The sequence below is a fragment of the Octopus sinensis genome, linkage group LG15 (genome assembly GCF_006345805.1).
Source record: "Octopus sinensis linkage group LG15, ASM634580v1, whole genome shotgun sequence".
Classification (NCBI taxonomy): domain Eukaryota; kingdom Metazoa; phylum Mollusca; class Cephalopoda; order Octopoda; family Octopodidae; genus Octopus; species Octopus sinensis.
The window spans coordinates 56214231-56286319 of record NC_043011.1 but is presented as its reverse complement, the minus strand read 5'-3'; the positions used below and the strand labels follow the sequence as shown (position 1 = coordinate 56286319).

The 72089-nt window shown below is 38.5% G+C and overlaps 1 protein-coding gene and 2 long non-coding RNA genes across 4 annotated transcripts in view; 1 reads left to right on the top strand and 2 right to left on the bottom strand.

Annotated features, from left to right (window-relative positions):
* Positions 1–19330: 19330 nt before the first annotated feature.
* On the bottom strand, positions 19331–20050 carry LOC118766374. The gene is made up of 2 exons (XR_005002309.1): positions 19969–20050; positions 19331–19937 (listed from the first exon to the last, which is right to left on the bottom strand). It is a non-coding gene; the product is annotated as an uncharacterized LOC118766374 (long non-coding RNA).
* Positions 20051–21281: 1231 nt separating this feature from the next.
* Positions 21282–57371, bottom strand: LOC115219751 (selenocysteine insertion sequence-binding protein 2-like). 2 transcript variants are annotated; one of them, XM_029789992.2, is made up of 17 exons: positions 57216–57371; positions 47361–47578; positions 47004–47059; positions 44835–45289; positions 42984–43113; positions 40779–41473; positions 39743–39791; positions 38220–38548; positions 35971–36018; positions 35309–35416; positions 34098–34192; positions 32381–32433; positions 30255–30441; positions 29217–29322; positions 27297–27411; positions 25366–25520; positions 21282–23426 (listed from the first exon to the last, which is right to left on the bottom strand). In XM_029789992.2, the coding sequence occupies exons 1-17, from the start codon at positions 57243–57245 to the stop codon at positions 22344–22346; spliced, it is 3912 nt and encodes a 1303-aa protein (XP_029645852.1). In that variant the 5' UTR covers positions 57246–57371; the 3' UTR covers positions 21282–22343. The 2 variants fall into 2 exon arrangements, with proteins under 2 accessions (XP_029645852.1, XP_036365682.1); XM_036509789.1 differs by lacking the exon at positions 47361–47578 and having other exon boundaries at positions 57216–57358.
* Positions 57372–70745: 13374 nt separating this feature from the next.
* Positions 70746–72089, top strand: part of LOC118766375 — a 21645-nt gene continuing 20301 nt past the window's right edge. Inside the window, exon 1 of the long non-coding RNA XR_005002310.1 lies at positions 70746–70858. This is a non-coding gene — a long non-coding RNA (uncharacterized LOC118766375). The remainder of the gene's footprint in view (positions 70859–72089) is intronic.

Here is a 72089-nt window from a genome sequence, read left to right as displayed (position 1 = left end):
AAATTCACTCAAAAAGCATTGATTGGCCCAAAGGTTATAGTTGATGTTCTTGATGTTACGCTGTGGGGGCGAACCCAAAACAATGTGGTGGCAAAAGAACTTTCTAAACGCCACAGCCATGCCACCAATGACCTTCTCCTTGTCATTGTGGTAATCATCATCATCATCATTAATGTTGGTTTCTCCTGCTGGCATGGGTTGGATGGTTTGATCGGAGCTAGATGGTTTTAAGGCAGGAGCTGGCAGAATCGTTAGCATGCCGGGCGAAATGCTTAGCGGTATTTCGTCTGCCGTTACGTTCTAAGTCCAAATTCCGCTGAGGTCGACTTTGCCTTTCATCCTTTTGGGGTCGATTAAATAAATACCAGTTACGCACTAGGGTCGATATAATCCGTTTGTTCTCTCTGTGTTTAGCCCCTTCTGGGTAGTAAAGAAATAGGTTTGATAGGAGCTACAGGGCTGAATCATGCATTATTTTGCTTTGATGAGTTGATGAGAAATAAGTTAATTGAATTTGAAAAATTTCATTTGTTGCTTCAGAAAAGAAATGGTAGATCTCTGCAGCACCGTAATTCACTCTGCCAGTTTGTATTGTCTGGGATTTACAAGGAATCTAAATCCTTAACATGGGAATCTTGAATTGAGTTGGGATGTGAAAAATTGATTTTTGATTCAAGTTCTCTAGCATTTTCACCTGTAAAATTTTCTCAAAACAAATATTCCAAATACAAGGAATCTTTGTACAAAAACAATGTCACAGAATGATGAGATGGACGTGTTAAACTATGGAGTAAAAAAAAAAAAAAACTGAAATCCTTCAAAGAAAGATAAAAAAAATCCTCCCCTGTCAATTTGTTTAAATCATATCCCCACCCCCATTCCTTTGGCAGTTTTACTTTTAGCTTTGGTTAATCGATCTAAACTTGAAGAAAGAGAAATCAATGATGTAAACTGCAAACGTTTGATTGGAAAAATATTTCCCCTGAAGCAGTTCGTGTTGATGGGTCGGAAATTTGGTTTAAAAGCAGCAACACTTTAAAACGCAGCTGGAAAATGTTGAATGCTAGATTTATAAGAATACATGTTGACTGTTTATTCCATTCCCAAAATCACTACCGTGATTGCTAAACTAAAGAATATGATGTGGGTCTATTTTTTTTGTCCATTTTAAGACTAAAAAGGAAATTTGAGGAACAAAATATTTAAAAACATTTGTTGCTATGGTTTTATTCCTGGCAAAACTGTGTTGAAGTACAAAAGAAGCTTCTGCCAAAAGGAGAAAGAATTTGGTGAGGGAGAGAATGGAATTGTTGAGGCATTGAAATCCTAATTTTTAAAAATTAAGAATCCAATAGAATATTAAGTTATGGACCAGGTATGTCAGAACTAACCAACAAGGAGGCCTTCAGGGACTGTTCACTACATCAGCTGCTGTTGAACTAAAGACAATTCACTTCCTGATTTAACAACATTATGTGTGTGTGTGTGTATTGCAGTTGTTGACATGAACAAAATAATTGTGTTGCCCAGGTAGTAGAAGCTATCAACTACTTCAAGTGAGCCAGCCAAGCATTTTAAAAGAATCCACCCCAACATTGTTCTTTTATATTGTTCCACTGCATTTGCAACATTTATAGCTTGACTTCACAGTTAGCCTTCTTGTGATTCTACTGTATCCCAGTGATCCCTTCATAATTCTTTACCAACAAGGGCTAATCTTGCTGGTCTTTCTCCTTGGTTGTTACCAAGCAAAATGCATACATTCCATGCACCAACGGCCTATGTTATGTCTGCATCCTGTCAGCCTCGGTCTGCTAGCCAGGAAGGAATAAAGTAGCAGTTTTAGGAGACACCTTTTTCTAGCCCCTTTCTTGTTCTAAGGAGGTGAGCAATGTGTTCCTGCAACAGGGGCCTATTGGAGCTCAGTGCTGCTTTGTTTGCAAGAAACAACCAAATACCCTGAGCCATTTGGGGTGTGAATTTATGACTGACAGTTCCCAACCTTCCAGCTCTACTGTCATTGCTCCCCATCCAACCCAAAAAACCCCCATTAAAGCTGTACTGACTTGTGCAAGATTTTTAAGGTGAGGTAGAATTGCTGAGCATCTACCACAATCCTCTGTTTCTGCTCTTCTGGTATCTGGCCACCAGACAAAATCAAGACAACAGAGAAGTTCTGGATGCAGGAGTTTGTCACAGGGAGCCATAACCATCCTACTACCTGTAGGGACGAATCCTCTCTTGGTTTTCTTTTTAGGTTGACACCTGTAGCCTATGCTTAAATAATCATAATCTGCTCAGTAGCAGATGGACTTACCTGCGCTTGAAGTTTTTTCAAGCGAGCAAAAACTTTGCACAGGGTCGACTCCATTCTGTAAACTGCATACGTTCGTCACAAAAGAAGAACTAATCCATATTACAGGACACAAAGTTGTTGGTGTTACACCAGAGATTTCCTTCTCTTTGGAAGATGTCCAGACAAAAACTAGGAGTCTCTTGCTCCCAGATGTTGGATGGCTGTAGAATTTATCTGAACTTTGACAGGTTTTGTTTTTTGTCTGCAGAGTGTTCAATAAAGACCTTGCCAAGCAGGGTCGGTAGGGGTGTCAGTCTAGTCACTGACAGCCCAATCAGCAATGTAAATATATCACACACACACACATGGATGGGTGGTGAAAAAGTTTACTTCACAACCACATGGTTCCAGGTTCAATCCTGCTGTGTGACATTTTGGGAAATTGTCCCCTGCTATGAGCTCAGGTTGACCAGTGACATATGATTGGAATTTGGTAAACAAGCTGTATGGAAGGCCATACTTACATAAATGTCAGCATTGAGTGAGCAAAACCAATTTGTGAAACAGGAATAGTTTACAGGATTTACCAAAAGAATGGTTTGCCTTTCGTTTCTCACAAGATCGATAAAGTAAAGGAAATGGGACGATTTGGCACAGCTGTCTGGACATCCAGCCTGTTTTGGTGACTAACTTTTTGGCACAAGAGGCAAAAATAACACACACACACACACACACACACAAGTACACACAGAAACACACATATAGAGATAGAATGAAACATTCCACATAGACACAGATAAAGCGAGAGGAAGTGAGGGAAACACTAAACCGTCTGGTGTCAAGTTAGTTGGTGCTGAGTCAGTGATGCCAAGTAGGCAGCACCGAAATGGCCAAAATGTCAACCACAAAATATGAATCAAAGAACTTGAGTGTTATAACCAACTAAAAAAAATATAAACTTTTCAAGGCAGTGCTTCAGCATGGCCTTAATGCAATGACTGAAACCAGTAGAAAGAAGCAAAACAGACCTATTTGGAATTATACACAAAATTTCTACATGCTAAACATTCAGAAAATTCCCCAGAATCCTTATTTCACCAACACAAAAGAAACACCAATTCTTTGAGCAGAATACATTTAATCCATTATGGATCATGGCAGGGTTACAGCATAACAAAATAACATTTCACTTCTCCAGTTAAATGGTGCCAACTTAGTGACAAATGGTGTTGAAAACACATTTTTTATGACTTGGTGTAGCTTCGAGTGTCTCGTTTTTAAATGCAAACATGGCAAAACATTTGATTCATTGAATTCTTATTTCAAATTAAAAATACCACCACCACTACTCTCTCTCTCTGTCTCTCTCCCTGCAGGTTTAAGTTCTACATTGTTATTTTCTTCAAATGTTTAGTCTTTGTCAAATTCTTGGCAACAATGTTTTAGCTGTAAACAAACACAGCAGAAACAGACAAATTATGCAAGAAGAATCTTGTTGAATTGATTATTTTGAATGTAGAGAAACAATTATTTGAAGAATCATGTGCTTGGCGGTTAAGTTTGCTGGATTACTTAGCATAAAGTCAGGAGTTAAATTCCGACTTCTGCTGCTTTGTGAGTAAAATCACTTAAATGAGATTTGCTTCAATCTGCCGGACGGGATAAACTTATTTCTTGCTTCTCATTGACCAGAAAGAACGTCCAGTTGTAAACCGTTTGTTTCTCCAGCAAGAAAAAAAAAAACAAACAAACAATGATCACAAAACAACAAAAGAACAAATAATATTTGCTTGGTGTGACTGCGGTTAAGAAGTTTGCTTGCCAACCATGTGCTCTCAGGTTCAATCTCACCATGTGGTACCATGGCCCAAGTGTCTTCTGCTATAGCCCCAGGGCTGACCAAAAGCCTTGTCAATGGATTCAGTAGATGGAAACTGAAAGAAGCCTGATATATGAGTGTGTGTGTGTGTATCCTTTTCTCAACACCACACGATGGTTGTGAACAAGCAACATTGTCATACGAGTGGGGGGGGGGTTATTCATTACCATTATTTTGCGATTGCATTTATAATTAATGGGAGTAAAACCTGGCCATTGTCTACTGAAGAATATACAATGTTAATAGAAGAAAGTATTCCTGTGGAATAGAGTTGGAAATTTAGTGCACCATCCATCCGTGCATCTGTCCGTCTGTCCGTCCATCTTCTGCTTCCTACCACTTATGGATACAGCCCTAAGACACTTAAACTTCTCCACTCGTCTCAGTGATGTTTCACTAACAAGCAGAATGCACTGACAAGACTTTCTTGAGAGAACCAATGTTCCAGTCTTGGCAACACTCACTCTCATTCCTGTCTTGCAGCATTCAGCAGAGAAACCATTCAGTCCATGTTGAAGATCATCTTCTGACGAGCCAAGGAGCACCATGTTGTCTGCAAATGTCACCCGACCGATCCTACCCTCACTTATTGTCATTTCTTCCACAATGGCTGTGAATGCCAATCCATTATGTACCATCTCTTGTGAAAGGTAGAAGAGTCCAGTTTGCTGGACATTGTTGTAGAGCTGAAAACAAGGTAATTTCTCCTCTTCTCCTCTGGAAGGCATCTGCTTGCGATACCAGAGGGTGCACACTCTCCTTCCAAAATCCAACACCCACATTAAAAAGTTTCAACTTAGCATCATTTACTCGAATGCTAACATCTGGGCATTCTTAAAGAGATTTCAAGGCAACTGGAATTTGCTTATTAATCCCAAACTCCTGCAAAATCATCCCATGGCATGCAGTCATATTCCTTTTTGAGAACTACTAAGTAAGTTATGCAAGTCTTGGCAATATTCCTGCAATTTATCAAAGACCTGCCTCTGAGTAAATATCTCTCTGGTTGTGCTGTGTCCAGGGTGGAATCCACACTATTCTTCCACTTGGCAATTTCCCTAAATCTCTTTTCCAGACACCTAGATTAGACTTTACTGGGGAAGCTCAACAAGGAGATTCCTCTATAATTAGGGTGCTCTCTCTCTCCTGACTCCCTTCTCTTTAAAAATTGGGGCTATTACCATTGTTTTGTTTCTTTCCCAGTGGTCCAAGCTACCTGATATGCATAAGTCAGGCAGAAAATACTTTCTCTGTTTAAAGCTTTTAACATCTCAGACCAAATTTCCTCCTCCCTGGTGGCCTTGCTATATTCGAGTGTTTTAATTGCTTTTAAGATTCCAGTCTGTGAGATTAGTCTTCACCCCTAGATGCACCCCCACCAGAATATATTATTGGAACTGGATTTTGGAAATCAGCAAAATAATCTCTGCATCTCTCAAAGATGCTGTTCTCTGTCAAGAAAAGAACCCCAGCCAAACAACAGGTATGGAAGAGGGTTTCCAGAATATTTTACTAACCAAAAACCATAATTTCTTTGGGTCTGTATATTTTAAGCCTCGTAAATTACGAATCTGCAAGATTGGGGTGAGATTTGAACCTCCGCCTTCCTTTTCTGTCGTTTTTCAGTTTGGAATTCATTTTGAAATTTGTTTTCAGAATTGAAATTATGAGACTTCAAAATTATGTCCAACAGTAATCTGAAAAAACAAAATTTTCATAAAAAATAAAAAATTAAAATTTACTGAGAAGATGAGGAGGGGGGGGGGGAAAACAAAATCTCCCGTTTGTGTGTTTACAGAACTGTAATCTGTGATGCTTAAAACATACAAATCCAAAGAAATTACAGTTTTAGGCACCCTTGATAATGTCCAACTCTATTCGACCGGAATTCCACAGAAGGGCGAACGATTAGCAGTAAATACTCGAGACAATTCTGTGTAAAATTACGGTCTTCGTCGCATCCAACTCTGTCGGGATTGTCGTGATTAAATAAATCTCCCAGCAAACTCTCACCATTCAAGTGACGAACTGTCAAAATGTCACAACTCATTTTTCGAAAAGATATTTATTTTTCTAGGATAAGCGAGCTTTTCTGCCTGTCATTGTCCTCGTGGTTTTTTGGGGGGCGGTTTATGGCCTGGCAAACGGGAAAATAACGGCATTTGAATATCAACCGGAATAATTACTACCACGTTACAGCCTCAAAGTATTTCGTTAGTCAAAAACCAGTTCCAATCGGTGGTGTTGGTCACCGTGGACGTTGATGGCAATGCAATGTATCTGAACCATTAATTGAAGTTATTAAATTCATTTAATAACTTTAATTGGCGATCTTTCGTCTCTAGTAGACCTTTCCGTCGATTTCCGTAAAATTTTTTTTTTTTTTACATATAGGCTTGCGGGAACTTTTGAAGTAATATACATACATATACACATACACCGAGTAAAAAATTTCAGTTATCTCTTTCTTTCACACATTACTCTGTCTCTTCACACATACTAACAGAAGCACTTCACTTACACAACATACTGTCTGTCTCCCACACCCCATCAAACACACACACACACATGTCCATCAATGCTCCCATGCACGGTAACTTCAAAAGAAATTCCCTCGTCATACAATCGCTTTCTCTTAGTCTCTTTCGCTCTCATTACTTCAAAAGTTCCCGCAAGCCCATATGTAAAAAAAAAATTTTTTTACGGAAATCGACGGAAAGGTCTACTAGAGACGAAAGATTGCCCTTTAATTTGTATTTAAAAAGAAATTACATCAAATTTCCATTTTTCGTTCGTGGAAACGTCTTCACTTTTTTGACGAAGAAATCACCAATTTCTGGGGAGAGTCATTTTCTTTTTGTGCCTTTTACACTCACCGGTAAAATTTCACCAATTTCTGACAAAGTAAATATTTTCTAAATATTTCCCATTTTATCGAGTCTTTCCTAAACCAAAGACCAGAATTTATATATATATATATATATGTCGAATTTTCATCATAACTATCCATTTATTGTGTGCTTAGCAATTTCGTTCGGGATAATTGGTGAATGACTACTTTTTTATTATTTTCCTTTTCGCCTGTGTTGGCAAATCTATTATCGAAAGGTTTTCGAAAACCTCACAAAACCCAATCATTTATGCCACTTTAATCATTTTAGCTTCCAGCTTGAGCTTTAATTCAACAGAATTGTAACATTTATTACAAAGGCTAAATTAAATAACCTATTTCTATAATCGTGTTCCTGTTGGGAACTTCATTACATAAACCAGTTATTAGATTTAAAACCGTTTTTTAAGGCATTTGACAATCTTTCATTAAAAAAAAAAGGATTTTATTTCGAGCAAAATCTCCAAAACTAAACTCCTCTGGTTTTTCTTTATTTAATCCATGGATTTTGAGCATATCTACACAAACGTGACCCACCGACTTTGTTTCCTCATAACTTTCTGAAAAATGGGATATTTTTAAATGAAATTTTCTATAAATACGCTTCAGATGGTGCAGATTCCGATTATTTTGGAATTTGGGATGAAAAAGAAAAGAAAAAGTTTCCGAATGTGGAAAGAGGAATTTCGGAAAGTTGACACGAGTCGGTTTTGTTTCCTTATAACTTTCAGAAAATTGGATATTTTTTGTAACGAAATTTCCTACAAATACCTTTCAAAATGCGTAAATTATGATTATATCGTTATTTAATATGAAAAAGCCCAAAAAAACCCCTTTTTGGTGGGTTCGTATACTGAAACACTTCATACAAAATGAAACTTGAAATTTCGACAAAAAAACCAACGTTTGCCAGTATGTGTGTGTGTACAAATCCACTGCTTTTCTTTTTCCTATTAAATAACGATACAATCGTAATTTACACACTCTGAAAGGTATTTGTAGTAAACTTCATTGAAAAATACCCATTTTCCACGAAAGATATGTAGAGACAAAGCTAGTTTGTGTGAATTATCTGTAACTCTTCACTCCAGCCTCGGGGAAAATAATGTATTTTCACCATAAATTCCGATTTAATCGGAATCTGCGCCATCTGAAGCATATTTTGTAGAAAATTTCATTAAAAAATATCTATTTTTCTGGAAATTACGAGGAAACAAAGTCGGTGGGGGTCACATTTGTGTAGATACGCTGGATTTTGTCTGCTCAAGACAACTCGTCACATCTAGAATCGGTTCTTTTTAGAAACTGTTTAGATAGCATCGCAAAGGACCGACCTTAATCAAATTCACATTTCTTAATACTATACTAATGTGTTCCTGAATTTTTCCAAACAACACCATTGCCATGCAATAATTGTGTGAATGGTAAGAATCGAAAATTCATTTTTCAAAGAGCAAGTCATTTTAATAATGCTCCACAATGTTTGATATAAGTTACTTTTTTAACTGGTGAGAAAAAGTTTATTTTTATTGGAATGTAGCACGTATGTAAATGATACATCATCATCATCGTTGTTTAACGTCCGCTTTCCATGCTGGCATGGGTTGGACGGTTTGACTGAAGGCTGGCGAGCCAGATCGCTGCACCAGGCTCCAATCTGATCTGACAAAGTTTCTACAACTGAATTCCCTTCCTAATGCCAACCACTCCGAGAATGTAATGGGTGCTTTTTATATGCCACTGGCATGAGGACCAGTCAGGCAGCACTACCATCGACCAAGCTCAAATGGTGCTTGTTATGTGCCACCAGCACAGGAGCCAGTCAAGCGGCACTGGCAACGATCACGCTCGAATGGTGCTTTTAACGTGCCACTGACATGGGTGCCAATCAGGGAGTACTGTCATCGGCCATGACAACGATTTCACTTGCCTCAACAGGTCTTTACAAGTGCAGTTTATAGCCCAATGATTAAAGGGTAGTCTTAAATGGGCTGGTTATGCTGCACTGGCATAGGCCTTGGTTACGGTCTCACTTGGCTTGCCAGGTCTTCTCAAGCACAGGGATCTCCAAAGGTCTTGGTTGCTTGTCATTGCCTCGGTGAGGCTCAATGTTCAAAGGTCATGCTTCACTACCTCATCCCAGGTCTTCCTGGGTCTGCCTCTTCCACAGGTTCCATCTAATGCTAGGGTGTGACACTTTTTTCACACAGCTGTCCTCATCCATTTGCAACACATGACCATACCAGCACAGTCGTCTCTCTTGCACACCACATCTGATGCTTCTTAAGTCCAACTTTTCTCTCAGAGCACTTACACTCTGTCGTATATGAACACTGACATTACACATCCAGCAGAGCATACTGGCTTCATTCATTGCGAGCTTATGCATATCCTCAGCAGTCATGGCCCATGTTTCACTGCCATGTAGCATAGCTGTTTGCACACATGCGTCATACAGTCTACCTTTTACCTTGAGCGAGAGGCCCTTTGTCACCAGCAGAGGTGGGAGCTCTCTGAACTTTGTCCAGGCTATTCTTATTCTAGCAGCTACCCTTTCAGAGCATCCACCCCTGCTACTGACTTGGTCACCTAGGTAACGGAAGTTATCAACGACTTGTAGTTTTTCTCCCTGGAATGTGACGGAAGTTGTTCTCTGCACATTTTCAGTGTTTATTACCTCTGTGCATTTGCCACACACAAAAACTATATTCCCAGTTAGCCTTCCTTTGATATTGCTGCACCTCTTGTGTCCATAGCTTACACTGGGTACATCTTATGGAGTTTCTAACTACACCTTTTCTACAGATCAAGCAGGGCCATCTACCTGAAGGGAATTGTGATTTGTCTGCCTTCCTACTTATCAAGACTTTGGTTTTTGCTAGGTTGACCCTAAGGCCCTTTGAATCTAGGTCTTGCTTCTACACCCGAAGCTTCTCCTTTAGTTCTGATAGTGACTCAGCTATTAGAGCAAGGTCACAAAACCACAGTAAAAATACAAATCCAAAATTGGGAGAAAAAATGGAAAAAGAGGAACAAAGAAAGAAAAAGAACAAAAAGACCAAAAAAAAAATTTTTTAAACATCAATGCAGTCCCAGGTCCTTCAATTGGTCACACATCATAAGGTTCAACAGAATCTACTGAAGCAAGCCAACCTGCTCACAGTGTTACCATGGGTGATGACAAAGCTAATGTGACACCTTGGTAAGACAAGAACTTTGCTGTTAGTGGCCCAGCCCCTCTGAACATCTCAAATGCCACAGGTTGGAAGAGATAGGTCCCGATACTTCAGGATTTTGTTCCATTTGGTTAAGGAACCAGTGAATCCTCCTAGTTACCATAGCATCTAGGATGTAAGAAGAAACAAAAGAGTCACAGACAATGGTGTCCCAGATGAGGCACTTACCTCTTACCCAGGGACAGAGAGTAAGATCACTGGTCCCTTCCCATTGCTTCTGAATAATCCCACTGGCTCCAGAACTGAGGGGATAAGTAACCTGAGCCACAGTTCACTTTAATAGGCAGCAATTTAAATGCCTGATGCAGTATTATCCGGTCTAATTTGTACATTTTAGTTTATTAGTCTGAAAATTATAATAAAATTAATCCAACACAATTTACAAACAGATTTTACAATAACCGTTTTGTTTCATCAGGTTTTGTTTAACTTTTATTTCATTTCAAAGAAAAAACAGTTTTTTCACTTTTGGTATCACTGCAAAATTTCTGACAAATTAGAATCTCTGCTGACTTTGGAACTTTCACTTTCTGGATCATAAATCAAAACTTCTTTCATTTCTCTTTAATCTTGACCAACAGAAATTAGTTAGCCATTCTTTTATGCAGTAGTGTCTGACTTTTTCCCCCTTTTCAAAATGTGTTGTTGGCAATCCTTCATTAATGGTATATTCTGAAAAGGTGGCGAGCTGGGAGAAACGCTAACTCGCCAGGCGAAATGCTTAGCGGTATTTCGTCTGCCGCTACGTTCTGAGTTCAAATTCCGCCAAGGTCGACTTTACCTTTCATCCTTTCGGGGTCGATAAATTAAGTACCAGTTACGCACTGGGATCGATATAATCGACTTAATCCGTTTGTCCTTGTTTGTCTCCTCTTTGTGTAGCTCCTTGTGGGTAGTAAAGAAATAGGTATATTCTGAAAAAAGAGATTATTGGTGAAAATTTTTTGTGATATGAGCATTTTAAAGTAAATAATTAATTTAATATAACTTTTTTTGTGCGTGATTGGATATATATGTCCCCCCCCCCCAAAAAAAAATATTGAAAGATTCTGGTGTAAGTTTAAAAGAAAACATTTCCTGAAAAATGTGATTTGTCTGATTGTTAATCAAATCATTTTTATTAAGAAATTAAAAAATTATTTTCTTGAAGTTACTATCATGTGTACATCACCAATTCAAGTTACTTTAAATACACTATGAATGTGTCACAAACCAAGTTCAATGATGTGACATCTCCACAGATGTACAACACAACCCACCAAGTTCTTTCCCTTCTGTCTTTGGAAAACAGAACACATTGGGATGTGCACCTCTGCATCATTTACATCTGCAGACCAAAGTGTTTCTCTAAGTGTGTGTGTGTATGTGTGTGTACACGCGAGACTAGACTAATTCAGTGGTTAGTCTAGTTTTACTCTGCCTGAGGAAAAGATAGGATGGTCATTGTTGGAGCGTCACAGTTCCAATCCAGTTTCTTCTCTATTTGACACCAATTACTATACTATAACCAATTATTATACTATAACCAAAACTTAAATGAGTTTTAAAATAGTTTTCTACTTTATTGTTCCACAGTGTCCTGGAAACTTGGCTTCAAGATGGTTCTCATGGCTAAAAAGTATAGAAGTTGTTAAAACAATCCAGTCTGTTATGTCTCTGCTGCAGTTTCACACTTGATTCATGTGTGCGTGCACACACACACACACACACACACACACAAATAGTACCACTCATATGGTGCAAAAATTGTGTTGAGGAACTTATTGAAGGGCGCTCCCACAAGATGTGTAGATGAAGTCTGGTAGAGATGCTCAACAAAGAAGACAACTACGTATAACATTTGAAAGTAAGTGCTTTTTTTTTTTTGTTTGTTTTTCAAAAGTTTGTCCTTCAAATTTCAACAAATTTTTGCACTTTTCTGTTTTGGTCCTCCCCAAGTTCAGGTTTTCTTTCTTAGGGTTGACCCTGGGGATTGATTAAATAGGAACTGGGAATTAAAGTTAATTGTAAATTAAAGTTAATTGTAAAGGAACATAATAAGATAAGTTTTAAGATTTCTTGAGAGAGATTTGGCTGCTGTTTCTACCAGGTCGAGCAACTGTAGAAGCTACATGGCTATTGTAGGTGGGGTTTCGATGGAAGTATTATCAGGCGAATTGTTGAGGGTCAAATGCATGCAAAGTGAACCATTTGTACAAGTGGTTCCAAGTCTGTTCAGTGAGGGCTGCCCTGGGGCTAAACAGCAACAATTTGCTTTGCATGTTGTTTACCGTCATAAAAAAAAAGTGAAAGTAAATTCCCCTAAAAAAAAGAAAGTAAATTGCAAAAGAAACTAGAACAGACGACTGTGACACACCAAAATTTTCTAAAAGGATTATAAAGGATATACTTTATACACACTTTCTGACAAGTTGTGGTGCACCTGAGCACTATATACAATAATTTCATTATTATTATTTTTAAAAGAACTTTCTCGTTATGTCACGTCCACAGGCAGCTAGGTGTCTTGTACAGTCTTGTGATGTATTTAAGTATTTCAGAATTTGTAGGAATTTAGGTTGAAATCTTACTCAAATCATCAGAAGTTCTTCCTGATGATTTTTGGTGGAGCAGAGTTGATATCCAACTAAATAACATCAATCAAGTCTCAGAATTATTTTTCTAATCTAAAAACATCGAAGCTTAATTCTCTCTGAATTGCAAACTACTTATACGAGTTACCTCCCTTGTGCGATCATCCTTTTTTTTTTTTCCTTTTAATTTGGTTGTTGAGTGTCAAGATCACTGTAACCTGGGTAAAAATAATAGTTTAAAGTAGTTTTTTAGGAGGGTGGATTGGCAGCACCAGATTACCTGTCTTTAATATTTCTTCTGGCTTCTGTGTTGCTCTGTGTTCACACCCCATGGAAGCTAACGTTTGACTTTCATTCCTCTGAGTTTGCTAAAACAGTGTGGAGTGAGGGCGAATTGAATCGACTTCTCCCCACTTTTAACAATTTCTGGCTTCTTGCTTATGTCACAAACAATTATAATCAGCTTTCATTATCTTAATTGTATTGTAATTTATGATAATATCAATTAGCAATGTTGTTGGTGGCTATTTTGATATTCGTATGACCTTCTTTCATCGAGTCACAAGAACTGTGTGAAAATAGAGCAAAATATGCGTGTGTGAGATAAGTTTCATGTTTTGAATCAGATTTAAGTTGTACAGTTGTGGATTGAAACTGTGACGCTCCAACAATGACCATCCTATCTTTTCCTCAGGCAGAGTAAAACTAGACTAACCAATGAATTTGTCTAGTCTCGTGTGTACACACACACACACTTAGAGAAACACTTTGGTCTGCAGATGTAAATTATGCAGAGGTGCACATCCCAATGTGTTCTGTTTTCCAAAGACAAGGGAAAGAGCTTGGTGGATTGTGTTGTACATCTGTGAAGATGTCACACCATTGAACTTGGTTTGTGACACATTCATAGTGTATTTAAAGTAACTCGAAGTGGTGATGTACACATAGTATCATCCACCAAATGCTTTGAAACATGATGGTCAACTGAAAGACAACCTCAGATGCATGGAAGAGGGATTGATCAATATACTCTTCCTGGGTGACTTCAACCCCACAAATGGGAAATGGCCTGAAGACCGAATCCTCTTTGGGTTGTCACTGCATGAACAAAGGCAAATAGAATCACTACTTGAACTTTGTAATATGCTGTTCATGGAACGAGGGATACTCCAGCCAACCAGGGGTAATGACATCTTGGATCTCTGCTTCACAAATAACATGGATCTTATCCATAATGGGAAGGTGACACCGACAGCACTCTCAGACCACAACAGTGTAAAGCTAACATTGCTGGCATTGACTCTATTAGAAGGACCAAAGCCATATACAACTTAAATTTTCATAGAGCAGAATGGAAATTTATCAGCAAAGAGATCTACAAATGAAATTGGTGTGGCAGTCTGTCTTATATGCAAGACGACGACTTGAAGTTTATATTAATGATGTAAGCTATATGCACTAAATATGCCCCAGGAAAAAAAGGCCAGCTTGGCCCAAAAATAAAATCCCCAGAGATAGGAAAATCCTTTGAAGACACAGAACTAAAGCCTGAAGAATGGTGAAAAGTCAAAAATAAGACAGACACTGATGGAAATTGAAATTAGAATCAAATTCTCAGGTGAAAAAGAGAGAACAGAGCTGTAGAAAGTGTAAAAACAAACCCTAAATCTTTCTATAAATTTGCAAAGGAAACTGCCACAGTTCCCTACAAAATAAGAGCATTGTTCCAAGGGAATGGTTCACTGACTGTGGACCACAAAACAGTAAGTGAAGTGCTCAGTGAACAATTCAAAAGTGTCTTCACTTCCCCAATGCAAATAATCTGGCTGAGTTCTTTGATATTATTGTTCTACAAAAGAAGGCAGCAAGCATCAGTTGCATTGACATTGAAGAGGCAGATGTAACTAACAATAGCCAAAGATTAAAAGGCAGATGTAACCAACAATAGCCAAAGATGAAAAGGCAGATGTAACCAACAATAGCCAAAGATGAAAAGAGCTTAAACTCAGCAAGTGGTCCCAAGGGTTTCTTAGTTGTTCGCTTGAAGTTGTATAAGTAGGCTTTAGCAAAACTACTTCAGATACTTTTCCAGAGTTCGCTTACAAATGGTAAACTTCCTCAAAAGCTAAAACAAATTATATTCCCTATCCATAAAGGTAGGAACAGAGCAGAAGCTAAAAACTGCAGGTCCATCTCAATCTGTCTTCTCATTTCAGTAAAGTTATGGAATGAATTGTCAGAAGGAAACAGATAATGTTTCTAGAAGAAAAGGACTTGCCGAAAGATACCCAGCATAGTTGCTACCTGAAAAGAAGCTGCCCCCACACAGCTCTTATGGGACTATGACTGGCTTTTGAAACCTTAACCCCAAACATTAATGTGACATATCTTGAATTTGCAAAGGTCTTTGACAAGATGGGACGTGGCATGATATATCTCAAGCTGTGAGATCTTGACGGAGCTGGTAAACTAGGAGAGTGGTTACATGACTTCTTGAAAGATAAGTCAGGTAGTTGCAGCCAACAGTGGCCTCTCTAGAGAAACACAAAATCTGCATTGAGGCCCCCCCCAGGGAACTCTCTTTAGGGCCATTACTGTTTATAGTAGGTCTCCTGGACCTACTATAAAGGTGGTGAGCTGGCAGAAACGTTAGCACGCCGGGCAAAATACGTAGCCATATTTCGTCTGCCGTTACGTTCTGAGTTCAAATTCTGCCGAGGTTGATTTTGCCTTTCATCCTTTCGGGGGTCGATAAACTAAGTACCAGTTACACACTGGGGTCGATGTAATCGACTTAATATTTATGTCTGTCCTTGTTTGTCCCCTTGTGGGGAATAAAGAAATAGGTCTCCTGGACCTACCATCCCTACAGACCAGATAATAAATACCACAGAAAATTAGCATAATAGTAATAAGAATGGCTTCAAATTTCGATGTAAAAGAGTTGTAAGAAGCAAATCAAAATGTGGTTCTCTAGTCACAGCATGGCAAAAGTGAACTTGTTGCTGCTAATGGAACTAAAACAAAAGCACTTGGCTGAAGGAAACAACAGTGGCACAAACTCTGAGAATCTATTGGTGTGTGGCCACCACCACCAGAATCTAGTGGCAAGATTAAAGGCGGAGAGCTGGCAGAATCGTTAGGATGCCGGGTGAAATGCTTAGCGGTATTTCGTCTGCCGCTCCGTTCTGAGTTCAAATTTCGCCGAGGTCGACTTTGCCTTTCAGCCTTTCGGGGTTGATAAATTAAGTACCAGTTATGCACTGGGGTCGATATAATCGACAATCCATTTGTCTGTCTTTTCTGTGTTTAGCCCCTTGTGGGTAGTAAAGAAATAAGAATCTAGTGGCAAGGAAATAGGCTGAAGATCAACTGTAATATGGATCTAAGCTAAGAGGAGTCTTGATGTAACTGGAGAAACAATTCTGAGTGACACTGAGTGGTTTAACTGACTGGAACCCATCTGAATGCCAAAGGATGGCTCAGAGTTGAAAAGGGATGAGACGAAACAACCTTTTTACAAAAAAAATCTCAAAGAAAGAAGAGAAAAAAAGACTTTAAAATCATTTTAGTTTATTTTATTGTGAAGTACAAGCAGTAAAACAGATCTATTCATTGATGATGCGGACACAACCAGCACAGCAGAGAAATAAGCAAGAATCAAAGGGCTTCATTGTAACTCGATGCCACTCAGCCACAGAGAAATAAAGGCAACATCGATAAATGAAATGTTTCTATTGAAATATGAAGATCAGTGGAGTCATTGCAATGGCACCAGCATTCAATGGTCGTTAAGCAGCCGAGGGTTTTGCATTCCTCACAGGCAACTGTCCCAAATCACAAAACTGATGCAGAGTTTAAACAATAACAATTGGGTTTTTGGGGTTTGTTTTAGAGATTAAGAAAAAAAAAAAAAAGCATTAATGGAATCTACCAACAATATCACTGCATAAAAGGCTGAGTGCAGACCAAAATCAACAAAGCAGCAACCGACAACTGTGAAGAATAAAGCAAGCTGTCTTTCTTTTACAATTGGTCAAAAGGAATCTGATTGTTTTTGTTTTTGCAGTTTCCAAGGAAGACATTCATTTTTAAGAGAAAAATTTTCTGGTTACATACAGCTTCCATGAGTGAAGTTTATAGGCCAAAAGGGATTTGGGATTTCAATCATTTTTAAACATTAAAAAATATTACAGATATTATAATACATAACAAGACAGAAAGCAGTTCTCCAATTTGAATTATTAAAGAACTCAAAAAAAAAAACAAATTTGTATTTTAAAATAAATTTTTTGCATTATTTCAAAAGCATTAGAAACCAATATAGAGTTAGACTGCCAATGTCGTCTCTCTAGTGACTAAAAAAAACAAAACAAAAAGAGAGAGAGCAATGACCAGAGATGCAATCAACAATTTCCTTGTCACCAAATTAGCTAAGGACCAGCTCGATTAGCAAGGAACTTTAATCCGGTACATTTGCCTCATAGTTGAGTGATTAGCACTAAAAAAACACCTGAAGCTATGTGAATATAAATGCAGAATTTTAATGTTTTGAGAGAAGGTTACGGTGCAAAATCTGTAGAAATACAATATAAAAGTGACACAGACTTCTGGCCAGACACAAATTTAGATTTTGTCACATGGGTAGTAACGGTAGTTGTACTCTTTAAGCAAAGCACTTTTAATAATCTATTCAAGAAATTTGTGAACCAAGTATTTAGTTTCTTTTGACAAATGTAAATATAGACACTCCACAAAAGAACAGAATTGTCTGCAGAAATACGTTAAAAAATATTCTTGTTTCTCTTTATTGAATTCTGTAATTTATTGCTTCATGGTGAATCCAACACAAATATAAATTCTGTGCTCTGATCCAGATCTGATATTTCTCACGTTTACGTAGATTTATAAAAACTTCTGAAGAATCACATTTGATGCACAAAACCCAAGCGCAAAGCACATGTATCATGGCTCCAATTTTCGTCCTTATTCTGCTCTTGGATTGGTTCCTATTATTGCATGAAGACCACAGTCTGTAGAATTTCTACTTGGGTCTGTTTTCTTTGCACTAAAAGGGTGTAGAAAAGCTACAGGATATAATAAGGCTCTGTTTTTTTTTCTTTTTATTCTTTTGCAATTTAAAATGGAACTCAACATAGTTTGCTCTTCATTGAACTTTAAAAGCTACAAAATTCTCTCTTTTGTTTTTTTTCTATGATATGAGAAACATCTAATTCCTTTAGTTTACTTTTTAAAATGAAATTGTGAGTGTTTTAGAAAAGTACTGGAAAATTACATCTCGAACATTTGATGAAATATAATTGTATAAACATTGAGATAAAACAGCGATTAATAATAATTAGGGGTTCCAGGAACCAGTATTTCAAAAATATATTCTAGCGACTGGCCATCAGGACTTCTTTCCTTAAATCATTTGAAAATTAAAGTTTTTTATATATAAGTTTATCTGGTCAACTAATTCTTGTCTTTAAGCTTTCAATTTCCAATAATGCCCACCCTACATGATAGCTAAACCAATTTTTGCCTGGATTTTATTTTTTCCCCCTTTTTAATCATTAAAATGTTTACAGAGAAAAATTATTTTACTTCCCAACTAGTTTTCTTCATTACAACTTGTTTCTTTTGATTAGTAGGTACATTAGTAAGGGGCCTGTACCTGCTATAAATAGCAGCTAAATTTCTCTCAAATTATATCTTGAAAAAAAAAAACCAGGAAGGACACATTGAATAAGCTCATTCTACCATAGACAGAGTGGGCATGACTGGAAAGCCTTTGATTATATAAGTTTAGTCAGTCAATGCTGACCTTGGGTTAAATAACAACAGAAGTTGATAACTTGAGGGTATGTTGGAAACTAGTTAAGTCTTTTTTATCTGTTAAGAATGTTAGAGTTATTCTTTCTCATTAATTTGTTTAAATAACAATTCAGTGAAGCCATTTCTTCTCTCTCTCTCTCTCTCGGCAGAACGAGTGACAGCAAGTGAAAAACTTTGATTACACAAATATTTTTGAAATGATTGTTAAAAAAAAAAGCAAATTTGTAACAAAATATAGTTTTCCAAATATAGAATCTATTCTAGTTTCAAAATCAAAACATTCAGATTAAATAAAACTTTTATTATCAGACATTGCCATGTCAATGAAGACTGTGTCTTTGGATTAGCTTCTGTCAAATTCCTAGCAATGAAATGTTCATTCCCCCCCCCCCCCCATTCCTTCCATTAATTCTAGTCAGAGATCAAGTGAAGAAAAAAGAAAATATTTTCTTGAAAGTCAGAACATGAACACTTTGCAAGTGAGAGGTGTCAACAGTGTGTAAACCAATGACTAACACAGTATTGGAATTAAGAACTTGTTAATCCAAATCCAGTCTGTTAGTAAACAATTCTAGGCTCCATCCTCCTCCTCCTCTTCATTTATAACTGTGGGAATTGTCATCTCAAATCTTCATTCTTCTCAACTGTTTTATTGTATTTTGCTAAAGGCATTGCCTGGAGATTGAACTCCTGGTGATCTTGTCAAAATTGAGAGGATTATATATATTAAGCTTCAAATGTTCTCTTTCAAACCTGTGCTAGGACTTGAACACATCACTGAGCTTATTGTCATAACAGTCAACTGTATTGACATGAAGGTCTGTTAAATGAGTTCCTTACAAATAATCAATGATGTTGGTCACAGACAGTGTCAAGTATGGGGGGGGGGGTCTAGCTGAGATGGAAACATGTCATGGACCCCCCCTTCTCTGGTTGCTAAGCTGTGTGTTGACTTGAAACATGGAGCACATTTCCGAAACCTTAATTCAGTCTCCATTTTCATTGTCGGAATATGAAAGACTGCAATGCTCAATAAATAAATCGTTCGTTTTAGAACATTTGAAAGTCAATATTTTGGCATGGAATAATTTCATTTCTTGGAAAGAAAAACAAATTGCCCCTTTCGCCCCCAATTGTGCTAACATCAAAAGATACCCATGTCATTGTCAACAAATTGAATTTATCTTGGTGTTTTAGCTTTGTTTTCTGTTTGCTTAGATGTCTTCTATGACACATCGTAGACTGAAACACATCACGCATTGCCTTACTGTAAAACTAAATTTTATTCCCATTTCCTAAAAATACCTCAAAGAGATCTGCACTTGATTTCTTGCTATATATAAAGAAGAAATGAGGTCCTCAGAAATTGTATATGACATGTTTTTATACATCATATATTAGCGCTTTCGTCCATTCTAGTGGAGTTTTCAAATTGAACTAAGTTCTTGTGGAAAATTTGACCATTTTTATAGTGTTATTGAGTAAAATGGTCAAATTTTTCCTCAAGAGCTTAGTGAAAACTCCACTAGAATGGATGAAAGTGCTAATATATGATGTATAAAAACATGTAATATACAAATAAATATCTGTAAATATAAAACCATCCGAACTTCTGAGGACCTCATTTCTTCTAATATAAAATACCTGTACATCATCTCCAAGCCTTCTAATATATATATATATGTATGTGTGTGTTTTTTATGTTTGAGTAGCAATACAATTAGCCCTGTAATGTGATGTTACAGCAACATCCAGGTAGATATTGGTAATTCCCACTAATAGAAAAAATAACGTGTAAAGTGAAATGTCAAAATGTGTCAATTTTCTACAGAAATATCTCGTAGAAACAACAGAATTCCATTTTAAAGTGATAGTAAAATCATCCAGATTTAATACTGTTGTGTCTCTTATCAAAAGTTACGCCCAGCTTTCAGAATGCTATGTCTGTTGATGAGATTTAAAGATTAATCTTTGGTTGTACCTATGGCAACGGTTATTAACACTGTCATGCAATCAAAGGTTCCGTTACGAAGTGTTGGAGATTATAACAACAATCTTGTAGATTTTATGTTGGAAACAAAGATTAACCCTCAAGTTATTTCAAGTGAAATTTAAATAATGAAAAACCCCAATAATATTCCTCTTAGATGAAAGCAATCTCTAAAAGAAAACCAATTAGAAATAAAATGTTTACGGTCTTTAGTTGACAATAGGCTAATTAATTCTGAATATCATGAAAAACTATAACTTGTTTGGAGAGGGAGAGAGAGATTTCTATCAGCTGTTGACTTGTAGCAGCTTCACAAGATTACAAACTCATAGAGAAGGAAAACAAATAAGATTCATTTTAAAAGTTATTAGCAATGTAAGGTGGTTTCAAGCAGAGTGTGAAACCAGGTCATGGAAGGTTACATATTTTGTCCCACACCTAAACACAAACCATTTCTTCATTTCACCAGGTTCTAGATTTCCCTCTGGATCAAAGAGCCTGATAGAATATCACAAGACACTACAGTGTTAGCAGCAAGGTTTGTCCAATATTTAATTAATAGTGGGGAAAATCTTTTAAAATGAATTCCTCATAAAATTAAGCACTAAAATGAAAAATAATTACTTACATTTACAACAATTTGTTTTAGAGAATTTATGCTAATAACCATATTAGTATTATTATTATTATAAAGTTTATGTATTTGTTTTGCAATGTTCTTGATGTGAAATTGTGTTTTGAAACAGGTTTTCTTATGCCTGGGGACGATCACTTTCTTTTCTGCCAATTCAACCCAGGGACTTTTTATTTCATCTTCACTCTGGCTTTTTTTTATTGGAATTCTTTCTTCACACATTTTGTGACTGCTTCTGTGATTTTCTTTCCCTTTTGTCTATACTCCTCTCTCTGAGAGGAATATGAGGAACAAATAGTCCTTGAAAGGGTCACAAAATGTCAGATAAAAAAGCTAAAGTGAAGATCAAATAGACAGTGCATGGGTTTAATTGGCGAAAAAAAAAAGAAAGAAAGAAAGAAAATGACCATCCCCAAATATAATAAAATCTCATTATTATTCTTAACGAAAGGAATTCGGTAAATGAAAGAATATAATTTCAAACTATTCAGTAAATTAACAGAAGTAAATTAATTATAAACAAAATCGACTTATTGTATGATTATGCAGACAGCTATTATTATTATTATTATTATTATTATTATTAATGATGCTGTTTTTGTTGTTATTGTTTTAAATAAGATGAAATTGCTAAAGAGTTTGGGTGAGTGTACAGGTGAGTAGGCCTTTGATAACCGATGCCCTAATATATAATACACTTTCCATAGAAAAATGGTTTAGTAACAACAATGCAAAAAGAAAAAAAATTAATATAAAAACATTTTCTACGAAGGAACATTTCTTGATATAATTTATCATTTTTGAGAAAAAAAAAAAAAAAGTGAAATCAACAACAAAAAAAAAAAAGCTTTTAAATGGTTTCCGTAAGAATACTTGTTTGTATTTTGGAATAAGCTTTTTACTTAAACTGATTGGTGGGAAATGATGAGTAAAGGTAAATAAATAAAATATGAGAGAGAGAAGAAAGAAAAAAAAGGACAAGATTTAGCAGATCATTAATCAAGAAGTTAGAGAGAAAGCTCAACAGTTGCAGCGGTTGTTGGGGTTACGACTGTGCTACTTGTTTCATTAGGGACAGTCTTTGGAGGTGTGTTGCTGGTTACTGTTGTTGTCGTGGTTGCCGTACTGCTTACTGATGCCACGGTTTCAAGTGATAAATTACTGCTTATCTTTAATAACGTTGCCGACGGTGACGAAGAAAGAGTTGGCAAGACTGTGGAATCTTTTGAACTTCCACTGCTCTCACAGCTGTCCTCTTTCGCTGTTTCCTGATCGCTGCTTCCGCCTTCTTCCAAACAGCACTGAGATGCCTTCACCCAATCCTGAATCAGTTTGTCTTTTTCTACAGCTTTCACTCGAGTCAAATTGATGGAGCTGTCAGCACAGCTGGTCGTCTTGTCGAGATGTCCCTGTTCAGAGTAAGTCTCCGTCACAATAGTGGAGCTTCCTTCCCCAATGGTCTTTGAAGAATGGGTTGATAACACCTCGCTGGTGTCGCCGACCGTGCGTACAGAGTGTTGAGAGAGAATCTCTGTGTTCAGTTCGTAGCCAACAGAATGAATGGAATCAATGTGTGGCAACACGTTCAGGGCTTCGTGTAACATAAAATTATTACTTAAACCATCGTCATCGTTTTCACTGTCGCACTGCTCAAAACCAGATGACAACGATTCCAGATTACCATTCCCAATGCGAGCACATGCCGTATCATTTGAATCTTCTGTGTCGGCTTCATTACCATCATCGATTTCGGCCATTGCAGAAGACGCAGTTATTTGGTGAAAACAAAGTGGAGAGATTTTCATTTCAGAATCTTTCTCTTTCTTGGCAATCTCGTTTCCGCGGCTGTCCGTCTCAGGTTCCAGCTGTGGGTAATTTTCTGAGATGGGTTCAGAGAGAATACTGCTGGCAAACGAAATCCCACTGCAACCTGACGGAGTTCGGGAATGGCCCATGTGAGCAAAGATTTGGGTTGGATTCGAGTATATTTGGGGTACATTTTCCTGAATGTCTTTTTCAATCATGGCAACCATTTCCACGTATGACTGACGAGCCTTCTCTGTTAATTCCATCAATTTTCTGAAATTCTCCTAAAAAAAAAAAGAAAAAAAAGAATATTTTTGAATTGGAAGAATGTATTAAACCAAAATCTGGAAGCAGTTTTAAAGATGAAAAAGTTGACTACACAAAGAATTTTGGGATCAAGAAGCTCCGTATTAAAAGTCATTCTTCATTTTATGACATTCACAAAATTTAAATGTTAAACAGGATAACCAATAATTAGCAGCAGCAGCAGCATCATCATCATCGATTAACGTCCGCTTTCCATGCTAGCATGGGTTGGACGGTTCGACTGGGGTCTGGGAAGCAATCAATATTTTTCAAGAATAACTGACATAAAATCAGATTAAATAAGATTTCTTTTTACTTTTGAATAAATATTTTATAAAAGTGGAATTGACTTAGTAACAGAAAAAAAAAGCCTATACATATACTATTCACCAAATATCTTGAAAAAATAGATATGTCTCATTTAGTGGGGGGGAAAGGGAGCGAGGGAAATAAAAGGCAGAAAGAGAATCCCTTGTTTTCAGATTATATTGTTAAAGTTCCAATAGCAAGATTTGGACAGTAAGTTGTTAACTGGTAGAAGAAGAAATGCGACATTGAATTTATTGTTAGATGTGTGGAGGTGCAATGTGGTCCAGTGGTTAGGGCAGCGGACTTGTGGTCGTAGGATTGTGGTTTCAATTCCCAGACCACGCATTGTTAGTGTTTGAGCGAAAACATCTAAAGCTCCATGAGGCTCCGGCAGGAGGTGGTGGCGAACCCTGCTGTACTCTGTCACCACAACTTTCTCTCACTCTTTCTTCCTGTTTCTGTTGTACCTGTATTTCAAAGGGCCAGCCTTGTCACATTCTGTGTCATGCTGAATCTCCCCGAGAACTATGTTAAGGGTACACGTGTCTGTGGAGTACTCAGCCACTTGCACATTAATTTCACAAGCAGGCTGTTCCATTGATCGGATCAACCCGAACCCTCATCGTCGCAACTGACGGAGTGCTATGATTTTATAAGCGATGGTGTGATCCAGCCACTGGCTAGATTTGTTGTTTTACAATTTCTGTTATTTTGAATGTATTAAAAATGTCATTTGGGAAATAACTGGAAGAACAAGATGGAGTTACAGAGGTTTTATAACAAGATATACTTTTGTAAATTCTAATTTATCATTTGTTATTTCTAACCTTTTTTTTCTTTTTTTTCAATTTGCCTGATAACATATTACTTGTAATCCATCTCTCCACAGGCATATAATAATAATAATTATTTCTTTACTACCCACAAGGGGCTAAACACAGAGAGGACAAACAAGGACAAATGGATTAAGTCGATTATATTGACCCCAGTGCATAACTGGTACTTATTTAATCGACCCCGAAAGGAAGAAAGGCAAAGTTGACCTTGGCGGAATTTGAACTCAGAACGTAGCAGCAGACGAAATGAGAATCCAGGTTCAAAATTTCCCCCAAGACACCTGAAGAAGGCTGGAGGGTATATCAGCCAAAAGGTTGTGTTAACAACAAACAAGATGAGGACAAATATCCATCAAATGTAAATAATGTACATGTTATGCATATCGTGAACTTGATCTATAACATGGGTCAGCGCTCAGTCAAAGACTCTGCTTGGGCCACAAAAGCAACCGTCCACAATGCACTGATTATCACTTGTCTCCACATCACTGTGCTGTGAGGCTGCATATTTTTTTTTCATACAGATTACCAATTAATAAGCTTCATGTGAAGAGAAAATATGTTTTCCTCATTATTTACTCATCATCTGTTATCAAAGTTTATTTTAAATCTTATTCTAACCACGAAACTATATCATGATGAGTGTTTCCTTTGTCCCTGCCCCCCACCCATAGCCTGTTCTTCATTTAACATGATTGTTTCTGTGGAAGCAAAGAAACATGACAAATGAGAACAGATGACAATCAAATAAATAATAGGTGTAAAAGGTTACCTCAGAGCCTTCATAATTGAATATTCCAACAACACTGACAGGTACTAATTTGGCACAGGCTCGTCCTAAAGCACGACGGCCCAGAGCAAAAACAAAAGGTACATTCTGGTCAGTACAAAGATTCAAGATGTTATTCAGTGCATCATCAAGGCCACCTGAAAGGAAAAGTTTCAGAAATTGACCAACTTTGAAAAGCAATTTCAATATTTTTGGATTTTACCATGTAAAACGTTCTTGGATTATTTTACCAAAGGAAAACTTTGGGGGTAATTGTGTGTTCAGCCCGATTACATAGGACAAAATATGATTAGCTTCTCAATATCATCATCATCGTTTAACGTCTGCTTTCCATGCTAACATGGGTTGGACGAATGACTGAGGGCTGGCGAACCAGGCTTCAATCTTGATCTGGCAGAGTCTCTACAGCTGGATGCCGTTCCTAATGCCAACCACTCAGAGTGTAGTAGGTGCTTTTACGTGCCAGTCCGGCGGTACTGACAACAGCCTCGCTCGAATCTTTTACACGTGCCACTGGCACAGGTGCTAGTAAGGCGATGCTGGTAACGATCACGCTCGAATGGTGTATTTTATGTGCCACTTGCATGGAGGCCAGATAGCCGTAAAAATTTAGTACACATTTTGCTTCCTCACATTTCAAAATGGATTCTTGTACTGAAAGAAGTAAACACCACAGCGGGGGAATACAAAACCAAAAGCAAGCATCCCATACATATTTTCTTGTAGTTAATGATTTTATCAAATTTCCTCGTTAGATCCTTGTACCAATCAGTATTATAAACTGTTGACATGAAGACTCCCCCTGTTTTCAGTTTTGGCCAATGTTCTACCTCGATGTAAGGTAGAACCACCAACCCCTGTTCCATTGGGTTTCTTCCTCGCCTCCCATTGTCAAATTCAGTCTACAAGTGATGCTCAACAATTGGTGACAGTCGCACAATTCATTCCAGCCTTTTAAAAAGCAACACAGCAGTGAGAGACGGATCAGTAGCTCCAGCTGGGTACTTGCATGATTTTTCCTTACTTTTCCACTGTACCAAATCATCATCATTTAACGTCCACTTTCCATGCTGGCATGGGTTGGAGGGTTTGACTGAAAACTGGTAAACCAGAGAGCTGCACCAGGTTCCAATCTGATTTGGCAAGGTTTCTACAGCTGGATGCCCTTCCTAACGCCAACCACTTTCAGAGTGTAGTGGGTGCTTTTTACACGCCACCAGCACAGGTGCCATTGACACCACAACTATGGTCTCTCTTGATGTGACTTGCATCAGGGTGAAGACAGGTAGAATTCATTCATACTGAACCAACAGAATAAAAGGGGGAAAAACTAAGAGAGATGAAAATCTGGTTGCCTGGACATCAGTTGTACTTCCAGAGCCACACCTTTAACGAATCAGGTCTTTTTAAAGACACCACTCACCAGCATTCCAGATATTACAAAAAATTTAAAATACACATGCACACTCAAATTTAAATAACATTTTTGGCTCAAATACTCAATACACAGATTAAACAATGTGATTCTAGCAGAAACAACTCTGTACCTGATGGTTCAAACTAATGGGGCCAATGCACCAGTTCAGAGATCAAAGGTAGGCAAGAATTTGCATATTTGTTCTTCAAACATTCTGGCAGATTTGAACACAAATATGGTAATCGCTGTTCTGTACGTCACAGGAAAGCAATTCCTCCCTTTAATGATGGCAATGTGTTCATAAAACACTTGGCTTATGGGTGCAAAGGATTCTAGGACATCAGTGTGTTAGGACAAGGTCATCAGAAAAGGAGCTGGTGTTCTGTGACATACACAACAGCGATTTACATATTTTGTGTTGGAATCTGCCAGAATATATTAAGTATAAATATACCAATAAAGAATTTTTTTTGTCAAATGCAAAAATATTTCTGACCTTTAGATTGAATTTTCTCAAGATTTGGTGAAATAATAACACATTTCAGTTTCTTAAGCTTAAGGTGTTTAGTAACTTCTCTTAGGCCCAGAACAATACGGCGTCGCATTTTAGCCTGAAGAAATAGAAAAACAAAATCCATTTAATGAAATAAGTGGAATTAATTTTATTGTGGGAAATATTTTAATTTAGGAATTTAGATTTTGTTTGAAGAGCAAAAAATTAGGAGATGAAGAGAATAGATAAAAATTCTAAGGAGATTAATAAGGGATTATTAATCCGGGCAACAACCTGTGTAATAGTACACTTTATTATCTGTAACGAGTGAGAGTTTAGAAACTGTTCTTCTTGAGGCATAGTTTATTTAATGGACATTTATTCTAATTTCTAAAGTTACAAATATTTTTACTATTATTATCATCACTACTTTTCTTGTTAAAATTATTATTACACTAGTGCATGTTAATTTAGTTAGCAGGTATTTTATCTTGAGACACATCTGAAATGTCAAGAATCTTTCTAAGGATTCTGGCAGAATACTGGATGGTACGTTTCTTCAGGTTATTATCATCATCATTAATCCTGTAGTTGTTTTTTTCTGTTGCAGCTCCTACTCCTATGGTTAAGCCTGCTATCATCACACCTACTCTTATACATATTGTCTTTATTATTATCATCATCAGCCCCACCTTTATAATTTCCACCAGCATCTCTGATGCCTCTCTTCCTAATATTTCTCTATTTTCATTTCTTTTATTACTATGCTTCTCTTTTATATTGCAGGCTTCAATATTCTTGCTGCTATTGGTATTTTCCTTGCGATGTCTGTTGTAATTTGGACCCCAAAGGGAGTATTGTACCAATCATCTTTTGTATTTTTGCTCCATTTCTCTTCCCTATTTTGTCAAGTGTAGGTCGGCTCCCATCATGATCAAGTGCTATTTCTACTGTTATGGCTGCCCCCATCTCCACTCTTATTGTCTTCCTCTGGTATCATCATCATTGTTGTTTAACGTCCGTTTTCCATGCTAGCATGGGCTGGACAGTTCGACTGGGGTCTGGGAAGCCAGGAGGCTGCACCAGGCTCCAGTCTGATCTGGCAATGTTTCTACAGCTGGATGCCCTTCCTAACGCCAACCACTCCGTGAGTGTAGTGGGTGCTTTTACGTGCCACCGGCACAGGTGCCAGGGGAGGCTGGCAGCGGCCACGATTGGTTTGTGCTTTTTACGTGCCACTGGCACCAACCGATCGTGGCTGCTGCCAGCCTGTTAATTTAGTCAGCAAGTATTTTATATACCTATCATCGGTTAGTGGGGGTGGGGGTCATTTATATTCAGCTTTGGATTCCTATTATTCTGGAATGCAGCACAACTATGTTCCTTTATCTCGTCTAAGCTTCCATTTATTGGGAAGTGGAGGTGTTTGCAGTGTTCATTGATCCTTCCATACTGTTAATGTTACTGGAATTATTTCTACTATCACTGCTCTGGTGAGCATCCCAGTTAAAATTTATCACACTTGTAATCCTAGTATTCCTAACAAGATCCCTATCTGGTATGTATTTAATTTTTCCGCCAACCTTGCTTCCACTATCTCTACCGAATTTCACTCTTGCGTTATTTGTCTACCTAATACTATAGTAGAAGACACTTGTCTAAGGTGCCATGCAGGAGAATTGAACCTGAAACCTGTGGTTGTTGTAATAAAACAAAACTCCTGAATCACACACCCATGCCTTCTATTCATGTAGGTTTTGCTTCTGTGTTCAAAATTTGTTACATCAATAAAATAAGAACCAGTAATATATTGAGGGTCAATTTAAAAGATCTATACACTCTCTTCTATGTAATTCAGTAGAGTGTGTAGTCAGTAGATATCAACGAGAGAGATATATATAGAGAGAGAGAGATAATTGTTACCTTTATTGGATCTTTATGGTAAAGTCTATCTTGGAATGAAACTAGATCCCGCAGCAACATGGTACAGCAAGCATCTATGTCCTTGTCAAGGATTTGGTTACAGTATCTACAAAATATTAATTACAATTAATTAAACGATATAAATGCAATTTCTTTTCAACAAGGTCTTTCATGAGCCCTGGGACATACAAAGCCACAACTTGACCTGGTTTCCAGGATATCCAAGTGACTGAGAATACAATCACTCTGCCCCTGGATGGGATGCTAGTCCATCATGGCGTTACCATCCTAGCTATTGCCAGAATACATTTATAGCTGAGTTGACTGGGGCAATGTGAAATGAAGTGTTTTAATCTAGAACACTGTGCACTGCTGGGTCCAGGAATTGAAACCACAGTCATTGAGTGCAGTACCCATGACTTTTGCAAATCCTCCTAAATATTTGATGTATAACTCAATAGGTCTAGAAAGGAATTTCAGACGGTCAAAGCCCCAAGGAGAAAGGATTGGGTAAAGAAGAGAAACAGCACATCTGAAAGCAAATAGGTCAGTAGGGTACAATCATCATCATCATCATCATCGCTTAACATCCATTTTCCATGCTGGCATGGGTTGGACGGATGCATGGAATAAGCAAATTTTGGATTAGTCTAAAGTTGATAGAATGTGAATTGGATTGAGCATGGATCATTGCAGCTTCAGCAGAGAAGCTGGACAGGAAAGTTCCAATTCAAGAGATGAGGGATGGATGAGGTACATAGCATCACCATCATCATTACCACAATTGAATTACTGTTTTCCATGCTGGCATGGAAACCAAAGGACTGTACACAGCTTCAGTGTCTGCTCTGACACTGATTTTTACAGCTGGATGCCTTTCCTAACACCAACCAATTCACTGTGCGTACTTTTCTAGACATTAAGCTGTCATGGTCAACAGATAAATGTTGCCAAGACTTATCTAAGACACAGAACAAAGGAGATTGTTGTTGCAATAAATAACAATAACGACTCAGAGACATTTTGAAGAGTACTTACTCACGAAATCTCCTGCTATGGATCTTAAGAACGGCTGGATTGACATCTTTTTCTGTGGCTCCAGCAATAGGACTATTGACCCCTGAACTTAGAGGACTGATGCTTATGGGAGACGTTTGGCTGACAGGTGACAGATCTGCACTGGCTGGCGTCGTGGCTCCTCCAGGATCACCTTTCATACTGGCAGCTGGAATAGATGCAACATTGGAGAAACATTTACAGCATATCAGAATGTTGTTGTTCTTATTAGAAAGAAAACAGAATTCTTTTGAATAAATCTTATGAAGGTGAAGTAACAATATTTAAATATGAAAAGAGTTAAGCAGAAACGAAGCTACATAAACACATTCACTTGGTTTGTAAACTCGGAGTATTTTACTAAGAAACAATCTCACAAAAGAGGGATTAGTCAGCTCTGTTAAGTTTGATAGATTTTACTTAACCCTTTAGCATTTAAACTGGCCACATCTGGCCAAAAGTATTCTGCCTGTTTTATGTTCAAACTGGCCAGATCTGGTCTCTCACACCAACCCTACAATATCGTTTTAAAAATTAACAGCTACCTCATCAAAACCTCATAGCTACAAGATAATGCCTGATTAGTTCAAAACAAAGTGGATAAAAAAGGATTAATTTTGGCAGAATAATGTGAACATTATTTAAGGTTAAGGGTCAATTTAACAACTGAAGCAACCTGCACTTCTCGTTAAGCTATGTTTTGTTTAGACTCTGGTCAGTTGTGACCTGGATCAGTTAACCTATAAGCAAAGGCATTTCAGTAGTGACCATCCCCTGTTTTTTACAGACATAATGGGTCTATAGCCACATTCTTCATTTTCTTTCCTTCCTGTTTCTATTCTTCTATCACACCTCAGCCTCTCATCGCTGGGGCACAAAGCCACCTCCCTCACTATTCCTCCCCCACCTCTCTGTTTAGGGGTGAGTTACTTGGTGACCTCATTGGTGCTGCACTCACGTAAAACTACCCAAGTACACTTTGTGAAGTGGTTGGCATAAGGAAGGGCATCCAGGAATAAAAAGCATGCTAAAGCAGACAATTGGAGTTTGGTGCAGACTTTTGGCTTGCCAGCTCCTGTTGGACCGGCCAACCCATGCCAGCATGGAAAAAGGACATTGAATGGTAATGATGACAGGATGTAATATAAAGGTGATTTAGCTGGTATTTCTAGGATGTTGAATGACCATCTAGAGGTGACATCGCTGTCACATGGGCAAGATATATTATTCTCCTTGCCACATAATGAACCAAACTGTCTTCTGTCAGATAAAAGACATCCAGTAAGATTTCGGTCCACCGTTTGTGTGTTCATCACACGAACCACTTAATATGTCATAGTGGGGGATAAGGGATGGACGAGAAAAAAAAATGAATACAAATAACAAAATTGCATAAACAGACTTGTTTTGACGAGTCCTGTTAATTAATGTAAGGATTTAGAAATGTATGTGTGCATTGTATATCATAATCATCTCACACACACATACATACGTGTTTATTACACAACAATGGGCAACCTATTTGGCAAAAATGAAGTGCTAATAAAATATTTTTAATTAAAAATATCAAATAAAACTCAATTCTATTTAGTATAATCATTGTCTGCTTAATTAGCCAGAGAATGTAATCAATACTTATAGCAACAGACACCTACATAATTGTAATTGTCACCAACAATAATTTTGGCTTTTCATCCTTTCGGCATTATACTAAGAGAGGGAGAGAAATTAATGGTATTGACTATAAAATAGGAATACTTCGTTTTTATATCTGGTTTGTAAGATCCATTTGGAAGAAAAAATAGGAATAATAAATGAGTGGAAATGGAACCGGTGAGTGTGTTAGATAAAACAATATGACCCTCCCCAGACACAACATAATGGGAATAGTTTTACCAACTTGAAAGTGAGAAAGAGAAATTTGAAAACTACAGTAAATGAGAAAAGAGCCTGGTTAGGTAAGAGAGTACAATTGTTGTTGTGTGTGTATTTGACTAATTTATCTGATAGAAGAAGATTGGGAATATAAATCCAATCAGATGACTTTGTTAATTAGAGTTGGTGAAAATAATTCAACAGGTAAAACATGACATTTGTTTTATACATACCATCTTGAGACAAATCACTTTCAGCATTTACCACACCAAGGCCAACAGGAACACTAGAAAAAGAAAAAAACAAAATATTAATTAGAAGGGAAAAAGAGAGGTTATATTAATTATATTAATTAAAAAGTAGGATGGACTGTCAATAGAAACTGGGTAAGTTTTTTATTTTTGGGGAGGAAGGCGGGGTCGAACTAATATCCGTTTGTACATAAATATGGACTCTCTCTGCACCCCATTTTCACAGTGATCCCTTTGTCCTCCTAACATGAAGCTGATCCCCAACTCTCCCAAAGTTCAGAGCCCTGCAAACTGCATGGCGACCGCAATAGTGCAGGGGGCACAAAAAAAAAAGGATCTAGTCCACGCTGTAAAGTGAGTGGCATTAAGAAGGGCATCCAGCAGACATTGGCGCTTGATGCAGTTCTCTGGGTCATCAAATCCGGTCAAACTGTCCAACCCATGCCAGCATGGAACATGGATATCAAGTGAGAATGATGATGACCTAGTTGTAGAATCAACTTACTGAATTAGAATGCACAGTGGTTGAGTATTCCAGAGATATATTTTCAATATAATTCTTAAGTAAAGTCAGTATACCATCATGTGACAACACAAGACATTTGAATTAGTTATGGTCGTCCATCCAATGAGCTTCAGTGAACCAAAATTCCTGCACAAGGTTGACTCAAGGCTATGGGAAAGAGACTTGTCTAGAATGCCACACAGCAAGACGGAACCAAGGACCGCATGATGGCAAAATAAACTTCTTAACCACCTAGCCATGCTTGTATCCATACACAAAAATATAATAATGTAGCTGAAAACAATCAGAGAGTTCTTGAATCATAGGACACTTCCAAGAAGTAAAAGCAACCATTAAATGTATTTCACATCCGAACGTGGCCGATGCCAGCGCCACCTTGACTGGCTTCTGTGCCGGTGGCACATGACCTGCTGTGCTTGGGGAGACCTATTGAGTCAAGTACATCAACATCAAAATAAAAATCAAATGGAAATTTTAGTTGTGATACCTGTGCTGGTGGCACGTAAAAAGCACCATCTGAACGTGGCTGATGCCAGCCCCGCCTTGACTGGCTTCTGTGCCGGTGGCACATAAAAAGCACCAACCGATTGTGGCCGCTGCCAGCCTGCCCTGGCACCTGTGCCGTTGGCACGTAAAAAGCACCCACTACACTCACGGAGTGGTTGGCGTTAGGAAGGGCATCAAGCTGTAGAAACACTGCCAGATCAGACTGGAGCCTGGTGCAGCCTCCTGGCTTCCCAGACCCCGGTTGAACCGTCCAACCCATGCTAGCACGGAAAACGGACGTTAAACAATGATGATTGATTCAACATTCGATCAACACTGGAATACACTCTCTGTTGTTCCAGAAGGAGAGAAGATGGGTGGAAACAATATAAAAAAAATCTAGAATCAAAATCCTTTAGTAAAAGCAAGACATCATTATTTTAAATTTAGGAACAAGGCAAGCCAGAAATTTCAGGGGACCAGATTGGCCCCTATTGCTCAACTGGTAGTTACTTGATTGATCCCAAAAGAATGAAACACAAAACTGACCCCAGCTGAATTTCAACTCAGATGAGGTGCTGCCTGACATGTCTTAAACTAATACATCATTATATTAATTAAAGTGAAGATAGAGAAATCAGTTAATATTTTTGAAAAGATGTTGGTGAATAATTGAGGGCCGTGTACCTTGGGGAAGCCAGATCATTGTCCAAAGCACTGACAGTTGGATCAACCTCCAACAAACGGAGTCGTTTTTTTTCTTCACGCTCTTTAAGAATTACCTAAACAAAAGACAAAGAATCAGAAAAACATTATGTCATGGGATCCAGCTTTAAAATCTGAGACACACCTCAAATCCGAATAGGACGACATTAAAAACATCATTGGCAAGATGACAGAAAATCTGGAGATTTAAAAATTATATTGGGGATGAAAAAAGTAAAACCAAAGGGGAAGTAAGAAAGGAGTTACCATATACGCAAATTGATTTCTGATTTCCATCTAAAGCAGGAACACAAAAAAAAAACGGTTAAGTTTCAAGTGCCAAAACATGAGATTTTGTTACTGGTATGGTGTTGTGCTCTTTGGCATTATCTTCTTTTGGAAATATGTACCAACATAAAAACACAAAAGGGCTCCTGAAACTCATGCGGACATCAGACTTTGGCCCCTAAAGAGCAAGAAAGCTGTTGAGGTTTCTTTTTTTTTCATTTTGAACTTTAAACATGTCATCACCTGGCATAAAGTCACCTCCTTCTCCAAAGTAGCCTCATTCAGTTGAGGGGGGAATCAAAATCTTGTGAACTTCATCAGGACCTCAATAGTGAGGGGCCCTCAATAAAATGCACCCACAGTGTTAATTTATTTTATATATATATTTTTTTTAATGTATATAAAAATGAAGAGACAAAATTAACCAGCAAGATTGTAATATACACTGTAACAATTAATTTGGGACACAAAACAAGTATCTATAGTCTATACAATCTGTCGTATAGGCTGAACAGATAGAGCGAAACAAAATACCTTGTGGTATTTGGTCTCTTTTGCATTGGTAGTTTAAAACCTGCTCGGGTTAATTTACTTTTCATTTTGCTAAAGTTAATAAATTCACAACAGAGTTTAGGGTGATTGACTAAAGCTTACAGCCTCAGTCCAATGAGTGAAACCAGGAAAAGAAAAAAATATATAATTTATATACACCAAAATGTCCAGTTCTTGAAAGGATACCCTAAAAATAGCTGGGGGCAGGATATTGAGGCAGACCTGGAAAAAAAGCAGGGATCCAACTGAAGCAGGGAAAAAAGCAACCTAAAGTGAAGAACAGTGGGGAAAAATCGTTGCTGGCCTGATGCTTCATGGAGAGTGAAGAAGGGCTTAAAAAGAAACATGTTTACCTTCTTCAAGGGACTTGGTTTCTTGGCTTTCGTAATCTCCCTTTCCTTGCCTCGTTTTGCAGGAGCTGAACTGTCAAGGATGTTTCCAACAATTGGTTTATTTACAGACTAAAATGAAATAAAATTAAAATTCTGGAAAAATCTCAAAAATTAATTGTGAGCCATATAACAATATATTAAGGTGGTGATAATGAAGAATAGAAAGAAAAAATTTTTAAAAAGAGGTAATTTCAGAACAGAAAAATCTTATTTCAACTCCTTTATGTTTCAGTTTAGTTGGAAATACCCAGGTTTTGGTCTGAGCAAAATTAGTTGAAACATTTCTGTTCAAAGTTTTAATTTCCTTTCAGGTCATATCTGTTGTCTTTGGGGGAAAGGAAGACATAATCTGGAATAAATTATGCCTGAAGAGGTGGGATGGTCAGGACTGGAATACCTTTGAGCACAGGTTTTCACAATCGCGATCTGGACTGAACTTAATTATGGCTGCATAATTAAGAAGTTTGATTTGCAATTATGTGGTTTCCAGTGACTTCTACTAGATGTCACTTTAAAAAGTTGAGCAGATTCCTAAGGTAGCAATATTTTTTATGAATAATATCTGAGAGAGAGAGAGAGAGAGAGAGAGTGGGAGGACGAAAGGTTAAATTCTGGTGACTTACTTTCTCTTTGAAAACTTCCTTCTTTTGCTGAGGTTCTTTAAATCGTTTCTAAAATTGAGAAAATGTAGAAAGAGAAAATTTCTATCAAACTAAATCTTTAAACTTTTAAAAAATTACATAAAACCAAAATAATTATTGGACCATGTGACTGGAAATGTTCACTTTGAAACATAGACACATTGATAATGTGTTTTTAAGGATTGCCTTTGATTAATCAAAGCTTTATGTGTGAAATTGGTAGACAGAAGCTGTGTGCATGCGTGTGTGTGTGTGTGTGTAGATATATATATGTGTGTATAGGGAGAGTTTACGAAAAAAACAAAAGACGAAGACAGGTGGTGTACAAAACAGATGTATTAGTATAACGCTCAGGAATGGAAAAAGTATTTTACGTTTCGAGCCTATGCACTTCTTCAGAAAGGGACACAGAAAAAACAAGGAGAGAAAAAAATGTGTGTAGTGGCTAATGATCTATCATGGCGACTGACTTCGGACAGAAGGGTCACACACAAGAAGGAAGAAGTAGGGGAGATAACAGAGTAAAGATGACACATACACCACACACACACATATATATATGTAATGTGTATATAAGGTAATGAACAAAAAAGACAAAATGAGAGGGGAAAAGTTTTAAGAAAAGTGTTATTAAGAATAGGAGGGAAGCTGAGAGAAAAGAATAAAAGAGATTTAGAGACCAAGTGAGAATGCAGCATGGTGGGTGTTATGTAGAGAAGGATGTCCATGTATAAAAATGGGCAGAAAGGAATGTTTGTGTGGGACGATAGCAAGTAGGAGCGAATATATTGTAGGTGAGAGGAAGGCATTGGGGGTAGGGGTTTGGGGTGATTGGAAAACCATTGAAGATAAACCCAGATGAAATAAAATATAAATAAAATTGTGATTAAATATATAAATAAATAGACAACACTGAAAAGTCAGGAGGTTCCTTAAATCCTTAAAAATGTTTTAGCCCGAAGGCCGCGGCCATGCTGGGGCACCACCGCTGAAATTATTGGGCTCAAGAAAAACAAGGGGGGAAACAGCATGCAGTTAAAAGAAAATGTTATAATAGAAAGGATCTTTTTAAAAATGTTACACAAATGGAAAGAGTCCAGAAGTCCAGTGACAAAGGTCAAAGGTGAAAAAAGTTGTGAAGAATCCAAGGGTAAAAAAATGAGGCGAAGAGAGGCAGAGGTAAGTTTGAAGATCTCTAAGTGAATTTGAGAAGTGGAAAGGGCAGAAGAGATTCTAGTGGAGAAATGCATGGTTAAAAAGTGGTTGTGGACCATGTATTGTTTCAACATGTGTTTGTGGCAGATGAGGTGGAGGTGCTTGGAGAGTGATGCAAAGGGAGATAATAAAGTGAAAGTAAGTGTGTGTGTGTGATCAGCCTCATTTAACATCCAAATTTCCAGGGTTGTAAACAAGCAGTGTTGTTTGTTTCCTGTGGAAAACATGTCTGGAAATATTACCTAGCTTCTTGGGAACAGGGCTGGTGACAAGAAGAGCATCCAATTGAGGAAAATCCACCTCAACAAAACTCCATTTGATCCATACAAGCATGCAAAGGTGGATGTCAAAACGATAAGGGTCTCTTAATGATAATAATAATCCTTTCTTCTATAGGCACAAGGCCTGAAATGTTGGGGGAGGGGGCCAGTCGATTACATCGCCCCTCAGTATTCAACTGGTACTTGTTTTATTGACCCCCGAAAGGATGAAAGGCAAAGTCCACCTTGACGGTATTTGATCTCAGAACATAAAGATGGATGAAATGCCACGAAACATTTCGTCCGGCATGCTATCATGTCTGCCAGCTCACCGTCTTCATAATAACGTTGCCAACAGGTTTGCTACCCACAGGAGAAGGATAAAAGGAGGGGAGGGGTGGGATGTCGGAATAGTGATGAAAAGGGTGAGGGGTGGGGTGTTGGAATAGAGGTGAAAAAGAAGGTGATAGAGGGATTAGAATAGAGGTGAAAGGGGTGAGGGAGTGGGGTGTTGGAATAGAGGTGAAAAAGAAAGTGAGAGGGTGTTAGAATACAGGTGAAAAGGGTGAGGGGTGGGATGTTGGAATAGGGGTGAAAAAGAAGGTGAGGAATGGATTAGAATAGAGGTGAAAAGGGTGAGGTGTTGGAATAGAGGTGAAAAAGAAGGTGAGGGAGGGATTAGAATACAGGTGAAAAAAAGGGTGACGGGTGAGGTAGAGGTGTTAGAAAAGAGGTGGAAAAAGAAAAATCTCTTACTTCAAGAGCATCAATCATAGCACTAATATCTAACGAGATTGGTTGTTTAGATTTCTTGCCAGGTGCCACAGCATGATGAATAACGTCATTGGGTGCCACAGACAGCCTCCCAGTATTACTGATGCCACCCACAGTTTTGCCTGCTTTGGATGTCGAGGTGGGTGTCACGGATCGAGGGGTGCCAGAAGCAGACTTCTTCTTGGGAATATTGCGTTGTATCAACATCTGTTGTTCCAGTGAGATTTCGGCAAGTTCTTCCTCTGCGGCACGGTTAGCTAATTCTTGTCTCTTCTGCCAGCGCCGGGTCAAATGACCGTCTTTTTTGTTTGCTGGAGTCAGCAAGGAAATTGGTAGAAAAAAAACATTGAAAATATAAGAAATAAAAATAATTTAAATAGCATTTTTTTTTTTACCTTTTACTTGGTTTATTAGATTGTGGCCATGCTGGAGCATAGTCTTGAAGAATTTTAGTCAAATGAAGAGACCCCCCACCAGTATATATTTAAAAAAATTTTGGTACTTATTCTATGTCTTTTTTACGTAAGTTTTGCATCAAAATATACCACGAAACCTTAGTCGCAATTTATATTCCTAATACTAGCTTAATGATAACTAAGTTATTCTTTGTTATATTTAAAATAATTGAAAGAAACACAGAGCATCTCAAAATAAATACAGTAACGAAAGGGTTAAATCCATCAACAGTAAATACAAAGGTTTACGGTTGGTATCAACGAATATCGTTTCTCTAATTCAACCAAAGAAGAATTTGCAGAATGTTGGAATGGTTGAGCATTTCTTGGAGGAGTCTAAGAGAGAAGGCTTGTGTAGTACACAAATGGAACAATTTCCAGTTGGTTATTGGCAAATAACAGTGCAGAAAAGTGAAAAATGATCTGAACAATAGAATAGAATAAAAGTTTGTGTGCCATAAAGAGAAATGAGTTCTGATTAGTTCAAGCAGGGATCTTGGATCTTTTCGCTTTGACCGGCAGATTTTTAAAGTAATTTCTTTGTAACTAAACACTTTTAAACTTTGTATACTGGCAGAATGTGTTTATAAAACATCTTTTTCTAGGGCAGAAATTGAATTCACCTCAATAGACGTCATTGATTGGTTGAAATTGCCAAAATGCAAGAAATTAAAGAACAAATAGCTTACAAACTACAGAATTTTCTCAATAAAGCCAAGAGAAAAAAGATGTTTTTTAAACACATTCTACCAGTATACGAAGTTTAAAAGTGTTTAGTTACAAAGAAATTATTTTAAAAATCTGCCGGTCAAAGCAAAAAGATCTGGGATCTTTATATAAGTTAAATTCAAGTGAAGCAATTGAACTCCCAAAAGGAACTCCTCAAACTTTGGTTTTTCTCTCTTCCCAAATTATTCATCAATCGCATTGCTCTCTCAGCAGCAAGCATCACAACATTAACTGTTAAGGCTTCGCTCAGTATCCGTTTTCTAACTAAACAATCCAAACAAATCATAAGAGATATTTTAAAAAAGAGTTTCAGATATTTACCAGCATCTGCATTCCCATCAGTTAATGTGGATTCATATATCACAGTACTCTGAAGAAAGAAACAAAGAAACAAATTTATTTTAGCAAAAGAAACCACACACACACACAACAGCAGCTGTTTGTTTGCTTGTTGAGTGCCTGGGAGAAGTCCGAAACGTGGTCCTTTGCTATTCATAAGACCCGCAGAAGAGAAAGCAGGTCAACCCCCGACACCGAGAGCATCGGCGGATGGATGAATGCGCATCCAGGCTCAGCGGTTGCATAGGAAGTCGGGGACAAGAAACAAGAAGAAAGAGTGAGAGGAAGTTGGAGCGAAAGAGTACAACAGGGGTCGCCACCATCCCCTTCTGGAGCCTCGTGGAGCTTTAGGTGTTTTTGCTCAATAAACACACACAACGCCTGGCCTGGGAATTGAAACCACGATCCTCCGACCGCGAGTCCGCTGCCCTAGCCACTGGGCTATTGTGCCTCCACAGCAGCTGCTGCCGCCGTGGAGAGGTGATAAGTGTACTTGGGGTTATGCATGAGCTTCTGGAAACAACCCAGGCACAGCAGAAGTGCTGCTTACGATACTGTCACAGCAATGATATTGACCAGCAACAAAAAAGGACCAGCTAATTGTATTAGATGCCAATGCAGTAAGTTACCAGCACCCAGGATCAAACAGAACACTGAAGATGTGATAGGGTTGTGTGTGTGTGTGTGTAATTGTGTCTTTGTCTTGACGTTGCATGACTGTTGTAAATGATTGTCGTTTATTTCCAATATTCTGCAAAAACATGTCTGGTCTGAGGGAAATATTCCCTTGTTTGGAAACAAGTGAGGGTTGGTGACAGGAAGGGCATCCAGCCACAAAAAAAATCTGCCTCAACCAAATTCCATCTCATCCATGCTGGCATGGGTGAGATGGATGGTAAAACAATGATGATGATATACAAACTATGTTTCTAGTTTGCTTAGAGGCAACACAACGTAGAAACATAAGAAAAATGTTAATGAGATCGTAAAAAAAAAAAAATAAATAAATAAAACTTACATTTTTCAAGATATCACAGTATTTCATTCTTGGAGCAGAGGAGGCAACAGGTTCCTTATTAGAAGGTAATTCACAGAAATCTTCATCTTGTATCATCATATCATCCATTGAGACAGAGTTTGATAAACCTGATCTTGGGGTCTGACCTGGGCTTGAAAAGTTGCTCCCTTTGCTAACATCTCGATCTTTCTTCTTCTTGCGACGATTCTGTTTTTGTCTTTTCTTCCCAGCTTCTTCAACGGATTTAGGTTCCAGGTTTTTATTATCACTTGTCGAACATTCCACTGACGGTATTGCCACAGCGCCACCTACTGGGTAATCATTCCTTAATGTTGATTTTGCTGGTCTCTGTGCAATGGCAGCATAACTGAAACTGGTAGGCTGTGTTGTGGTCGTACTAGCCACGCTAGGAGGAGGAGGAGTAGTGGTGGTAGTAGTAGGAGTAGTTGCAATAGGAGGAGGTGGTGGTTGTTTAGTGTTGGGTGCAAGTCTTTCCGGAGCAACATGTGTACCATTTGACACAACATTGCGCCGATGTAGTGGACTACTATAGCCGCTGTCGGAGTCCTTCTCTTCGGAGTCAGTCAAGTTACTGATCCATTGGTTTGAATGACTACGAATTCGGGTCTTATTAAAAGAAAACAAAGAGCTGGGTTTTTCAGAAAGTGTCAAGTTTTCCAACTCAGGAGAAAAATCTGAAAAGACAATACATTTTTCACAGATCAATAAGCAATAAAAGATAGAGTAAAACAGCTGTTTTCTCTCAACAGAATTTTAACTGAAAATAATTGAACACAAAACACTTAGAATCAACTGCTATAAAAAGTCAGTTTTGTCTTTCCAGTCTCTAATTCTCCAATTTCCAAGTGATGCTAAAGTTCCTTTTTAATCTTTTGCTTGTTTCAGTCCCTGGACTGCGGCCATGCTGGGGTACCACCTTTGCAGGGGTTTTGTCAAACAGATCAACCCAAATATTTGGGTTTTTTTTTTAAGTTTGGTACTTATCCTATAAAGTCTTCAAGTGGGAGGGAGAGAGGAGAAAGCTATCCTTAAATTAGAGACCTGGTTCCAATGCCTGGTGATGGATAAAGCCCACCACTGAAGTAGGATTTGAACTCAAGAATGCAGAGAGTCAGACTTTCTTTTGTAAACTTCTAAGTTACAGACTGTCAAGTGGCATAGGAGGAAGGGACAAACAAAAGGGGACACATGACAGATTTCCACCTACCAAATTCACTCACAAGGTGTTGGTCAGCCCAGGGCTATAGTAGAAGACACTTGCCCTGTGTGCAGTGCAGTGGGACAGAACTTGGAACCATATGGTTGGGAAGCAAACTTCTTACAATACAGCCACGCTTGTGCCTCTTTACCTTTCAGCCACTTGCCCAAGGTGTGCCATCCAGAAGGAATGAATCCAAAACCACAGGGTTGTGAAGCAGGCTTTTTAACCACACAGCCTGTGCTTATGATCTTTTAGTCTTTACATGTTTCTGTCACTGAACTGTGGCCATGCTGGAGGCACTGCCTTAAAGAGTTTACTCAAACAAATAGATCCCAGGACTTATTTTTCTTTACTCCATCAGTCTCTTTTGCTGAATTGCTAAGTTATAGGATTGTAAACAGACCAGTTGTCAAGCAGTGGAGCAGGAGAACAAACACAGACACAAAGTCATGCATGCACACACACACACACCACAGGCTTCCATGTAGATTCTTATTTCTTTATTGCCCACAAGGGGCTAAACATAGAGGGGACAACAAGGATAGACAAACGGATTAAGTCGATTACATCGACCCCAGTGCGAAACTGGTACTTAATTTATCGACCCCGAAAGGATGAAAGGCAAAGTCGACCTCGGCGGAATTTGAACTCAGAACGTAACGGCAGACGAAATACGGATACGCATTTCGCCCGGCGTGCTAACGTTTCTGCCAGCTCGCCGCCTCAGAACATAAAGACAGCCGAAATACCGCGAAGCATTTCATCTGGCGTGCTAACGTTTCTGCTAGCTTGCTGCCTTTCTTCCATACAGTTTGTTTACCAAATTCGCTCACAAGGCATTAGTTGGCCCAGGACTATAGCAGACACTTGTCTAAGATGTTGCACAGTGGGACAGAACTAGAAACTCTATAGTTGCAAGCTTCTTAATCCCGCAGCCATATTTGCCCGAATAGGGAACAGAAAAGAGAGAAAAACTGACTCACCCGTTTGTACTGCGATTTCAGTTAGTTTTACAGACTTTTGAGAAGCTTCATTTTTAAAATGTCCCTTAGAATTCAATTTAGTCTTTTCTTTCTGAGTTCCATTATTCACTTTCTTTGAAGATTGGGCATTCTAGAAAATGTATTTGGATGGATGTATATTAATAAAAGGAATCTTATAGTAATCATGTTTAAATAATAAAAATGCATAAATAGCATGGGAAACAGAATAGAGTACAAGAAAGAAAGAAAGAAGAAAGAAATGAGAAGAGAAAAAGAAGGGGTAGAGAGAGAGAGCCAGACAGAGAAACTTTCATCATCATCGTTTAACGTCCGCTTTCCATGCTAGCATGGGTTGGACGGTTCGACTGGGGTCTGGGAAGCCAGGAGGCTGCACCAGGCCCAGTCTGATCTGGCAGAGTTTCTACAGCTAGATGCCCTTCCCAACACCAACCACTCAGTGAGTGTAGTGGGTGCTTTTTACGTGCCACTGGCACAGGTGCCAGGGGAGGCTGGCAACGGCTAGGATCGGTTGGTGCTTTTTACGTGCCACCGGCACAGAGGCCACTCAAGGTGGCGTTGGCAATGGCCACATTTGGATGGTTCTTGTACGTGCCATCGGCACTGGTATTACAACTGCAATTTCCATTGATTTTTGATAAATGCAAAATCAAGTACAAGACTAGTTCAACTGTTGTTCATAGAATCAGAGCATTTGTGATTTTCTTAGAGTGAAAGAGAGAAAGTTAGAGAGAAAGAGAGTTCAGAATTTTTAATATGTTCAGAATTTTTAATATGGAAAAAATATTGAAGGCTACGAGAGAAGAGGTCAGGTAAGCCACCACGATTTGGAAGCTCAAGTTCAAGGTGACAAAGGATCAAGAGAAAAGTGGGCAACGAAGCAGACCAGTGTCCCACATACTAATATAGAAAATTAAAAAATGGGTTTCAACAATATATTTTCTTCTCTAAATTATTTTAAATTTTATATTTTGTCATATTTTATCTTTCTCCTGATAAGACAAATTATTTTCATTTTTGACTTGTAATAAGTTTCGAGTGATTTATTACCTTGCAAGTACAGTTGTGATCTTTGTTTAAAACTTTAACGATACAAATTGATGACAGGGAAAAGCTATGAATAACATCACAATTAACTATTTAGTGAAATGATAGAAGGAAGGAAACAATATTCAAAAACAAATTTATATAAAGTCAACAAAGGTGTATGTTAAGAATTGAAATATAATTGGAATTCAATTACACTTAAAACATAATGTAACTGAAATTGGTTTTTAAAAAATTGTTAAAAAATATAGTGGTTGTATACTGTCAACACAACGTGACAGTCCCGTAAAGGGAATCACACCACCGCTATTTAGCCCTAGGAAGCATCGACGCTTCCTGTTGGCTTTGACACATTTCCTGTGTCCTAATATTTGCAAAGGGGGGGCAAGCATCCCCACCAGCTAGGATTAGCACCTGGAGACATGTTTCTGGGTCTTGCCCATCATCAGTCCAGGGTAGCAAGTCCTGCTAGCTGAGATGGCTGCGACCTCTCTGCAAATATATAAATGTTAAAAAATATATTTCTCTTATTTGAAAAAAATTAATGTTGGAACTCTAATAGACCTTTAGCGCTCATCCACTGGTTATGATGCAATCAAGAATATTCCAGCCTGAAAAGGTTAACGCTTTACTTCAAGACAAGATGCAACTCTCATCTATTTAAATTCTGATAACTCTTTTTTAAAAAACTTTATGCAAACTGAATGAAAGACACCACAGCAACAAAATCAGAATGTTCCATTATTCAATGACAAATCAACTGAGATTATTAAGAGGAATTCTTACTTTGGTTGATTTCATTTCAGGCCATTCCTCATAATTCTGCAAGTTTGGGGTGTAAACTTTGACAGGTGAATTTTTCGGGTAGTTGGAAGACATCAGAGCTGCTTCCATACCATAAGGATTGTTGTGTAGAGCTGGCACTGATGCCTGGTTCCTTGGCTGGGGCAAAGGGCCATGGACTGTTGCTGACTGGCTGAGTTGTGCAGGCGGCAGAGGAGGCGGTGGTGGTGGTGGAGGAGGACCAAGGGCAAAATTGTAAGCAGAATTGGCATTTGGTGGGTATGATATATACACATAACTAGAACTGGCTGTGGGTGAGTAATTAACTCTGTTGTACAATATCGGAGTTGGTTGAGGAGTTGTGATGGATACACCAGCTGGCATGTACATATATTCATCCATTTGTTTTTGTAGAGGACGAGGAGATTTGTTCATCTTGCCATTTCGGTTGCCTTTCACTAGAAAAAGACAAAAGGATTCTTATAAAAAAAAAACTGCTAACGTTCATGTATCCACTGTCATTGTAACTGCAAACAATGATTAAAAATAAGGAAATATTTAAAATCCCTAAAAATAAATATTTAACTCTGTGACAAACGACAATTTAATGCTCTACTTAAAGTAGACATACTTCAACTTGTATCCATCTACCAAGTCGGAAACCAAAACAGCAGTTCGTGTTGGGTTTTACTAGTGAAGGTTTAAGGATCTGGTTAGGAATTGGAGGGCTCTGAGAACCATTCGGTCCCTGAATCATCATCATTTAATGTCCACTTTCCCATGCTTGCATCGGTTAAATGGAATGTCTTTAAGCATAGTTTCTACTGCCAGATGCCCTTCCTGTTGCTAACCCTCACCTGTTTCCAAAAACAAGATATTTCCCCATGGCTGACCAGGTTTTCATAGAAGATCGGAAATGAAGTAAAGCACCTGTATGAGAGTGACACTCATTTACAACAATCACACGATGTCAAGACAAAGAGACACCAAATCATACACACACACAAGCACATAAAAGATTTCTTCCAGCTTCCATCAACCAAATCCATTTACAAATCTTTGGTTAACCTGCGGCTAACCAAAACCTTCATCATCATCATCGATTAACGTCCGTTCTCCATGCTAGCATGGGTTGGACGGTTCGACCGGGATCTGGTAAGCCATGGAGGCTGCACCAGGCTCTAGTCTGATCTGGCAGTGTTTCTACAGCTGGATGCCCTTCCTAACGCCAACCACTCCGTGAGTGTAGTGGCTGATTTTTACGTGCCACTGGCACAGGGGCCAGAGCAGGCTGGCAAACGGCCATGATCGGTTGGTGCTTCTATGTGTCACGGACACGGACGCCATTCAGGCGGCGCTGGCATCTGCCACGTTCGGACGGTGCTTTTTACGTGTCACCGGCACGGGTGTCTTAACTACAATTTCCATTTGAATTTTTATTTTGATGTTGATGTACTTGACTCAATAGGTCTCCTCAAGAACAATTTTTATTTTGATGTAAAAAAAAAAAAAAGAAGTGATTCTCCTAATTCGATTTTACCAATTCTTCACTCTTCTGCATCAACAATTCTCATAATGCTTCAAGTGATTTCATCCTTTCTGTTGATGCTTTCATGATGGGCTTCATTACTAGATTCAGTCACAGTCACAGCTACAGAGACATTTCTCACATTGCATTATTAGAAGAATCAATAACTACAAAGTTTTTTTTAAAAAAATATATAGGCGCAGGAGTGCCTGTGTGGTAAGTAGCTTGCTTACCAACCACATGGTTCTTGGTTCAGTCCCACTATGTGGCACTTTGGGCAAGTGTCTTTTACTATAGCCTCACGCCGACCAAAACATCATGAGTGGATTTGGTAGATGGAAGCTGAAGGAAGCCTGTTGTGTGTATATATATATATATATATATATATATATATATATGTATGTATGTATATGTATGTTTGTGTTTGTTCCCCCTCCACCATCGCTTGACAACCGATCCGATGTTGGTGGGTTTACGTCCCTATAACTTAGTGGTTCGGCAAAAGAGACTGATAAAATAAGTACTAGGCTTACAAAGAATAAGTCCTGGGGTCGATTTGTTCGACTAAAAGTGGTGCTCCAGCATGGCCACAGTCAACTGACTGAAACAAAAGAATAAATATAAATATATCTGCCTTTACTTACCAAAATAACCCTTGTTGTCTGTCATTTGGTTGGCTACATGCCAGTTGCCAACATCACTGAAAATTGGAAAAAAATAAGAAGATGTCAATTGTTAATATCAGTTTTAAATTCTTGCAGGTATTTTAACGATGTAGACAAAGACTCATTTCATAACGAATTGAAGAGAAAAATTGTATTAACTTTGGATTGTTTAACTCAAAAATAGGGTTTTTATATCTGGTTTAGGATATTATTGGAAAAAAAAAGCTTTTGGGTTATTTGTGGGAGTCAAAGAGAATTTGAAAAAGGGACTCTGAGTTAACTCAGGAACATCAAAAGAACATAGCATTAATAAATGAAATTCTGACAGCCACTTACCCATTTGTCAGCATAGGAGATGCACCAGTATGCATTCCAAGTGCAGTGAAACTACCAGCCATTCTATTGGGATGTTTTGAACTTCCATCAGGGATTGTCTCAAAAGATTGAGCTACAATAGAAGTATCCTTTGGAACAAGAACAGCAGCCGTTGCACTTTTACACTGCTGTGGAATGAATACTTTAGCATCAGGTGACAGCACACGGCTGCTGGCAACCTGCAAAGACATTTCAACAAGATTATACAAGCAAACAACAAAATAGTAAAAAATAGTTAGAAAAAAAAAAAAAAAAAGCAGGCCTGGCTGGCAACCAGAAGGCTTCCGGTTCAGTCCCTCTACGCAACACATTGGACAAGTGTTCTACTACTGTAGCCCCAGGCCATCCAATGTCTTGTGAGTAAATTTGATATATGGAAACTGTTTGGAAGCCCTGTGTGTGTGTGTGTGTGTGCGCATGGATATGTAAATGTCCCCCTCCCTTGCTTGACAAATGTGTTGGTTTGTTTACATCCCCATAACTTAGCAGTTCAGCATAAGAGAGTGACAGGAATAAGTGCCCGACTTAAAAGTAATTATTTTCGGGTGCAATTTGTTCAACTAAACCCTTCAAGGCAATGCCCCAGCATGGCCACAGTCCAATGACTGAAATAAGTAAAAGATGTAAACGAATGGTTAGCGTAATCGTTACCAGTGTCACCTTACTGGCACTCATGCCGGTGGCATGTGAACAAAACATTCGAGTGAGGTTGTTGCCAGTGCTGCTGGACTGGCTCCTGTGCAGGTGGCACGTAAAAAACACCATTTCGAGCGTGGCCGTTGCCAGTACCGCCAGACTGGCCCTAGTGCTGGTGGCACGTAAAAGCACCCACTACACTCTCGTGGAGCCTGGCACAGCCATCTGGTTCGCCAGTCCTCAGTCAAATCGTCCAACCCATGCTAGCATGGAAAGTGAACGTTAAATGATGATGAATGGTTACTGTTTTGAAAGCGGGTTCAATTAATTCTACAACAAAATTAAAATAAAGAAAGTAAGTCAAGCTTCATTAATGAAAGAGAGAGAAATTTTTGACTCAGAAGGTGTTTTGTGATGTTGACGTATCTGAGTGAGGCGAATCCAGTTAAAAATGGAACCTGTTTAAGGCTTCACCAATAATTTACGGATGTAATACGGGATTACTTCATCATTAGAAGGTAATGGGACAGGCAAAAATAGCAGTCAAAGTGTTAAGTATTGACTGAAGTATGCATTTAAACAAGCATATCTTTCTTTTGCTTGTTTCAGTCATTGGACAGCAGCCATGCGGAAACCTCACCCTGAAGGGTTTAGTTGAATACATCAAAACCAGTGTTTGATTTTTTTAAAGGCTGGTACCTGTCCCATCAGGCTCTCTTGCAGAACCACAAAGTTATGGGGAAACAAATCAACATGGCTGTCAAGCAGTGACAGGTGAGGGACAAACAGACATAAAGAAACACATACATGCATGTCAGGCTTCTTTCAGTTTCCTTCAACTAAATTCACTCACAAGGCGCTGGTTGATTAGAAGGTAATGTCTAATGATGAAGCAATCCCTTATTACACCTGTAAATTATTGGTGAAGCCTTAAATAGGTTCCGTTTTTAACTAGATTGGCCTCACTCAGATACTTGCCCAATGCACTGTGCAGTGGGACTGAACCTAGAACCATGTGCTTGCACCGAAATGTTTAAATTCCTTCTTTTTAAGACAACATCTCCAACAAAATTTGGGTAGAATCTGGCAATCTGCCAATGTTTAACAATATCATAAAACATACGAGTTCTGTCCTTAGACACGAGAACACTAAAAGAAGAATAAAAATTGCCACAACAAAGTAAAAAAAACATCATTCTACATTATTCAGAGAAAAATGATAACTTGAAGGAATCCTTTTCCTTGTGGTCAGCCTCCAATTAAATCGTTTCTAAGCTGAAATCTCCAGATTTTCCTCTTCAAATCTTGGAAATAGTTGTGGGTAACTGCTGTGACTACTAGTTTAAATATGACCAGAAAAAAAATGGGTTGGAAAACTTCAAACATTAAAATGTTACAATTCCTTTAATCTTTCACAGTCAACACCAACTCAGTGATCAACACAAAGCTTGGCTTCCATCAAAATATTCCCTGTACCATTACACTATTTCATTGCTTGTCTCAAACAGGTTCCACTTACCCAGACTTGCCGGTTGCACACCAGCATCTTCCAGTCATCTGTATTCTTTTAAAATAGTAGACTATGCATGGAATCCTTCATCTAAAAAAATTCACCCTAGTGTTGAACCAACACTTTTAGATCAGAAAGATTCTCATTGACACTAAAGTATTATTTTGACTTCATACATAAAGATACCAAATTTTGGAATATGGTGAGCAATTTTAGAAGGCTTCTGTGCCAGTGGCACTTAAAAGGCACCATTCGAGCATGATCATTGCCAGAGCGGCTATCTGGCCTTTGTGCTGGTGGCATGTAAAAGACACCATTCGAGCGTGATCTTTCCCAGCATAGCCTTACTGGCACCTGTGCCGGTGGCATGTGTAAAAAGATTCGAGCGAGGTCGTTGCCAATACTGCCTGACTGGCCCCATGCTGGTGGCATGTAAAAGCACCCACTACACTCTCGGAGTGGTTGGCGTTAGGAAGGGCATCCAGCTGTAGAAACTCTGCCAGATCAAGACTGGAGCCTAGTGCAGCCATCTGGTTCACCAGCCCTCAGTCATTCGTCCAACCCATGCTAGCATGGAAAGCGGACGTTAAACGATGATGAGAGGATGGTTGATTACATTGACTCCAGTATCTAATTGGTACTTATTTTACTGACCCCTGAAGAATCAAAGGCAAAGCTAACCTTGGCAGCATTTGAACTCAAATCCTATAGTAAGAAGAAATGCTGCTGTCCGTCATTGCAACGGTTCTGCCAGCTCATCACCTCTGACTTCATGAATAGAAAAAGTGAACCACCTCAGATCTAGTTTAACCATACAACAGACTAAATACTGAGGAAGGAAAGTATCTTCATGTGAAAATATTGTGGTCCAAAATGTAGAACTGAAATACTGTTCAATAGTTTGTCATTATACAACATATTAGGCAATGGGTGATTATTCATCATCATCATCATTTAATGTCCACTTTTCATGCTAGCATGGGTTGGACGATTTGACTGAGGTCTGGCGAACCAGACTCCAATCTGATCTGGCAGAGTTTCTACAGCTGGATGCCCTTCCTAACGCCAACTACTCCAGTTTGGTGGTACTAGCAACGGCCATACCCAAATGGTGCTTTTTACATGTCACCTGCACAAGAGCCAGTCCAGTGGCACTGGCGACGACCTCACTCGAATGTTTCATGGGCCACCAGCACAAGTGCTAGTAAGGTGACGCGGTAACGATCACGCTTGAATGGTGTGTTTAACTTTCCATCGGCACGAAGGCCATCTTGTTGCTTTGGCAACGATCTCATTCCTTTCCGGAACTGACTGGAGATTCCAGTAACAACTTGTAGCAGCTTTGTGCAACTGGCAATCCAACCATGACCATAAAAGCCTACTGAACCAAAACTAACCTAGGAGCAAACAACAATTTCTAGTTTATCATAAAAAAGCAATTGTTTTTTGTCAATGTTTCAACAAACGACCAAATGACTTTAGACTTCTTATCAGTTGTTACAATTCCTTTGATACAGTTTAAATAAAGCCATAATTCTTTTAAGATTTTGGTCCTGATAAAGACATATTTTGAACACTAATACAGGACATAAACATAACAAAATAACCAAGCTACTTCCATAGCAACTGTTGTTAGTTTCAGTTTGCGGCCAGGTTGGAGCACCACCTTCAAGGAGCCTTAGTCAATCACAACAACACTGATACTAATCTTATCTCCATGTTGAAAAGTTGTTTTTTTTTATTTACCTTTTTATATCAATTTGACACAATGACAAACATAACCTCAGATACACATACACACAAGATGCACTTCCACACACAAGCCATTGGTTAACTGGAGATCACAGTGGAAAGCTTTTGCTCAAGATGCTGTATTGAGAAGGATTCCAGGACCCATGAGGTTGCAAAGCAAACGTTTTTACCCACACCAGACAGCTAAACCACTTTAATAAATTGTTTAGGATATTTTGAGGTTGGTCTACTTATTATTGATACAGAGATCAATGGTCATCATCATCATCATCGTTTAACGTCCACTTTCCATGCTAGCATGGGTTGGACGATTTTGACTGAGGGCTAGCGAACCAGATGGCCGCACCAGGCTCCCATCTTGATCTGGCAGAGTTTCTATAGCTGGATGCCCTTCCTAATGCCAACCACTCTGAGAGTGTAGTGGGTGCTTTTTACGTGCCACCGGCACAGGGGCCAGTCAGGCAGTACTGGCAATGACCTCGCTCAAATCTTTTTACAAATGCCACCAGCACAGGTGCCAGTAAGGCGACCAATGTCTTCATCAATCTCCCATTATAAGCAATGATATTCTTTAAATCCAGCAGCTACTGACAATTGCACCATACATCTTCTCTATTAGTGCAACTAATATGTTTGTTCTAGCTTACACCATCTCTCGTGTAAGTTGATGTTGCACATCTCAAAGACCAAACTCATATCTTAACAATCTCACTCACACTAACACCCTAATGTCCAGTAATCGTTCTTAACCAAGTAACAACCAGCTCACTTAAATCAACCCAATCTATTGATAATTGAAGTAGCATTCCGTCTCAAGACCCCAGCCCAACTAAATATGATGCACATCACAGAACATATTAATAGAGTTAGATTCAAAACTGGTTTCTTTTTGAGATTCTAATCATACATAAATCAGTGCAGCCACACTGCATGCCTCTGCTGATGGCTTTTCAACACAGCTTGCTCTTCCTCTCTATTTGCATTCTACTTTCCATGCAAATTCATTTAAAGAAAAACTGTTTTTTTTATTCAGGAGGAAAGAAGGTTTTCTCTGACTGGAATGCTTGCAACAGTGTAAACTCTAAGTACCTAAATTGGCAGACTAAAGCAACATAAAAAAATAAAAAAAAGACTGGAACAAGCACCACAAAGCCCAACGTTTTTATGCTTCAAAGCTGGATTGTGTAAGGACGACAAAGTTGACCTGAACAAATTTTAAACTCAGATGGCAGAGAGTCAGGACAAATACGACCAGAAATTCTATCCGATGCTCTAATGACTCTCCCAAATCATTGCCTAAAGATCTCATCGATTATACTTCTTACAAGTATTTACATTGGATGGATATGTGTCCTCATCTTACGTTTCGGCTGATTTACTCTCCAGCCTAAATAATGTAAATAATGCACAGAATTCCTCATCTCTAAAATATAAAGCAGTATTCTCACAAGTAGATGTTCCTATGATGCACAGCTATCAATTATTTGCTATTCATCCATCTACCTTCGTATTAACAACGCTTGCATTGCACTCAACTAGTTTTACTATCTTTACCCATCTTTGTATTAACCATGCTTGTATGGCACTCTAAGAAGATGCAGCGGAATGAACGGAATGATGGATTAAATGTGAACTGCTATGACAGGTCTGTTGGCAAATGCTTGTTGAAACCTTTTCAGATGCCGAATGCCATCCCTCTTCATCTGATGAGATTGTTGAGATGCTTGAAGTGGGGGGGTGTTAATGTGTGCTGCAATTAAGGTGAAGGGATGCTTCAGCTAAGTTCCTCATAGGCAAAAAAACATAAAATCTTTTGGGGAGGCAACAGTGATGGGGTAGGTGGTGCTGGTATACTCCTAGCTGGGAAATCGTAGATAAGGTGATTGAGGTAGTCAGAGTGTGCAATAGGGTAATTAAACTTACATTTACTGAGGAGGAAGAGGAGGAATTACAAACATGTAACATAGAGGACAACTGGAAGTTTCTACAAGACAACTTACTGAGATCCACTGACCAAATCTGTGGCTGGTGCAAAACCCCAACCAGACCTAGGGTGATGTGGTGGTAGAGACAGGGCCATTAGAGCAAATAAACAGGCCTTGAAGGGTGGTGGTAACAAAGAACTGTATCAGGTAGCTAGAAGAGAATTGCAAGGAAGGTATACTTAGCCAGGGAAGAAGTTTGCCAATGTTCTGCCACATGAAGATCAGCAGCTCGTGTTTTGGTTTGTAAGACTGTGTGTCAGAGAGAATCGTAATGATGTAGGAGGGAAGTGAGTTCACATGGATGATGGTTCACTTGCAGTGGCTTTGCCAAGAAAGAGGCTTGGAAGTGCCACTATGAAAGGCTGTTAAATGTAGAGGACACATGGGAGAAGGAGAGTGCCTAATGTGGACCCAGTAGAGGGACTAGCCACACAAAACTATGAAGGATATGAAAACAGGGAAAGCCTCTGGCCCATCAGGAATCATCACTGAGATGCTTAAAATATCTGGCCGAGTGAGATATGGTCTAGTCACCTGTATAGTTAATCAAGTTGTCCACAAGGGGGGTCATACTCAATGACTGGTGTAGTTTCATTATAGTCTACTGCTACAAAAGTAAAGGTGACACCTTAGAAATAATTAGAGTTATCAAACTGATGGACCAGATGATGAAAGTTACAGAGAGGGTCGAAGCTCAGCTTGATGAGGTGCAGTTTGGTTTTGAGCCAGGGAAAAGAAATATTGAAGCTAGAGCATAGTTGCTAGAATAAGAGTGGGCTGGACAAAGTGCAGAGAGCTTTTACCTTTGTTGGGAACAAAGAACCTCTCCCTCAGTGTGAAAAGCAGATTGTATGATGCCTATATGCAAACAGCCATGCTACATGGGCTGTGACTGCAGAGGACATGCGAATGCTTGAAAGAAATGAAACTAGAATGCTCTGCTGGATGTGCAGTTGTCAGTGTGCATGTACGACAGAGAGTGTCTTGAGAGAAAAATTGGGTATAAGAGGCATCAAATGTAATGTTCAAGAGAGAGAGAGAGAGCTGTGCTAGTTTGGTTGTGTATGGATGAGGACAGCTGTGTAAAAAAGTGCTGATCACTAACTGTGGAGGGGATGTGTGGAAGGGGTAAATCCAGGAAGACAGGGGATGAGGTGGTGAAATATGGTCTTCAGATGTTGAAGCCTCATGGAGGCAATGATAAGTGAGTGAGACTTGAAGTAATTTGCTGTGCTTGAGAAGACATGTCAAGCTAAGTGAAATCACAGTCCTGGCCAGTTCCATATGAAAGGCACCCATGTTAGTGACACGTGAGAGGCACCCATGCAGGTGACACATGAAAGACACCCAATACACTCTGTGGAGTGGTTAGCATTAGGAAGGGCATTCAGCTGTAGAAACCATGCCAAGACAGACTGGAACCTGGTGCAGCTCCCTGGCAAACCATCTTACCCATGCCAGCATGGAAAACGGACGTATAAACAGCATTTTTTTATCATTAACTTTTTATTGGCAATTAACTGTCAAGGCTCAATGGTGTTGTGGCAGCTCTAATTGACTTCAAATTTTGAAAGTTCCAAAGAGAACTTGGTCAAAGAGAACTTGGTAGAATAATTTGCATTCTATTTAGAATATGGTTAAATGTCAAAAATGCTGCTCTACTGAAGCTGAAGGAAAGAGATAAAATGCATCCTACAATTCAAGAGATCAACCTAATTCCCCTTGTCACCTTTCATTACTCCATAAGAAATTCTTCTATCAAAATAGAATTATTCTTTATCATTATTATTCGGTTTTTATTGTAGAATACTCAGCAAGACACATCACTGACATTGTTTTTCTTTAGAAGTCTATTGTTAGAGCAACACACTTTGTACCAATATTTTTTTCTCCAATCCTTTCACTTTACTTATTATATCAAACCAAAACATTTTAAAATTCATTTATCAAATCCACCCCCCGTCACCCAGTTTCAATACCCTTCACTTCCTGAATCTATATATAATGGATTAGTCTTCTTATCAGCTGTCAAAGATACAGTCTGCACCCGCGAACACTTTCGTTGCTAATATTAGCCACAACATGGACTAAAGAAGGTCACAAGTAGTTCCTGGTAGCAATTTATTTTATGCCATCAATCAACTTTTATTTCAAAATGTCTCCTCATTTCAACACTGTTCGTGCGGAACTCTCCAAGCGATTTCAATTGAATTTGGTTCCGATAATAAAAGACAGTCTCTCCTCAATAATAATGAATAAATAAAACAATTCGAAATTTGTAGTTTATATCCACAAGAGATATTTATATTATATTATTATTATTATTATGATATGTAAGTCTAAGCCATTGGAGAATTTGTAATGAAGAAAATGACACAATCAACAGATAGCAATAAACATATTTTTTAATTCCAACGGTGAGTTTGGCTTCGTCCATTTGCACTAAAGTCTCATGATAATAATAATAATAATATAATAATAATAATATTGTACAAGAATGAAAGAGGAAGATTATAAACAATTAGGAGACGATTAAAAAAAAATCGTTGAATGACTATTAAAATCAATTTTATAAATAAAGAACAATGAGTAATAATGAGGATGATAAGCAATTTGGTGCAAAAACCGATAAGGCTGGAATCGTTAAAAATCTTCGATTCGTCTCAGAAGTGAATAAATCAAGTCTGGTTTATTGGAGCAAATATTTTTGTTTTGCATAAACAGAATCTCGTTTTGTTGGAAGAAGGGGGGAAAAATTAATTTTTTTCGATTCTTTTCAATAATTGGACTCGCAATAAAATCTATATTTTGGTAATGTTAACTATATATTTTATTTATGTGTGTATCGTATTTTATATTTTCAATAATATTTTCTGTGAGATTTCATTTACTATTAGTGTGTGTGTGTGTGTGTGTGTTGGACAACTTTAACACCAAACAAGGTAGTAATAATAATAATAATAATTTCTTTTTATAGTAAATTTCGAATAAAGAGACGACAGAAGAGGAAAAAAATTAAACACACAAAACAAACACTCGAAACGAAAATTGTTTATATTTATAAAGAAGTGAATGTCTGAAACGATTAAAAGATTCGACATATATATATATATATTTGTATGTATATATATATATATATATTTGTATGTATATATATTTGTGTTTGTATGTATATATATTTGTATTTGCATGTATATATTTGTATTTGTATATATATATTTGTATTTGTATATATATATTTGTATGTATATATATATTTGTATGTATATATATATTTGTATTTGTATATATATATATATTTGTATGTATATATATATTTGTATTTGTATGTATATAGATATATATATTTGTATTTGTATGTATATATATATTTGTATTTGTATGTATATATATATATATATTTGTATGTATATATATATTTGTATGTATATATATATTTGCATATAGATATATTTGTATTTGTATGTATATATATATATACTTGTATATAGATATATATATATTTGTATATATCTATATAGGCGTATGTATTGTATATGTAAGTGAATTAGGAAAAGTGGTGAATGACGAGATATTAATGCTAACAACTTTCCTGGAAATATTCCTTGTTGTCAACAACAAATCTTTCAGTTACAAAATCAAACTCTAAACAAAAACCAGACACAAAAACAAAGACAAAGCGGCCACAAACGGCCAATTACTAAACATTAGCAGCATCAATGCACACACACGCATCACATAAATATGTAAATAACATTTATATACATCAGTAGGTGTATATATTTACGTATATATATACATAGGTGTGTGTGTATATATATATATATATACACATCTGTGTCTGTATACAACGGAGAGAGATTTCGATGGCAACACTTATTCGTCGATTAACATCGTGAAATTGGGGGATATAAACGCGTGAGAAATGTTTACCTGTGCACTTAAAGTATCAATCTGAGTCATGACTGTTTGCTGTGATCAGAAGACAATCGGTTCTTCATGACAAGGAGAGAAAAAAACAAACAAGGACGAAGCCTTTAACTCAACACTCTGCCAACTACCATGGCGGCCACACTATCATGTGACCAGCCGGAACTACTTGTCTGCTCTTCCGTTTCTCTCATTTACACACACACACACACCCAGCATTATAAATGTCTTTCATATTGTTATTGTTATCATTATAAAAGAAATCACTATTATTATTATCATTATTATTATTTATACTAGTAATATATGTAATCTATCTATCTATCTATCTATCTATCTATCTATCTACATTATATATATTACATATGATATAATATATTATACTATATATATATATATCATCATCATCATCATCATCATTTAGCGTCCGTTTTCCATGCTAGCATGGGTTGGACGGGTCAACTGGGTTCTGTGAAGCTGGAAGGCTTCGTCAGGCCCAGTCAGATCTGGCAGTGTTTCTACGGCTGGATGCCCTTCCTAACGCCAACCACTCCGCGAGTGAAGTGGGTGTTTTTTACGTGCCACCTGCACAGGTGCCAGACAGAGCTGGCAAACGGCCACGAACGGCACGGGGCCAGATATATATATATATATATATATATATATATATATATATATATATATATATATATATATATATACGGGGTGTCCACAAAGTCTGGGTACATGGAGCAAATAAAATCATAATATAAAGAATTAAATATAAGAAATAATAATTTCTTAAAGTATGTGTTAATCCCCATGTACCAAGAATTTGCAGACACCCTGTATATATATATATATATATATATATATATATATATACACTTTACTCTTTTACTTGTTTAAGTCATTTGACTGCGGCCATGCTGGAGCACCGCCTCTAATTGAGCAACTCGACCCCGGGACTTATTCTTTTGTAAGCCCACTACTTATTCTATCGGTCTCTTTTGCCGAACAGCTAAGTAACGGGGACATAAACACACCAGCATCGGTTGTCAAGCAATGCTAAGGGGACAAACACAGACACACAAACACACGCACGCATAAATATATATATACATATATACGACGGGCTTCTTTCAGTTTCCGTCTACCAAATCCACTCACAAGACTTTGGTCAGCCTGAGGCTATAGCAGAAGACACTTGCCCAAGGTGCCACTCAGTGGGACTGAACCCGGAACCATGTGGTTGGTAAACAAGCTACTTACCACACTGCCACTCCTGCGCCTATATATATATATATATATATATATATAGAAAGAGAGAGAGAGAGAGAGAGAGGGAGAGAAAGAGGGGAGAGAGAGACAATGGTGACTAACAGACACACATATAGATATCTATATATCAATCTGTACATGTGTGTGTGTGTGTGTGTGTGTGCATGTTTGTATGTGTATATGAGGCAGTGATTATAATGGTAAGGTTACTCCAGCTGTTGTAATGTTGTTATTGCTGCTGTTTAGTATTCAGCAAATGCAGTCAACTGTAGTCAGGCTACACACACACACACACACACACAAATATTTATTTGAAGTTGTACCAGTTGCACACAGTTTTCTTTGCTGACTCAGTCTACATGACCACAAAAAAAGACCTGCACACCATTTTACAGTTGATGACCTCATAACAGGGAGGACATCTGTCCAAAAGCAACAGTAAAAATTGTATCAATAACTTTTATAACAATACCTGAATTTTCTATGAGAAAAAAAAGTATTGCATTTGTTTCATTATGGAAAGAGTATGTGTGTAGCCAGGTAGCAACCTGCTCTGCGTGCAGGTATGTACTTTAATGAAACTCTTATCAGTATTTTTCAGTAAACAGAAAAGGATTTTATTCAAGGCCAATGTTTTGTGGGTTGCAAATTGTTGTCTCACAAAAAGTTCAGTCTTCAACTCTTTGTGTGTGTGTGTGAGGTCAGTCTTCGTGCTACTGGTAACATGTAACCCAGTACACTCTGTCACGCAGTCAGGCTGTCAGGCTGTCAGTGACTAAACTGACGAAACCCTGTCAAGTCTGCTTTGTAAGGCAGATGGCATTTATTGGACGTCCAGCTGGACGGAAAACAAAACCTGTCAACAGATGGATCAACTCAGTAGAGTCAACGGCCTGTTTCTTTATTACCCACATGGAGCTAAACACAGAGGGGACAAGCAAGGACAGAAAAACAGATTAAGTCGATTATATCAACCCCAGTGCGTAACTGGTACTTATTTAATTGACCCCGAAAGGACGAAAGGCAAAGTCGACCTCGGCAGAATTTGAACTCAGAACGTAGCGGCAGACGAAATACCTATTTCTTTATTACCCACAAGGGGCTAAACACAGAGGGGACAAACAAGGACAGAAATGGATTAAGTCAATTATATCGACCCCAGTGCGTAACTGTACTTATTTAATCGACGCCGAAAGGATGAAAGGCAAAGTCGACCTCGGCGGAATTTGAACTCAGAACGTAGCAGCAGACGAAATACTGCAAAGCATTTCGCCCGGTGTGCTAACGTTTCTGCCAGCTTGCCGCCTTTATAGTAGAGTCAACAGCCATCCAACAAGTGGGAGTAAGAAACCCCCTAGTCTTTGTATAGACATTTTTCTTGAAGGAAATACCAGCAACTTTGTGTCCAGTAATGTAGATTAGTTCTTCTTGTGTGGCCAATGCATTCACTGTTTACAGAATGGAATTGGCCAGGTGAAAGTCCTTTCTTCACTTTAAAAAGCTTAATTATCAACTTGATAATTAACATCTCTATTATGTGTTGCTTCCTATGGCTGGTGGTAACCAAAAAATGCAAAACATTTTAATGAAAAATTCCATGTTGGAGTGAAGGAATGTGTTATTGTGGGTGGTAATTCTCTGACCACCTGCTGCAAGAGGTGCCCATCTTTGTCACTTTTTAATTGTGCAAAAGACTAAAAAGCCACATCTATGCTGCTTCAAGAAAACAGTCAAGTGTAAGGCATTGTTTGAAATTGTGACAGCCATAATATATGCGCGCGTGTGTGTGTGTGTGTGTGTGTGTGTGTGTGTGTGTGTGTGTGTGTGTGTGTGTATGCCTATCATTCTGTCTGTCTAACTGGTAGAAAATACATATTTTTTGCCTGGCTACATCGGACCGATCACGACAGATGAAGTAGCCTCAACATTATAGCCACAGCTTCTCATATATATCATCACCATCATCATCATCATCATCATCATCATCATCATCATCATCATCATCATTGTTTTAACATCCACATTCCCAGAAGGAATTTATCGTAGCAGAAATTATATGCTTGGATGCCCTTCCTATTGCTAACCCTCGCCTGTTTCCAAGCAAGGTAAATATTTCCCATGGCCAAACATGTTTTACATGGAAGACTGGAAATTACCAACACTGCTTGTATGACGGGGATGCTTGTTTACAACCATTACATGACACACGCACACACACATAATGTATCTTCATCATCATCATCATCATCATCATCTAATATCTGTTTTCCATGCTGGCATGGGTTGGACATCTTCACAGCAGCTGGCAAGCTGAAGAGCTGGATGCCCTTCCTAATGCCAACCACTTTGCAGAGTGCACTGGGTGCTTTTCATGTAGCACCAGCATGGGTGCTTTTTATGTGGTGCTTTTATTGTGGCTTCTTCAGTAGGGGTGCTTTTTATGTGGTACCGGTACCCATAGGGCTGCTAAATAGCTTGCAACACAAGACCCTCTAAAGCTGAGAGAAGGAGAAAAGTGGCCGTGTGCCATGCGAGCATTTGGAGTATGATAGAGGGACAGGGATAGCTACCCCAGTAGGACGAGGAAGGTGGGAGAGAGTTAGAGAGAAACATAGAAGTAGTCAGAGTGTGTGTGTGTGTGAAAGAGACAGAAAGAGAGAGAGAGAGGCCCACCCACAAGGAACAGTGGTGGGGTGAGCATAAGTAGTATAGAGGGAATAGAGGAGATATTCCATAAAAGTGTGAGGGGAGATGCTTAGAGACAGCAAGTGATGGTGAAAGGGTGGGAGGTAGGTACGGTGGATGTGTAGAGGGAGGGGGAGTGGAGGGGGCCACACAGTGGGTGGTGGGGGAGTTTTGTCAGAAGATAGAATTATGTGTGTTTGAGGAGAAGGGGGAGTATGGCCACAAAAGACATACCTGTCTGTGTGAATAACCATCGTTCTACTTACCTTGACATGTCTTGTTGAGCAGAGGAAATTGCTCGAAGCCTTTGTCTGTTGTCATCTCCTTTGTGAGCCTTAGCATCTGAAGACTGTTTTTTAATGCTTTGTTCCACATCTTCCTGGTTCTATCCTTTTTGTAGTTACATAAATTATCTACATTTACAAAGTTTTAGTTGGCCCAAGGCTCTACAGGCTATAATAGGTGACTCTTGCCCAAGATTCTGCACAGTGGGACTGAACCCAAGACCCCATGGTTGGCAAGCAAGCTTCTTAACCACACAGCCACCCCTTTGCCCGTTACACACAATGGTTATTTAAGCAGCAGTTCTGTTGCCAAGGCCAGTTTTGTCTTTTCTCTTTTCTTTCTTCCTTCCTTCCTTTCTTTCTTTCTTCAAAATAAATTAGAACACATCAGAGTACCCTGTAGGTCATGAGTAAATTGCTGTTTGGTAAAATTAGATATGAAGGTCAGGATCTGAAGATCACCGCCAGAAATTAGAGATAAAAACAAGAACTACAAACCCAAATGACTGTGTTGGAGTATCAAATGACACTAGTATTATCTTATATATAATATATAATATTGAGACCTTTGGTGATATATCGTGCTTGAGAAGAAGACCCATCAAGCGGAGCAAAATCACAGTCGTGGTAGATATTGGTGTCATGCAAATGGCACCTGTGCAGGTGGCACGTAAAAGCACCCATTACTCTCTCAGAGTGGTTGGTGTTAGTAAAGGCATCCAGCTGTAGAAAACCATGCCAAATCAGACTGGAGTTTGGTGCAGCCTTCCAGCCTTACCAGCCCTGGTCAAACTGTCCAACCCAATGGACATTAAATGATGATGATGATGATAATACATATATATATATATATATCATCATCATCATCATCATCATCATCATCGTTTAACATCCGTTCTCCGTGCTAGCATGGGTTGGACGGTTCGACGGGGATCTGGGAAGCCAGAAGGCTGCACCAGGCTCCAGTCTTGATCTGGCAGTGTTTCTACAGCTGGATGCTCTTCCTAACGCCAACCACTCCGTGAGTGTAGTGGGTGCTTTTTACGTGCCACCTGCACAGGTGCCAGGCAAGGCTGGCAACGGCCACGATCAGATTGGTGCATTTTATGTGCCACCGGCACGGAAGCCAGTCGAGGCAACACTGGCATCGGCCACATATATATATGTATGTATGTACATATATATATATAGATGTATGTATGTATGTACACAAACACACACACTCATACACATATATATATATGCACATATATATATACAGTGGTACCTTGAATTATGAGTGTCCCAACTAATGAGTTTTTCAAGATATGAGTCATCTCTAAGCTGATGTTTTGCTTTGAGTTGCAAGCTAAAATTTGGGTTATGAGCCGGCTTCAGATACCCCACCACTAGAGAATTTTAAAAAGAGGACTGGCATTCATCCCTTTGTCTGGCATGGTGAGGCAGAAAGAGCGGATATGAAGGCAGCTGAGGATTACCTCAAAACTTTTGCTGGAATTGTAGCAGTCGAAGGATACATGCCCCAGAAAGATGAATGGAGGCATAATGTTGCCATCACTAGCGATCACTCCAAACACCATGATGTTGACTGGATGTTTGATTTTTATCACCCTCAGTACATCCTCCGATTGCACTGTACTCAGATTGACATCCAAACACTCTGAGATGTTTGTATTGGAGCTTCTGGCACAAATGCCAAACAACAGTACAGCATGTTGTTTCCAAATTTCTGGCAGAATGAATTGTGTCATGGTGCTGTTTCTCACAGATGGTGCCCAACTGACCCTACTATACTGTGTAGTTGACAAAATCAAAAACAAACAATGCGAAATTAAAAATATAAAATTGCAACAAATTACCCATCGCACCCTGAATATATGTATGTATGTATATATATATATATATATATATATATATACATGGAATAAAACCCCATGAAAAAGTCCTTGGTTACTCTGCCATCCTCAAGGCATGGGAAAGTACCATCTTCCAGTTTCTTTCCTTTTGCTTTGAAAAGTCTACTCAGAGTGGAGCTATTCAGTCTCATCAGTCTTACCACTCTCATCCAGAGGGCAGCACCTCCTTCCCTATTGATGAAAGTTTGGCCAGATAGGAAAGTAACTATCTTCAAAACTTTCAGAAGGAATCACCACACAACTTCTTTTGCCACAGGTCCTCCTGGGATATTACCTAGATGTTTCTGACATCCCTTTCTTGTCATACCTGGGGCACCCAGAATAACAGGAACAATGCTCGCTTTAAGATGCCACAGCTTTTGTATTTCAGTTTCTTGCTTTAAGATACCATTATTATTATTATTATTATTATTATTATTATTATTATTATTATTATTATTATTGTTGTTGTTGTTATCATGATCATCACCATTATTTTCATTATCCTCTTCTATCAATTCTGATTCCATTTCTTGCCGAGTGTCTTCCTGACACCCAGGGTAGAGAAACGTACTGTATACATTAATAGGCCATTAAAATAAATATACCAGATTGTTCATTTACAAAGTCATGTGATAGAGAAAAGGGGGAAGACAGAGAGAAAAAGGAAAAAATAAAAAAAAGTAAACAAAGAAAATAAAGGGGAAAATATGAGAGAAAATTCACAGCGACAATGCTCTTCTCAATAAGTGTGACCAGTTACCAGTTAAGACAACCTTTTGCACTTCCTGCATGGATGATAAGCCAGGGATCGTTCTTAAATAATTTCCAGTTCCTTTTTTGATCATTATAATTGCTCCTAGAATCATTGGTATTGTAACCGTTTTGAGATGCCACATCTTTTTGTTTTCGATCAGCAAATCTTTATTTTGAGTTTATCAAATTCCTTTGCCGAGATATTATGGTCAGAGAATATGCTCATGTCAATCAATAAACAGACTTTATTGTTTTGGTCATTGATAACAATATCTGGTTTGTTTGCCTTGTTGGTCTGGTCTGTACATACTAGAAAGTCCCAAAAAGTTGTTACATTTTTTCCCTCAGTTACAGCCTCAGGGTAGTGCTTGTACCACTTGTCAGCAGTTTTTATAATTCTTCTTCTTCTTCTTCTTCTTATTATTATTATTATTATTATTATCATCATTATTATTATTATTATTATTATTATTATTATTATTATTATTATTATTATTATTATTATCATTATTATTATTATTAAGGCGACAAGGTGGCAGAATCATTAACATGCTGGGAAAAATTCTTAGTGGCATTTCATCTGTCTTTACATGCTGAGTTCAAATTCTGCCAAGGTCATCTTTGCCATTCATCCTTTTGGCGTTGATAAATTAAGTACCAGTGAAACACTGGGGTCAATATAATCAACTAGTCCCCTCCCACAAATTTCAGGCCTTGTGCCTATAGTAGATAGGATTATCATCATCATCATCATTATTATTATTATTATTATTATTATAAGGTGGCAGACTGATAGATTCATTAAAACATTTTGTGGTTTCTGTTCCAACTCTTTCTATTCTGAGTTCAGATTCCATTGAGGTCAATTTTATCTTTAATTCTTCTGAGGTTGATAAAATAACGTACCAGTTTCATATTGGGCTCAATCTAATTCACTACCCACTCCCCTCATAAATTGCTGATGTTTTTTTTTACCTATGAGAGAAACAAATACCATCATTGCCATCATTGTGTTCTTCCATTCCACCCCGACACACACCTCCCATGTAAAACAGATATTTTCCTCCCATCTTTTGTATTAATCTTCACATAAAGCACAGCAGTAATTGTCATCCAAATTTTCTATAGGATTTCCAAGGGTTCCTTTGCAAGGGTCCATTAAATCCCATTTTAAAGAAACTCTAAATTAAATTCAAGCCATTGGTTCATTTGGATTACTTTCCTTCACTCTCAACTTGTTATTAATTTTTTTAGATTATGCAAATTATTACTGGATAAAAATGTTCACAATTATTGCCTGATGATGAATACAGACAAGGATAAATTATTCTATGAGCGAGGTCGTTGCCAGTACCGCCTGACTGGCGCCCGTGCCGGTGGCACGTAAAAAGCACCCACTACACTCTTGGAGTAGTTGGCGTTAGGAAGGGCATCCAGCTGTAGAAATTCTGCCAAATCAAGATTGGAGCCTAGTGCAGCCATCTGGTTCGCAAGCCTTCAGTCAAAATCGTCCAACCCATGCTAGCATGGAAAGCGGACGTTAAACAATGATGATGATGATGATGGTGATGACAAGGCCTTATAAGGCTGGAATATGTTGTTTCCCTTGTCTACAAAGATCAGATTTCCCCACCTTCCCTCTAAACATGCAAATCCATTTTATGAAATTAATTCTTAATTATTTGTAATTATTCCATGTTTTTTTTCTCCTTGAGCGTTGCAAACAATTACGGCTAGGTTTTTGTTTCCTTTCTCCAACTAATTTGAAAATTTCAATCAATTGAGAATTTCTTTTGTGTACATCGTTTGGTACATCCTTTAACATATTCATCTAAATTAGTGATTCTTAAATGTTTCTGCTGAAATGGTCCCTTTGGATCTTGTAAAATCATCAACCTCATTACTGCAACCCCACAGAAACGGTTCTTTTTCTCTTTTTTGTATCAATCTTCTCTGTAAAGTATAGCAATGACTTCTGCCCAAATTTTCTATAAGGCTGTAACCCTCTTTATATCCTTATTGTAGAGCAAAGCAGTGACTAACTCCAAATTTTCTCCAAGATGACAGCCCTTTTAAAATCTTCCCTATAAAGCATACTGGTGACTGCTTCCCTGTCCCATCACCAAATTTCTATACGACTACAGACCTCTTTATGTTTTTGCTCAAAGGTTTGCTCAAAGGACCAATGTTCCTTCCAAATTTTTACTGTGAATCATCATCACATTAACGTCCGCTTTCCATGCTAGCATGGGTTAGACGATTTTGACTGAGGGCTGGAGAACCAGATGGCTGCACCAGGTTCCAATCTTGATCTGGCAGAGTTTCTACAGCTGGATGCCCTTCCTAACACCAACCAATCCAAGAGTGTAGTGGGTGCTTTTTACGTGCCACCGTAATGGGGGCCAGTCAGGCGGTACTGGCAATGATCTTGCTCGAACCTTTTTACATGTGTCACCGGCACAGGTGCCAGTGAAGCGATGTTGGTAACGATCAGGCTCGAATGGTGCCCTCCGAAATTCATTTGTGTGCAAATTTTGTCTTTCTTTGCAAAGTATGTGAACATCTGAGTGAGTAACCATTACCCCAGTGCCATCTTGACCACCTAAGCAAATGTACAACCATTTTAAAAGTGTTTTACTTAAGATTTTATAAAAGCAGAACCATTGGCAGAATAGTTAGAGTGTTGGGCAAAAATGCTTTGTGGTATATCTTCTGGATCTTTACATTTTGATCTCAAATCCTACTGAAGCCAATTATTAGTCAAGCGTTTGAGTTGGTGTTATTGACTTTAGTCTATCCTCAATATTGCTGGCCTTGTGCCAACATTAGAAGGAATTATCCAAGAGTATAAATCTGATTTAAAGCATTTCACTTCATCTTCAAAACCTTGTGTGTGCACACGTTTTTTCCTTTATGTTTGTGGTAAGATGTGTATATGTTTGTGTGTTAGCACAAGTGTATTGCTTGAAAAGAAACTTTTCACAATTAGTCACAATGGTGACCATCTCCTCCAAACTTCTAAAATATGTCCAATTGGTCACTGCAGTCCCTTTACAAAGGGCATATATGTAAAACTATGCTGCTGTCCTACTTCAGTTGTTTCTTGAGGCTCATTTTATTTTTAATTTGACTAATTGTTAACAGCCAAAAATTATTGGTAACTCTCACCTCGTATAAAATCTTCTGTCAATCAATCGAAATAAACTTGGAATAGATATACTATGCTGACAAGTTGTAATAACACTGAAACATGCCTATAATTACTGCTCTATTGCTGTTTGCTGCCTGCAAACAAAAATTAGATTTCCTCCAAATAAATTAATTTTGGAAATACTTTGTAATTTCTTGAAATCATCACCACCACCATCACCATCACCATCACAATCACCATCATCATCAAATTTAGCAAAATTAATGCCCTTGGCTCGCTTTGGTTCTTCACCTTCATTAATTATATTTCTTTATTTTATTTTAATATGAATTGTCAGGATGGTCGAGTGGTCTGCAGTGCCAAACTCAAGGTGTAAATCCTTAGCCACAGAGTTGACTTTTCTGGTTCACGAATGTGGGCGTGGGTTCGAATCCTACTTCTGACAAGCGCTTTGTTTCGTGTACTGGCGATGCTCCAGCATAGCCACAACCTTTGGACTGAAACATATACAAGAATAAACAACATTGACTAAAATTAGGGATAGAAATTCCAGATAACCTTGTGTTTTACAAAATATGGATTCTCGTGTCTTTATTCTCTCTCAGATATAATTTCTATATTCGAACGCGTTCGTTCTGTTTAAAATCTAAACGCGGATTTGCTGCTCAATTCTAAAATAACATTTTTGATTTGCTTCTCAATAAATTTTTGAAAGAATTTGACAGGGAAGATGAAGCAAAGTTACTTCCCTTGCCTTACTAAAACTATTTCAATAAGAGAGTAATGTCCCTTGAGTAAACTGTTAAACTTTATGAGATTTACCATAAAACCGATTGGTTTTTATGAAATATAATTTCATAAATATAGTTTTATTTAACAAGCATTGATACTTAAAAAAAAGGAACAATAAAAATTGCTGTTATTTGTAACAAATGCAACAACAATAGATGTCATTATGCCGTCATCATCATCATTGTTCGACCGTGGTCGAGACAATGGAATTTACTATGTTACGCCAGACTTCACGGTCCATCATAGCATTACGGAGGTCCTGTTGTTGGATGTCTGTATCCCCTGGAGATTACATCAGGGTAGGAGAGTGTGCTCCCTCTGGTATCGCGAGCAGATGGCTTCAATCGGCCTCAATCGCATTGTCCGACAGACATGACAATGCATGGTGCCCTCCACCCTAAGGTGAATGTACACAGGTCCTACATGAAGAGGTGTAAAGGTGGACGTGGGCTGATTAGAGTACGGGAATGCATCAACAATGAAAGAAGAAACATAGAAGAATCTTTGGTAAACAGCAAACAAGACCTGCTTCTGAAAGCTGCTAATGCAGAAGGATTTACCAGCAATGGACTTGAGAGTGCTCATGAATTACGATCATGAATAGCCAACGAGAGAGAAAAAACCCTACTCTGCAGGGAATTACATGGTCAGTTCCACCGTGAAACTAACAATTTAAAAGACCAGGAAGCATCATGGAGGTGGCTCAGCATGGGTGACCTCAAAAAGAATACTGAAAGCCTAATCATCGCTGCCCAAGACCAGGCATTAAATACCAACTCAGTGGAAGGGGATATATACGACACAAGTGCAATGGACTTCTGCAGAATGTGCGGGAAGAGGGTCAAAAGCGTGACTCACATTGTTAGCGTTTGTGAAAATCTTGCCCAGGAAGAGTACAAGCGCAGACACGACAAGGTAGCGCAGAACCTTCACTGGCTACCATGCCAGAAGTATGGATATGAGGTAACGGGTGCTTGGTACCAACATACACCGGAAAATGTAATGGACGAAAAGGAGAAGGCAAAGCAAAGATCCTCTGGGATTTTGACTTCCAGATAGACAAAGTGTTAGAACACCGAAGGGTGGATATAGTAACCTTTGGGTAGGACAAACAAGAGTGCCTAATAATCGACGTGGCAGTACCAGGAGATCAACATATTAACATGAGAGAAAGAGAAAAGGTTGATACATATGGAGACATGAGAATTGAAATTGTGGCAGCTACGTGAGTCAAACATAAAAGTGATTCTCCCTATTGACATCGGAGCATTGGGTTCAATACCACTCAACTTGAAGAAACATCTGGAAACTTTAGAAATACTCTACAATTTAGGTGTATTGCAAAAATCGGTATTGCTTGGAACTGTACGTATATTCCATAAAGTACTGTTTATCTGAGGTCCTTGTTGTGACTTGACAAACAGTACAAACCCACCAGTAGACACAATATCTTCAATCAACAACATCACGATATTGGATACTGTGCGATGTCTTCAATAATAAAATTAAATTAAAGCAACATAGAGTAAAAAATTGATACAGACAACGAATATCAAGAGAAGAGGCTCTTGAGAAACACTGAAAGGAAATTTTAGCGATAGTTGAACAATGAGAATGAAGATCAAAAGAATGGCGTGGCAGATGCTGAAGCAGGAAGGAAGTGTTTGTCAGATATTTGGAACAAAGAGGTTCAACAAGGAAACGGACAATTTAAAAATGATATGAAACATGGATCAAACCAAGAAAATATAAGTATTACAGAAAGAAAGTAAAGAAGATTCTGAAGAAGATAGCAAAATGTAAAGGCTTTGAGCGAGATGGTGATCAGGGATCCTGGGAGAAAAATCTCTCAAATATACTCAGCCATATATGACCGTTTCTTGCAGACTGTATATAAAATGGTTTAATCGTGGTTTGATTAAGGCGGCGAGCTGACAGAAACGTTAGCACGCCGGGCGAAATGCGTAGCCGTATTTCGTCTGCCGTTACGTTCTGAGTTCAAATTCCGCCGAGGTCGACTTTGCCTTTCATCCTTTCGGGGTCGATTAAATAAGTACCAGTTACGCACTAGGGTCAATATAATCGACTTAATCCGTTTGTCTGTCGTTGTTTGTCCCCTCTGTGTTTAGCCCCTTGTGGGTAGTAAAGAAATAGGTATGTAAAATGGAACATCAACTTGAATGACAAAAGGATGTACAGTTCTGATAAAGAAGGACAAAGAAAAAGAAAAAGAAAAAAAAAGAACAGAAAAGGGAAGACAATAGTAATAGATTTCTTACGTGCTTACCATTATTCTGGAATTTATTGCCTTCAACGTAGATGAAGTGTATTGCAATGTGGAGAAGGAGAATCTCTTGCCAGAGGATTAAAAAGGACGCAGATGAATCCTGATTGGATAAAGATAACATAAGGTATCATTAGATCGATGGGGAATAATGAAGGATACAAGAACCTAGGGGCGATGGGGGAAGATAAGGTAAGAGAAAGAGAGATTAGAGGGGAAATCTCCAAAGAGAATGATTAGGAAGGTGCTCGAAGCAAAACTAAATGGGAAGGAATACTACTATCAAAGCAATGAATACATGAGCCATTCCAGTATTCCAATATTAAGATACTCTTATAGCTTTGTTAAGCTATACGTAAATAAACGAGTGGAGACGAGTATGCATTTACTAAAGGTTTATTACTTCAGGTACAACAGGCCTTAAGTCGTCAGTTATTTTTGTATAGTTCCCTCAGATTCGTTTCACGCATGCTGCTGTCATTCTTCTGTTATCCTTCTCCGCCCGGAAGTCCTTTTCTTTCTTGCTGACCAACTTCCTAGTTAGCCCGCAGCGAAGTATCTACTTACAGTTCGTCTGTCACGAATCCTACCCTATATAGCTCCCCCCACAGAACTGTAGACTGTCACTGGAAACGGGATGGCGTTTTAATTGTCCTGCCCCTGCATGTGGTTACTCGATGGTCTCTGTTTGATAGTTGGGCCACCCGAACGGGGCTGTTAATATCAAGATGGGCTTGTTTCAATCTATCGATGGAGACTGTCTCTTGTCGTCCACCAATTAGGAGTTGGAATGTTTTATCTACCGGATGTATGACTTGATATGGACCATCGTAGGGTGACTGGAGGGGTCTTCGTCATGTGTCACGTCGAACGAATGCAAAGTTAGCTGCGCGGAGGTCATTTGGTACAGATGATCTGGGTGTACCGTGCGTCGACATGAAAACAGGGTGCAACTGGTCCACACTGTCTCTTAGTTGAGCGAGGTACTGTAAGGGGAGCACTGTACACCATTTCCGCGGAGGAAGTGTTGAGATTTTCTTTTGGGGGCAGTGCGGGTTCCCTGCATCACCCATGAGAGTTGGTCAATCCAATTTGGTCCGTTAAGTCTGGTTGCCAATGATTCCTTCAGGCGGCGGTGAATTCTCTCCACTAATCCATTGGCCTGTGGGTGGTAGGCTGTTGTGCGGTTCATTGTGATTCTGAAAAGGTCACACATGTCATTCCACAGCTTTGAGGTGAATCGTGGACCCCGATCAGATGAGATGCTATCTGGGACACCAAAACGGGCGACCCAGTTTGCGATGAAAGTTCGGCTGACTTCTTGTGTTTCTGTACTGCAGAGAGGGTTAGCTTCAGGCCAACGGGTGTAGTGGTCCACCAAGGTCAGTAGGTACAAGCAACCCTGTGAAGGTGGTAGGGGGATTACAAGGTCAATGTTGACATGGCTGAATTGGGCCTGGGGTGGTTCATAGTTGCCGAGGGGTGCTTTGGTGTGTTGATTGACCTTGGCTTGTTGACAGGGGATGCAGGACCTGGTCCAGTCCCTGATTTGCTTGGCCATACCATGCCAGATAAATTTGCTTGACACCAGGGTGTTCAATGGCGGCCGGCCCTGGAGTTTCCCTGGGTCACTGGTGAAGGGGTCCTAAAGCTACATGGTTGTTTACATTCCGTCGCCTTTTTACCAAACTTTGCACGGTAGAAGCACAGGTCATCATGCTTAAACCCACCTAGTCTCGGAGCCGACCCTATTGCGTTGACCAGGACATC

Coding starts and splice junctions, on each gene's coding strand:
- LOC115219751 (XM_029789992.2), bottom strand. CDS start 57,245: ATGACTCAGATTGATACTTTAAGTGCACAG. Junction 47,060..47,360: donor TCTCCTATGCTGACAAATGG/GTAAGTGGCTGT, acceptor TCCAATTTTCAG/TGATGTTGGCAACTGGCATG. Junction 45,290..47,003: donor AGACAACAAGGGTTATTTTG/GTAAGTAAAGGC, acceptor GTCTTTTTCTAG/TGAAAGGCAACCGAAATGGC.